Raw genomic sequence first — 72,089 nt, 5'->3', positions numbered from 1 at the left:
GAGGGTACATAAGTAAGGACCATTGCACACCTATACTACCTGGTTCATGATTCTACTCTGGCCCCTCTGAAGTCCCACTCACTCAAAAATCACTCCCCTGTGACACACCCACATCTCTACATTCCTCATTATATCATCAATAACCGTCCCTCTGCACAGGGAGATGCTGCTTTGCAACACTTGATATTCTAGCCAAATTCCTTTAATAATATAATCTCTTTCAGAGTTGCCCCGGGGTTTCCAATGTCTTCATCTGAACTCCAAGATGAACCCCCAGAATTTATTCCTGCTGCTAAATCTGTCAGTATTTCCACAGATTCCTTGGAGGGTTATACTTTGGTTATACAATCTCACTTAGGATAAGAAGATCTTAACAGGAAAACATCACACGCACACACACACACTTTATCTGCTCAATGCAGAGAACATAGCAATATCCCCAAATCTAACATTTTAGAGCCAAGATGGGTCAAAAGAAATTGTCTAGAATAATTTTTTAAGAAAGTTATTAGCCCTATTTTACAGACGAGGTTCTGGGGCTCAATAACAAGAATGGGGCTTGTCCTGGTTTATAGAGCTCCAGGACACCTATAAGTAAATATACTTACTTTCTTTTACTTGTACTATGAGCATATGTAATACTCCTTAGAATTTTTTACTATTTATACTTACCATATACTTATGAAACTTAGAATAAAGGCATAATTTTTGTCAGCCTACTTTTCCTTTACATTTCATAACTATTTCCCTGCTGTTTCTTTCCAAACATGGAACTACCGGCTCCTCACATCACTTCTGAATTCACATAAATTTAATGTAGCCAATATTTAATGAATAATTATGTTAATCCCTAGAAAATGCACATCCTATAGATTTTAAATCCCTATGTTGAAAAGATTCTGGCAAATAAAACAGTTGGTGAGTGCATGGGTGGCTCAGTCAGTTAAGAGTCTCTTGATTTCAGCTCAGGTCATGATCCCAGGATTGTGGGACTGAGCCCAGCCTTGGGTTCCATGTTGAGCAGGGCATCTGTTTAAGATTCTCTCTTTATCCCTTACTCTCTACCCCTGTCCCCACTCACACACACACATGGGCTCTTTCTTTCTGTCTCTCTCAAATAAATACATAAAATATTTGAGGAAAAAAAAAGGTGGGGGGGGGAGATGACAATTTGTGAGTGAACATGAAGATGCAAATAATGTTCTGAGTGAGGCAGGGCATGTCTCTACTTACCATCTGGTCTCAGATCCTATGGTGATTAATACATTAAGAATGCTTTTGAAGATTCCTCTATATGTAGGAATTACCAAAGAAATATAATCATAAATGGCCCCAATCCCTCTGATCACTACCCTCTGGAAACTTACATTCCAATTATGGAGACAAGATCAAATTACTTTAAACATCAGCGAACAGTAATGGACAGCAGATAATGAAATAGTACGTTGAGCGCTATAGACTGTCAAAGTTACATAAATACAGAGTGAGCGAAATGAGTAAGGTCTGGAGCTTCTGAGAAGGCTTCAGGGAATGAAAGAAACTTGATTTTAACATCAGAATGGACAGAATGAGGATCAGAAGAATGGAGAGTAACACAAAAGAAAAATCACATGGTTGAAATCAGGAAGTTTGGGAGGCTACATTTCTATGAACAGTGCCATTTGGAGAGGTTACTTTTCCATGAACAGTTCCTGGGTCCTACCATGTTTCAAACCCTAGAAACAGAGCAGAGTAATTGTTTCAGTGACTTACTTCTCCAAATAGGTCATAATGGTAGTATCTGTGGAGCTCTCCATGGACTCAAAATCTAATTAGGATGAGAATGTTTTAAAAAAGAAAACAGAGAGGAAGGAACACTAGAATGGGACGTCAACGTAAGATTCCACAGGCTTTAAAGACTTTTCAGAGGTTTTTTTTAGGGCACTGGATTTATTCTGTATGATACTATAATGGTGGCTACATGTCATTCCACATGTATCATCATACATGATCCATTATACATATTACAGTCTATGTGCTGTAGAATGTACAACACAAATAGTGAATCTTAATGCCCTAATGTAAACCACAGACCTTTTTTTAACAATATTGTAGCAATACAGGCTCATCTCTTATAACAAATTTACCACATAATACAAGATGTTTACAGGGGGTACTGTGTGTGTGGAAGGGTGAGGGGGTATATAAGAACTCTCTGTACTTCCCACTCAATTTTTCTCTAAATTTAAAACTCTCTAAAAATAAAAGTCTATTAATAAATTCTTTTAAGTTTCTACCATCAATACTCACTAATCAAAATTTTTGACTCCTTCCAACTTCATTTCTAATGTCTGGGGGAAAAAAGTACAAGTCCCCTAGTTACTTTTCTTTTTTTTAAGACTTTATTTATTTATTTGACAGACAGACAGTGAGAGAGGGAACACAGGAGAGGGAGTGGAAGAGGGAAAAGAAGGCTTCCCTCTGAGCAGGGAGCCCAATCCCGGGCTTGATCCCAGGATCCTGAGATCATGACCGGAATCAAAGGCAGACACCAAAAAACTGAACCACCCAGGGGCCCCTCCCCTAGTTACTTTTAGTATTCAGAACAGAGTAATCCCAACCAACAGGAGTCCACACAAAGAGTTATACACTAAAATGTCTATCCATAATGACATGGTTTCTATTCAAGAGGTAAATAACTGGCCCAACTTAGCTAACTTACCAGTAAGTGATATTGTGAATGGGACAGAGGGCTCATAAATGTTATCAATATGTACAACGTAACTAACTCTCTCTCATCCAAGAAAACAGAAATATCCATTCTCTGCTCTTAAAATGAAATGCTCGTTTTATTTTTCTGTATTATAAAAGTAATTCATATTCATGGTAGAAAATTTGGAAAATAAAGAAGAGCTTCTTTTTAATTGTCCATTATCCCATGTTTTGGTAGTTTTCATTCTTGATTTTCTTCCCATGTATTTTAATATACTAAGATTCTTAACATTTTGATATATTTCTGATTATAATTGATTGAGTTATAATGATTTTATCATAATCTAAATAAATTGCCTAAAATTCCACTTTTTTTTATCTTGCCTTTAGTTTTCCCTGCCTCCAAGTTTCACTTATGAGTAAAATATCACAAGGCAAATCATAGGATATACTGTAAGATTTTTGTAAATATGACAGCTCCTGAGAACAGCTAAAGCCAACTTTTAAGCAATATGCATCTCTACAGCTGAACCCACACATAAAATTATAAGGAACTGGTTTTTTATACCATCTAGAAAATATTGCTTTATAACTAGAACATTTCTATCTTTAGTATATAAAAGCAGTTTTGAGGGCACCTGGGTGGCTCACCAGGTTAAGCCTCTGCCTTCAGCTCAGGTCACAATCTCAGGATCCTGGGATCAAGCCCCGCGTCGGGCTCTCTCCTTGATGGGGAGCCTGCTTCCCTCTCTCTCTCTGTCTGCCTCTCTGCCTGCTTGTGATCTCTGTCTGTCAAATAAATAAATAAAATCTTTTAAAAATATAATAAATAAAATATAATAAATATATAATATTTTATTTATATAATAAATAAAAATATAATAAATAAAATAAAATAAAAACCCCTGTGAACTTGGACCAGTTTGGACCAGGATACAAATTTGGAACATGTCACTTCATTATTATTTACTATCATATATCTTAAGCCTCTAGCAAGTATACACCAAGCATATAAACTATGATACAGTGAACACATTTTCAAAGGAACCAGTGGTATCATGTTGCAAAAACCGAAATGGAAATGCAGCTAGATCACCATGGGCCACAGTGTATCAGGCTCCAGAATGACTCCTGCAAAACTACTTACACTAAAGGCCACAGATGAGGACCCAACTGGGAACAAGAATTCTCCCCCAGCCAGACTAGTTTTCACTTTGGTGAAGGCCTAAAAAATAAAACTCATAAATGTACAAAGAAACATAAGAATCCAATGACCAAAAATGTTAAACAATTTAAAAATCCATGGGAGACCAAAAAAAAAAAGGAAAGATTAGATTATGTCCATACACCCAAAATACTTTCCTCCTAATGGCCTCTGTCTGCAGGACATTCCCTAAGAAGGCTACTGTCTAGGAAAATACTCTTTCCCCAAATAGTCTCTGGGTAAAGGGATGAAGGGAATCAGACTTTGTCTGTATCTCTCTTCAATACTGGGGAAGAGGAGGCAAGGGGTCTCTGAAGTAAGGTGTGGTGTGAGCTCAGCAGAGCAGGGAAGCACAGAAGGACCTGGTTCTAGCTGCACTTCTCATGTGACCAGAGGAAGGTGATTTTTGGAAAACTCTTTGAGCCTCCGTTTCTTTATTTTTAAAGTTTGTGTCATGCCCCATTTTTCTCCATTTGTCTCTCAAATGTCTCAAATGTCTCAGTGTGGCTCACTGTTCTAGCCACAGTGAGCAACCTGCAGTTCTCAGAAAACATCGGGCTCGGCTCTGGTTTTACATCTACAATCTCTACTGCCAGAAATGCTCTCTATACCCTTCCAGGTCCTCCTCGCCCAGTTAGCCAACATCTACTTAAGATTCGGATCTCAAATTAGACATGGCTGTGTCCAGGAAGTCCCACTGCCCTGACATTGGCCGACGTGCTCCTCCTCTGTATAGTTCCCACAGTAGTCCCTGTACTGAAACTCCATTTCGTCCACGCCGGAAAACCCCTGTGAACTTGGCAAGGACGAAATGGTCAAAAAGACATATGTAGAAGAAAGAAAAAGGAAGGGAAGGAAAACCAAGGGAAAGGAGTGTTACACTTTTTTCCTCACAGGGTTGTTATAAACACCAAATGAGACAATGTTTATGAAAGCACTACAAAAACTCTGTGTATCAGGATATTAAATGAGACTTTCCTGTTCTCTAGGAATTTGGAAATTTCTGCTGAGGCTCTAGGCTGAAGACAATGGACAACCTAACTGACCCTAAATCATTCATTCAAATATGTACCCATACCTGTATCTATATCTAGATCTGTATCATCATCTGTTCTCTTATGTGAAACACTGTTCAACTCTCCAAATACATAAATGAACAAAACAAAGACCATGGCCCTTGCAGAGCTTCCATTCATAAGAAGACAGATAATAAAAATAAACATGATAAAGAAAAAAAAATCATATAATATATTAAATGGGATAAGAGCATTAGGGAAAAATAAAAGAAGAAAATGACAGCAGCATTAAGACTAACAGGAGTACCACGGGTCTATGGGTTTGCAATTTTATTTACTTTTTTTAAATATCTGATTTATTTGAGAGAGAGCACGAGTGAGCAGGGGGAAGGGAGAGAGAATCTGAAGCAGACTCCACCCTGAGCACAGAGCCCTACACAGGGCTCAACTCCACCAGGAGTCTGTCACTTAACTGACTGAGCCAGCCAGGTGCTCTTAACAGGTCTGTAATTTTAAAGGGTGATCAGGGCCAGTCCTCATTGGGAAGATGAAAAATCAGAAAAAGATGAAAACTTTCTCTCTTTGAGAAAAATCCTGAAGAGGAAGAGGGTTATAACTGGAAAGTAGATCATCCCTATTAGAGAAGATAACCAGGACAAAAGTCCTAAGGAGGTGACTTGCCTATCATGATTGCGGAACAGCAAGAAGGCTGGATCAGGGACTTGAGGAGTAGAAAGAGATGAAGTCAACAAGGCAAGGAAAGGGGATGCCAATCAGCACCCCTAAACCCTTTGTTGTTCAAGGGTCAACTGTAATACTTTGCAAGCCATTGTAAGAATTTTGTCTTTACTATGAAATAGAGTCACTGAAGTGTTTAGAGGAGAGAAGGAGCACTATGTGATTTATATATATATATATCTTTTTTTTTATTTTATTTCGTGTGTGTGTGTGTGTGTGTGTGTGTTCCAAAATTCATTGTTCATTCACTTCACCCAGTGCTCCACACAATACATGCCCTCCTTAATACCTACCACCAGGCTCACCCAACCCCCCCACCCCCTCCACTCCAAAACCCTCATTTTGTTCCTCAGAGTCCACAATCTCTCATGGTTTGTGTCCTCCTCTGATTTACCCCAACCCACTTCTCCTCCAAGCAGAAAAAAATATACAGTGGAAAAATGATACTCTCTTCAATAAATGGTGCTGGGAAAATTGAACAGCTATGTGTAGAAGAATGACATTCGATCATTCTCTTACACCATACGCAAAGATAAACTCGAAATGGATAAAAGACCTCAATGTGACTTATATTTTTAAAGGGCCTCTCTGACTGCTGAACTGAAAATAAACCCTAGAGGAACAAGGGTGGATGTAGGCAGCCAGATGAGGCCATTGCAATAATTCAGGCAAAAGATCTACATCAATAGAGGTGGTGAGGAAGACTGGATTCTACATATACCTGGAGGTTTAAACTCATTCTAATTCCTAATCTAGTCCAGTCTTTAATGCTGCTAAAAGTGGAAAGACCTGAAGCATCTTAAAAGGACTCTGCCCAAGATGGCTACCCTATACACTGCAGAGGTGTATAGCTGGAGGGCAAGATCAGTCTTAAAAGGGTATCTACAGAATAACCTTTCAGGGGACTCCAGTGGACCCAGTCCCCCCACCTACCATCCCCCTCTCCCCACCATGAGAATGACTGCACTAGACCCTTGAAGAGCCAGAGGGTACCCAGCAGCCAAGACAAAAACACATACGTGAATTAAAAGGCATTTTGGCATTTTGGCCCTTTTTCTGGCATCTTTCTCTCTGCTCTGCAGAAGTCAGAAGCAGCTTAATGAGAGGGGGCGAGAAATGGGTAAATGAGGTGGAACAACAGTGGAAGAAAACTCAATTTCTGATCCGTAGACATGGATTAGCCCTGAATTGGGAGGCAGGGGAAGTTTCAGTTGGATGAGAGGCTGATGTTTTCGAACAGACTATACTTTTCAACATCTGAAATACTTTTTAATATGTGAATAACTGGAAAAGGAATGGGATCTACTAGAGATACAGACAGGGTGTGTAAAGAAGGGAGATTTATCAAAGCATGTTTGAAGACAATGGTGGAAGGGGGAAGAAACATTTTCTATTCTAACCCTTACCAATTAAACCTGGTTTACCAAACTAGTTCCTTACAGACATATATATTAAGACCTAGAACAACTAATGCATCCTAAATAATACTATGTGTCTGGTCTTTTTGAAGCATTTTTATGTACTTTTTTCTTTTTCCCTAATCAGGTTAGTTACTACTGTTATTCCTAATTTACAAATGAGAAAACTAAGAAGGAGAAATTAAATAATTTACCCAAGGTCACAGAGCTAGTAAGTCAAATTCTCTACGTAAATACCTCTAGTTTGTGCCTGTCTTAATCAGCTCAAGCTGCAGTAATAAAATAAATTACATGGGTTCTGAGACTAATTTTGGTGGCAGAAAGAAGGTTCCACACCAACAAGCAATTCAACGGACAACAGGGTGTCCAAGAACTCAATTCTACTTAATTGTGTCCAATTCCACAAGTTATAGGCGCAGTCCTCTAAGACTGCTCCCCCAAACCCCCACTTCAGACACCAGTCATAAGCCCAAGTTGTTACGTGTACTTCTGCCCAAACGGCTACAGAAAGGAGGCTCCCAAAGCCTCCTCCTTGGGTTCAATTAATTTGTTAGAGCAGCTCACAGAACTCAGAGAAATATTTTACTTACTAGATGACCATCTTATTATAAAAGGATATAACTCAGGAACAGCCAAACAGAAGAGCTACATAGGGCAAGGAACAGGGAAAGGGCAGTCCTTCCCTGCCCTCTCCAGGGATGCCAGTTTCCCCACATTTTTACAGGCTCACCAGCCTGGAAGCTCTCCAAACCCAGTCCTTTGGGGACTATATGGAGGTTTCATTATGTAGGCCTGACTGATAAAATTATTGGTATTGTCATTTGATCCAACCTCCAGCTCCTCTCTGGAGGTCAAGTGTAGAACTGAAAAATTCCAACCTTCTAATTGCCAGGTTGGTTCCCTTGGCAAACAGACCCCATCCATAAGGTTACCAAATGGCCTTCCAAACATCACTTCATTATCATAACAAAATACACCTTTTTTGCTCTCATCAAATGAAATGCAAGGGTTTTGAGAGCTGTGAACCAGGAACTGTGGACGAAGACCAAATATATAAGAAATATATATATATGGTCATCTGAATGTCTGGATACATATTTTTTATAAATCACAATATTGCAACCATAGACAGGGTGGCTTATAAACAAAAGAAGTTTATTTCTCAGAGCTATGGAGGCTGGGAAGTTCAAGATCAAGGCACAGGCAAAGTCAGTGTCTAGTGAGAACCAGATTTCTGGTACATAGATGGCTGTCTTCTAGCTCTAACCTCACAAGGCAGGAGGGGACAGGGGAGAGGGGAGTTCTCTGGAGTCTCTTTTAGAAGAGCACTAATCCCCTCATGAAGATTTCACCCATATGACCTAAACATCCCTCCCTCAAAGGCTCCACTTCCAAATACCATCACACTGCGGATTAGGTTTCAACATTCGAATTTTGAAGGTAGTACAAACTTCCATTCTACAGCAATGCCCCAGTACATTTCATTTGGTTCAAACAGCATCTTTTATGTTTGTTTTAATGTGAATGACTTTAAAACTTGGTGCAACTCTTCAGGTCAGTCCCACCACTCCCTACATTTCCACCCACTTCATTAATTTACATCATCCACCTACCTCAGAGATATTTGAGTTTGCAACTTCTGCCAATCAACCTAATCTCATTCCTGTCCCTTACTGTTGTCCTTTACCCATCAGCTTATACTTATACTTATCCTTATTTTATTTTATTTTATTTTTATTTTTTTTATTTTTTTAAAGATTGTTTTAATAAAGATTTATTATTTATTTATTTGACAGAGAGTGACAGCGAGAGAGGGAACACAAGCAGGGGGAATGGAAGAGGGAGAAGCAGGCTTCCCACCAAGTGGGAAGCCCAATCTGGAGCTTGATCCCAGGACCCTGAGCCAAAGGCAGATGCTCAACAACTAAGCCACCCAGGGGCCCCTATCCTTCTTTAAATTAAAAAAAAAAAAAATGCTATTTATTTGAGTGAGAGCCAGAAAGAGAGCACAAGCCAGGGGAGAAGCAGAAGCAGGCCCCCCAAGGAGTAGGGAGCCTGATGTGGGGCTCAATCCCACGACCCAGGGATCAAGACCTAGCTTGAAGGATTCCCAGATTAATTTCAGTAAACAATAAGCTTTCAAATCCTCCTAATTCCAACAGCACTTGTAGCTGTGAATTATCCTCTTGGTCAGTTGCCTCATCAATATGTAACTTATCTACCCTCACAGCGAAGTTTAAAAGTACTGTGATTACTTTTTTAATGTGTCAACTTTATTAGGCTGCAGTCCCCAGTTATCCAAATGCTAATCTGAGTTGCTGTAAAGGGATTCTGCCAATGAATTTGGAGTCCCTAATCACTTCAGTTTAAGTAAAAGAAGGTGTCCTGGATGACAGAGATGAGCTGGAGTTAAATCAGCTGGAAGGCCTTAAAAGAGGAACTAAAGATTGAGAGAAAGACTGAGAGAGACTGGGCCTGTGGACATCGGCTCTGGCCTGTGCCCAGAAAAGGGAGTTCTATCCTGCCGTCCTGACTGCCTGCCCTGCAGATTTTGAACTTGCTTAAGCCAAACCTCACAATTATGTCAGCCAATTCCTTGTTTACACACATACAAACTTACGAACACACATATATCCATCCTACTGATTGTACTTCCCTGTTTGAACCTGACCAATTCACACATGAATTAGAAGGAACTATCTCTTCTTCCTGAAACTAGATCACATAGAACATATACACACATACATATAAACTCATGTTTGGAATATATAAGGCACATTTGGGTGCCTAGCAAATATCAGTGAATAAACAGAATAGATTAAAATTGTGACAAACTATTATATGCACAGAATATGCAGGACTAAAAAAAGAAAAATATGCAGGATAAGCAGGAAAAATAAATGCTTAAGAATGGAAAAAAAATTGTAAAAGTAAGCCAGTATAAGTCATAAACCTTGTGGAAAGCAAAAGAATTGCTTGAAATGAAGTCACTAGGTAAGTTTTATATGAAGACTGACACTGATAGCAATGCAAAATAAAATGAGAAAAATACTTCTGAAACAATGACAGGACAAGTAAATAGTGAAATATATGTATATCCACATATATCTCTGAACAGAGTTCCAAATAATTAAAATGCTACAAAACATGTATTTTATTTGTCTAGGTTCCCAATTTTTTAGTTCACTCTTCCAAGCTGTCATAGTGATAGCAATAATTGATGTTTACCATTTTAATATTAAAGTTTCCTCACTAATGGTATTAGATATAAATGACTTTGATTTGTGATTTTCCCCCAACACTATGCTTTTAGAATGCATGACATGATTATGTATGAAATGGGAATTGAAAATTCCCTTAATATCCATGAGCATGTATTTATGCAGTCTTTAAAATTTAGAATTATGTAGGTTTCCTAAGCACTAGATTCAAACATTCAAATATAAACGATTACATATATATGGTAATCATCCTATATGAAAGAACTGCAAGGAGCAGGGAAGAAAACAGTTGAGTACAGAAGTTCAAGGTTATAACTCTCTGGACATTCCACTATCTACAGAGCATGTACATTTTTAAAAATATTCTAAAGCTTCTGATTAGCTATGCAATGACTCAGAATTGGCACACAACATTACTAAAACCAAAGGATATGCTTTTGGTTTGAAAATTGGTTTCTTGTGTCAGTTAAAATTCAGAAACACATTTTCTACTCCATGCCAACGTCCTTCTACCCCCCCATACACTATTATGTAAAATTATTTTAATCAAATGAAACTATGTGGATCAAGTTTAACTTTTCACCAAATTATAAATCCTGAATTATGGAATGGAAATATTGATATTCCACCAGGGAAAGTGGAAGAAGGAGTTTTTTTTTTATTATATTATTTTAACGAGATAGAAAGAACTCATGCCCCCAAAATATTAAATTTAGTTCAAATTCAATTTAGCAAACATACATGAAGTACCTACTACTTACCAGGTGCTGAGTTGACAAATGTGAATAAAACACAGTTATTGCCCTCAAGATGATCACTATGTAATGGAAACAACAGCTATGAAACAACGTGGTAAGTACCAGTAATAGAGTTCTATATAGAACATTATAGGACCAGAAGAAAGGGTTTCCTAAGCTTCTAGAAAGGACAGGAGTGTCAGGGGTTATTTCCTAAAATGGTTATTCTTCAACTAAGTCTCTCTCTCTCTCTCTCTCTCTTTTTTTTTTTTTAAGATTTATTTATTTACTGGGGGTTGGGGGGGCAGAGGAAGAGGACCAGGAGAATCCCAACAAATTCTCCGCTGAATGCAGAGCCAACACAGGGCTTGATCCCAGGACCCTAAGATCATGACTTGAGCCAAAATCAAGAGTCAGTCAACCAACTGTGCCACCCAGGCAACCCCCCCCCCCCCCGGTGAGCTAAGTCTCAAAGGTTGAGCAGAAAACAAAGAAGAGGGAAGACAGGCTTAAAAAAGGGGCCTTGTGAGTAAAGCAAAAAGCAGAGCCACCATCCTGTATTTAGGCTACTGTAGAGAACTCGGGATTGTTGGAGAGTGAGGAGACAAAGGCAATGAAGAGTAGCACCAATACACTGATTTAAGTCCATACTGAACTATACATATGATGGATAACAAAACCTTTCTTGATAGGATAGATGAACTTGGCATCTCAGAGTATGGAGAAAGGAAAAACCAGTACCCAAAAAGAAGCTGAAGACATTAAGGAGAAACATTGCTCCTTTGTAATTTTGGTTAGGCAGGGTCCTAAACAGTTGTAGAGACAGATAAACAACTTCCCCACTAACATCAAAAAATACCATCCGTAGATGATTAAGCTTGCCTACAACATAAACAACGAAGCCACAAACACATGCGGGCAAACTCAAAAATATCAGCAACATTATGATTAATCAAAATATTATTTTGACAACTTTATTTGTTCTAATTACCAGAAAAACACAAAGGTGAGTAATATCAAATACTCTTAAATTTTTATAATGACACATATAATACCTAAGCATTAGATTCCCTAGTTGTTTTCAAAAGTAAGCAAACAAAAACAATGACAATGTGCTTAACAAGTAATGCCTTCTTTCAAGAGACTTTCACTGTCAAATCTGATGTCTACTAGTCTAGGAGTGACCAGTGGCAGGAAAATCCATTTTTTATCACCTTAAATTCTGGTAACAGTCTAATGAGGGACAGAACTGAAGGGACAGTGATATAACAATCTTTACAAAAAGTTCCACTGGAGATCAAACCTATGTCTGATAACCAAGAACGGGTGATAATTTTGCTTTCACCCATCTTCTTCTGTTTCTAGATTGGTAGTTCTGAATAGGCACGATAGTATCACCAGACAAATATGCAAATCAGGCAGGCATTATATCCTGGTAGTTAAGTAGAAGGCCTTGGGAATCACACAGCCCTGGATTAAAATCCATATTTTGCCATTTATTTACACCTCTTACCTAAGGAGATGTACGTAACTTTCCTAAGCCTAAGGAACAATGAAGCAGACATATTTCACACATTTCAAAAGATCCTCAAAAGACCCAGCAGGACTCTGGAAAACAGCATGGAGGTTCCTCAAAAAGTTGAAAATAGAGCCACCTTACGACCCAGCAATTGCACTACTGGGTATTTACCTTAAAGATACAAACGTAGTGATCTGAAGGGGCACGTGCGCCGAATGTTTATAGCAGCAATGTCCACAATAGCCAAACTATGGAAAGAACCTAGATGTCCATCAACAGATGAATGGATCAAGAAGATGTGGTATATATACACAATGGAATACTATGCAGCCATCAGAAGAAATTAAATCTTGCCATTTGCGACTACGTGGATGGAACTAGAGGGTATTACGCTTAGCGAAATAAGTCAATCGGAGAAAGACAACTATCATATGACCTCCCTGATATGAGGAAGTGGGGATACAATGTGGGGGGTTTGGGAGTAGAAAAAAAATAACAAACAAGATGGGACCGGGAGGAGAAAAACCATAAGAGACTCTTAATGTCACAAAACAAAGTGAGGGTTGCCGGAGGGAAGGGGTGGGAGAAGGTGGTTGGGTTACGGACATTGGGGAGGGTATGTGCTATGGTGAGTGCTGTGAAGTGTGTAAACCTGGTGATTCACAGACCTGTACCCCTGGAGCTAATAATACATTATATGTTTCTAAAAAAAATTTTTTTTAATTATTAAAAAAAAAAAAAAAAAAAAAAGACCTGGAAGGATCAATCCAAACACACACTCCCACCCCCAGCTAATGTAACCAAACATTACTGCATCCTATTGCATCTTTGAATTGGCTCTCCGGTTCCCTGTATCCCGTTCGTTCCCTTCTCTTGAATTCCAGCTCGCAGAGATGAAAACCTCAAACTAACTCTCCAAACTGTCACAGGCTCTTCTTTCAAGGGACCCCAGCGAAGACGGTGCCCGAAAGTAGCTGAAGCCTGTGGACGCTAACTACAGAGTGAAGTAAAAAGTTTCCGGTTTCTCACCAAAGCAACAGGTCCCCAAGGAACCGAGGTCCTTCTTCAATAGAATGGAAGGGAAAGTGCGCTTCTGGATTTGATACTGCTCATAACTTCTGGGACATTTTGTGTCCTCCCGAGGCGCCCCCAGGGAGGCAGCAGCACGTGCCCTATTCCCTTTCGGTGGCAGATCCAGGTCCTGGGTGCCCCGGAAGCACGCAGCCGCGCGGACGCATGCGCACAGCGCGAGGGCAAGGCGATGGCGCAACTCGGGACCGGTGGGTGGGGGGTGGGGGGTGGGGCGGGGTCGGGGGTCCGGAGCTGGAGGATGCACACTTCCCTTATCTCTCGATGGTGCGTACTCAGTGATCATTCTGTAACAAACTTCCTGATTGCCTTCCCTCTTTCCTCGTTTGGCACCAGCCAGTCACTCCTTTCTCTCGGGTTCGCTTCCCAAGTTATATGACCCATACCAACCCGTTTTCTCAGCCTCTTTCAGGGGGGTCTAGGCTAAGAAAACGCCTGTCAGTAGATGAGACTACAACAAACACCCTGGGAGAAGATCGTGGCCTGGGACTGTCCCAGAGAGTTGGCCTGTTAGACAACTGGATGGAGCCCTAAAAGGGACAAGCCCATCAAGCGTCACAGTTACTGTTAAAAATACAGTAAAATGCCAAACACAGCAAAAATCACACATAATATTTCAAGCACGGCATTAGTGACATACTCAAACGCTTTCTTTTTAAAATCGAGTTACATAAGCCAGATTTATCCTAAAGGCCTCTGGCAAATCTGTGGACCAAAGTGAAAAGTCTCATGGTAAGTGGCATTATTTTGGATGATCCCCAGCCTCAGTGAGATGTCATCCTCCCCACCTATTATCAACTCACATCCCTATCCGGGGACCCATGTTTAAATGGAGTAAACAAGATATACAACTAAAAAAAATTTTGATTCCAATATGATTCTATAGATTTTATAGTTTTTGTACAGTTATAGTTAGTATCAAAATTGTATAAGACTAATAAAATGTTAAATGAGTTAGACAACGGGGTGAAATAGTAACGTTGAAATTTACATACAGAAAAAGTACAAAAAAGGAAATGGTTTAGCAGGTAGTGGGTTCTATGTTACCTCTGAACCACCAATGGAAAGCCCCTCCAAAAAAGTAGTCCATGTTTATTTACAAGCCATAAACAACAGAGTTGAATGAGTTTACACTCCTCAGTCAGAGATCAGTGGTCCTTTGGGAGGAAGGAAGCCACCTTTGGAAGCGACCAAATCTTGGTTTCAGCTCAGGTTGTGATCTCAGGGTAGTGAGTTTGAACCCTATGTTGGGGCTCCCAACTCAGTGTGGGGTCTGCTTGAGATTCTATTTTCCTCTCCCTCTAACCCTCCCACTTATGCTCACACTCTCTTCCCTCTCACCATCTCTCCAATAAATAAATAAATCTTTAAAAAAAAAAAAGAATAGAAAAAGGTGGAAGCTGTTAGAAGTTCTGCCTACCAACATGGAAAATGTACTTGACACATACATTTAGAAAAGTAGCTGTGTGTCTGAATTGAATTGAATTACATAGAGACTGACTGGAAGAGGCCTGACTTACCAATTTTTGAATATATAGAATTTGGAATTAAAGAATTAAAACTTTTAATTTTATAAATTGAAGAAATTCTTTGAAGAGGATATAATAGACAGGGTTGATATGTATCCTTAAAAAAAGAAAAAGCAAACACAAAAAGAAAGGCACCATTTCCAGAGACTGAGCAGGGAATTAAATTTAAGCTCAAGGTCTTCAGTGATTCTAACTGTAAGACCACTCTCCAGAGAATGATCTGGAGGGCTCTCCACTCTGAGCAAATCCTTTGGAGACAGCTCTGCATCTTCCTGCTCAGCTTCTTCCCTTTCTAAAAATGTCTCAGCTTGTCTTTGAAATATCTGTGACATTAAAATGTAATTCTATCTTTCCTCTTTCCTTTTCTCTGAACAGTAGTCCATAATTACTCCCTCCACCACCACCCAGAAACCCCTAGAATGTCTGCATGTATAATGAATCATGCATGTGCTCAACAGAATATGTTTTTTCTGTATAGAGAAAGCCTTGAAAATCTGACAGTCTTCAAGTTTCTATAACAGAATTTTAAGCACAGAATCTTTTTTTCTGCATTTAATATTGACCCCAGGCATCTTCTGTGGCTTTAATGTCTACAAAATTATTATTCAATTTACATACTTAGGGTTACATGAATGCCAGTTCTTCTCAGGCATTGTGGTTGGCTTGTGCTGGGATACTTGAGTTGCCTTATGCCCATTCCTCTTGCAAAGTTAGTCAAGACTTTTGTGATTTTTATTAACCTCTTGGATGTTATGTTTCACAGTGTACCTCATCCCTGCCCTAGAGCTCTAGAGTTACATAGTCACCTGCATCATTGGCAGAAGAAACTTTGCTTAGGATGTTATGCCACTTGGGAAAACTCCAGATAGAGAAGAATTTATCACAATAATAATAGCCTGTGAAGTTATTTGCAAAGAAATATATTACCAGATAAATACCCAGCATGGATATCAGGGTGGATTAATCCTGCATGCCATTTAAAGAAAGAAAACTACTTTGTAATAAGAAAATTATTTTTATATCTCTGATCTCACCTCCTGCATTTCCCTTCCATTCTGCTGATAATTTCATACACTTTTATGAAGAGCAATTCCAGACTCCATTATTGTTCCAAGCTCTGACATTCTCATAGAAAATGAAAAACTGCCATAACCTTCCCTCCTGCTCATAAAGTCCTAGAAAAGGTGGATCAGACCAGAGAATCTTCTGACTTAGGGTAAATTTTTTATTCTTTTACATAAATCCCCCAGGCAGGAATAAGGAAGAAGTATTTCAAACCCATTTCCAAATATTTCCCTTGGAATCGCTCCCTGAGAAGAATGGAGCAGCTGCCAATTAGCATATCTGTAGATCTCCTGAACAAACTCAGTAATATTTTCATTAATAAGTTGACTGAACAGAGCCCCAGCTGTCACCTGGGTACATACCCCAATAGGAGAATTTAAAAAATAAAAAGAAATAAAGAGGGGGAAAGGCTGAATGATTATTATTTCTTAAAATGCCTTTGTAAGGCATGGAGTCACTGAGCTGAAAAGGCCTATAAAGTCCAGTTGGTCTACCTATGTTTTCTCCTTTTACAGGTAAAGAAACTAAGGCCCAAGGACCTTAGGAGAGATGTACAAGATCATGTGGCTACACAGTGACAGAACACAGCACTAGCGTTCACGTATCTTGACCACCGATCAAGGGTTGTTCTCACACCAAAAACAGTAATCTCTAATATGCTATTACATTATTTTCATAGTTTATAGATTTAACATAGTTGAATTCTTTTTTTTTCTTAAGAGCTTAGTTATGCCTGTTGATCAGATATCATTCTTTCAGATAGCCACTGAAAAACTGTAATGTCACTAAAATAGAAAGGCCGTGTCGCATTTCCTTTTTTATCTAAAATGTCTTTGTCAGGATGGTTTCCCACTCATCTCGCTACAGGTGCCTCTTAGTGCTGCTTCTGTATGAAGGAGTATCTTCCTCTAAGCTTTGCTTTTCCTTCTGTAGGCTGGCAGAGGATGGTGGGGCAGTCCACACACAAAAGTGCTAGTGGGCATGGCTCCTCACATCCACCCAGTAGGAACTGGTGTACTACACTAAGCACTTCTTCTCATGTTACCTCTTCTCCTGTTCTGGAGTGGGAGGAGTGTAGGAGATCCTCTGTGAGAGGGATATTCTCTCAAGGAAGTCATGACTGCCAGAAAGAGAGGAGTCTCCTTTCCTTGATGAGGAAGTGCTGACATCACAGTCGTAAGGCTTCATCTGTACTCTCTCCCAAATTCACCCATGAAGGAAATGAAATGACATGTTGGACATAACAGCACTAGTGTTCATTGCTTTTTATTGCTCTCTGGTTATCTCACGGAAGCAGCATGTTTCCTCTTTTATCATGTCTTCATTTTTGCGCATTATCCTTGACCTGTAACAGGCATTCTTTTCCTATTAAAATAAATTAAATTCTTATACAAGACTTCCTTGCTGAGCAACAAAAAAAAGTAAAGGCTCGTATTCAAGAATGTTTGAACATCTCTTGAATGTATGAACATCAGAATAGATAGGAAGGGACAGACACAGTGCCACGAAAGTCTTCAGAATCACCACAAAACTTCAGCAGCCTCTCCAGCAAATCTTACAGTAGCCCAATTTGGGGAGCCCATTTCAGATGAACCAGGAAAAAAACAAAATGAAGATGGCTCAATGAAAGAAAAGCTAGTAATTGAGACAAGTTTCATTGCTTTGCACTACCACTAAAAGCCTTTGCAAGGAAAAGGAAAAGGCTGGCAGCAAAAATGTATGATGCACCCCAACGTAAGTCAAAAAGAACATTTTATCCTAGGTGTGTTCCCTACCCAGGGTTGTCCAGGGCACGCTTAGTGGCCACTGCTCCCTACCTGCAGAGAGCCTGTGAGAAGAGGGAAAAGCCGACTAACCGCGGTACTCTCCTGACTCTGTCAAGTGCCCTCAAAAATAGTAGCTTTAAATTCCGGTATTCTGGGGCACCTGGGTGGCTCATTTGATTAAACGACTGCCTTTGACTAGGGTCATGATCCTAGAGTCCCAGGATCAAGTGCTACATCAGGCTCCCTGCTCAGCCTGCTTTTCCCTCTGACCCTTGGCCATCTCACTCTCTCTCTCTCTCTCTTTCATTCTATATCTCTTAAATAAATAAATATTTAAAATTAATTAATTAGTTAATTAATTAATTCCAGTATTCCTAGAACATCTGAAACTAGATTGGGATCAAAATAGGCCACTACCAGAGGTGGCTTTGTTGGAGGAGCATACAACTCTTGATCTCAGGGGTGTAAGTTCAAGACCCATGTTGGGCGTAGAAATCATTTAAAAATAAAAATCTTAAAATTGGGAGAAGGGGGGTGGGGCTATGGACATTGGGGAGGGTATGTGCTATGACGAGTGCTGTGAAGCGTGTAAACCTGGCAATTCACAGACCTGTACCCCTGGGGATAAAAATATATGTTTATAAAAAAATGAAAAAAAAAATCTTAAAAGAAAAAACAACCCCCAAAACTCTTTAAATAAACAAATATGCTCATATTATAGGAAACCATTAATTTGGTCTCCAGGTTTAAAAATAAAGGAGGTTGGGGCACCTGGGCATCTCAGTTGTTTGAACGTCCAACTCTTAGCTCAGTCTAGTAGTGGTCTTGCATGGGGGGCATGGGTGCAGGATCATAGGGTCAGACCCTGTGTGGGGCTCTGCACTTGGCAGAGCCTGGTGGAGATTATTTTCCCCTCCTTCTCCCACCACTCCTCTCCCACCTATCCCGCTTTTGTGGGCTTACTCTCTCTCTCTAAAATAAATGATTAAATAAAATCTTATTTAAAAAAGTAAAGGAAGTTATCTCAGGGAGTATCTTAGCTCAGCCTGCTATAACAAAAATAGCTCAGACTGTGGGGAAACAACAGAAATTCGTCTCTCGAAGTCCTGGAACCTAGAAGTCCAAGATCATGATGCCAGCATGGGTCGGGTTCCGATGAAATTCTTCCAGGATACAGACAGCTAACTTATCCTTATATCCCCACATAGCCGAGAGCAGAAAGGGGAAGCAATGACTCTTGTAAGGGTGCTAATCCCTGTTCATAAGGGCCCCACTCTTGTGACCTCCTTGAATCCTAATTATCTCCCAAATTCTCTACCTCCTGATACTATCATATAGGGAGGGGGGTACTCTTTCAACATTTGAATTTAGAGGGAGTGTTCACTCAATTATGCCTATGTAATATGAAGTTCAAATACTTCAAATGAACTTAACCTTCTTAGTCACTTGAGTTCTTTGGGTAAGAGGGAAATCTCAAGAGATAAATTATAACTCTTTGGGAAGAAAATATACCATTTAATACTTCTTTGGATTTCATTATGTTTCTGTCCATGCTGTTTACTTCAGTTTTAAAGCATGGCCAGATACATCTTTATTAACCACTTCAATCTTGTGAGACTTCAAATGTTGCCGATCATCGGCTCTAATTTGAAATGCTCTTACTAGTACTTGTCAGTATATCAATAAAACTCTATCTATATAAGTTATTCATTCTTTTTTTTAATGCATTTGCCCCTCTAGGATAGAAACTCTATTCTATGAGTACCACAGAAAAATAATAAAATTAAAATATGATATGGCTAATATCATATTACCAAAACCTAGAAGAAGGAAATATGTTGTACCACATGTCAACCATTTTACCATGATCTGTATTTAAATTTAAAAAATGATATCTGTGAATTCTAATAGTTTCCAAATTACCCTTTGATGACAGACTTCAGAGACTGAATCAATTGGGAGATTTTAGTAGCGGTAGGGAGTGCGACGCTGTGTTAATAGGAACAGTAAAGTGGTCCCTTCCTTTAACAACATCCTCTCCTTTTAACTTAGTGCCAAATAAACACAACTCCTGGAATGAAGATTTAATAGGAAAAAAAGGGAAAATTTCCCAACAAATAATAACAGCAGCACTTAAAGCACATGAGGACTTAAGATACATCTCTGCCACCAGATTAATAATGAATAAATAGGGCCCAGTAATTTTTACTGTGCTTGCAGTAAAACAGACCACACAGGACTTCTCCTGTGGAATCTGGAAGTAGTACTTTAAAATCCTTACATGGCTTTAGCACCTGTAATGACTTAGGATGTTCAGGGATGTCTAAAGGAAAAGGTACTCGGCATTTTCTTATACCTATAGTTAAAAATAATTTCTTGAATATTAGCTACTGTGACCCAGAGGACAGCTTCAGGCCCAAACACCAGGGGTATTATTCTCTACTCACTTATTATCTACATTAGCTTTTTTTTTTAATGTGACTCATCAATTACCCCTATATAAATTCATCCTCCAGCCCTGATGATTGATATAAATGTTCCCCATTCATGATAACCTAATTTACAGTACTAACTTCCTTTCATCTACAATTCTGCATAGGTTTTTTGACTCATACTAAGATCCCACATCACTTTAATTTTTCATATTGAATTCATTTCAAGAGCTGCACCCCGGGATCCCCTCTCATGACATCTCATTTTCAGGACAATCTGTAAACACTATGGCAATCTGTAAGCCAACCTGATAGGAGGTTACATTTCCGGAGACCCCAAGGAACAGCCAGTGCTGAAGGGAGAATCTTAGCATGTTACTGCCCCCACATTTGTGACAGCTCCTGCTAATAGCTGTGTTCTGATGGATGCTGGTAGAGAGCTAACTCAGATTCACAGAAATCACTCGGGTAGAGGACTGCATAGTTGTAGACAGGGATCAGGGTGGTTATACAGAAGTAGAAACACCCCCGTTTCTCCCTCCCCAACCCCCAAATCCCCAGTGGCATTGTACTAGACTGTGTCCTGTGCTATGATGGAAATTTGACAGCAAAGAATTTATGGTGAGAGACCCACAGATTCTGTGCATTTGCCCCTTCCTTTTTTCTAGAGTTTCACTCAAAACCTGCTAGTTTTAAAAACAGCCATGTCTTTACAGATTGTAATCTGGATCCAGAACCTATGGCGTGGGAAACCCTACTGAAATCGCTGGGAAGCATGTATATGTGACATATTTAAGTGGCCATGAAACAGTTAAACAGCAAAAGCCTGTCAAGGCAGCCAGTGAACAGCTTTTAACCAAAGGCTGCTGATGTCATGGGGGTGTCGTTGATGGCAAAACACAGGAAGCAACAATAAAGTAAATGACTTCTTAGTAGTGGGGGAGACCATCTTTTAACTAGTGCTCAGCCTGAAGTTTGCTCTATTTCCCACCCCTAAAAGCCAATAGAATCTTCAAAACTTCTTCATCGCTACTACAAAGGAGAGATATTTTTATCTAGGCAGCTATGGAAGGACTATACAATTACCGAATGGGAAGTTCATCACATTTTCAGCATTTACATGAACCCACATAGTAAAAGATAGGAAGTAAATAGCTAAAGCCATGAAAATCAGCATATAAGTTTGCACTTCAAATACTAAAAAAAAAAAATACTAATACAACACTTGGTTGTGGCAGATTGAGAGACTAAGAATTCTCCAGAATTGATACATCACCCTGACATAAGTAGATTGTGCATACACTGGCCACTGTAAAATGGAATGCATCCACATGGGCATGCATGGATCAATGGGACACCAGGTGATAACAAACAAACAAACAAACAAAAAAAAAAAAAAAACTAATGGCTGGACCTGCCCCAGGGCAGAAATGTTTTCCTACCCCTATCTGCTGCTTCTCCTGGATTTGGTGAGAAGAAACAGAGAGATAACATAAAACTATAATATCATTATTTCCAAATATAACTTAGAATTTGTTTCATCTATAGCTGTGCTTACATTCACATCTAATTCACATCTAATTCATTCCATCATGAGCATTTAATTGTCCTTAATTATTGTGATCTTTCTAAAGAATCTTTATAAAGACTTTAAGTAACTGCATTTGATCATTTTTAAGGAGAGTAAACTCTACTAAAATGTCCCAAATTGGGTTTTCAATCAAGATCTTTATCTCCAGAGAAGCATGTTAAACAAAATGATGTCTGTTCTAGGTCTAGCCCTGTGTGAATATATCTTCTATTATATCTTTAGGTGGAGGACATAACTATTATTTAACATATCGCAAATGGAGGAGCTATGTTATCTGACCAATGGGCATCTTCAAAATGGACTGTTTGAACCTAAAGAAATATGACATAATCTAAACCTGTTGCTCTTTCTCACCAATGAGAGCTGCTAAGTTACCAGTTGCAGAAACACAGCCCAAATGCATAATTCGATTTCCTCTCCAACAGAAGGAAATCTTCTTTGAAAAGAAAATGCTTTCTCTACTTTTTTTTTTTTTATCATGAAAAAACTGTATTTATATTTAGCCAGCTGGACTCAGTTTAGATGATCCCAATTTTGTTGGCAACATCCAAAGCATCATAGTCAGGGGCCAGCCGAACGTATGCCTTCTTCTCTCCATCAGGCCTGATTAAGGTGTTGACCTTGGCTACATCAATGTCATAAAGCTTCTTCACAGCCTGTTTGATCTGGTGCTTGTTGGCCTTGACATCCACAATGAACACAAGTGTGTTGTTGTCTTTATTTTCTTCCTGGCTGACTCAGTAGTCAGGGGGAACTTGATGATGGCATAGTGATCAAGCTTGTTTCTCCTGGGGGCGCTCTTTCGAGGGTATTTGGGCTGCCTTGGGAAACGCCGAGTCTTGGGTCGTCGGAATGTAGGTGATGTGCGGATCTTCTTTTTTTTGTGCCTGTGGACGTCTTTTAGCACCGCTTTCTTGGCTTTCAAAGCCTTTGCTTTGGCTTCGGCTTTGGGAGGGGCAGGGACTTCCTTCTTAGCTTTCAGCGCCATCTTCGTAAAAGGGTGCTTTCTCTACTTTTTAAAAACTTTTTATGTAGAAAGATTATCAAACTTACGCAAGTATTACAAAAATAGAACCAGGAACTTCTGTATTCACCTAGATTCAGTTCTACTACATTTGTTACCTTCCTCCCTCTCTCCTTCTCTCTTTCTGTCCTGAACTATTTGACAAGGAGTTGCCCATACCACACCCTTATATCACAGTATAATTGCAAAATCACAAAACCTAACATTGATGCAATACTATTTTCTAACATGGTATTCATATTTAAATTTCATCAATTTCCTCAATAAATCCTTATAGCAATTTTTTCTTTGGTCCACGTCCTATTATGGGCTCCTAATTTGCATTTGGTTGCATGTCTCTTTAGTCTTCTCTAATCTGAAAGAGTTCCTTGGCCATTCTTCATCTTCCCCAACACAAACTGATACTTTTGAAGACCACATACCAGTTGCTGCATATATGGTCCCTACATTCAGATCTATAGGATGTGTCCTTGTGATCAAATTCAGATGATGCCCTCCCCCCTTTTTTTTTTTTTTTGCAAGAAATCAAAGTGCATAGTGACAACACAAGTGACATTTTCTTCTCAGTATATTACGTCAGGAGGCGCACAGCACTGGTTAAGACGCTGCTAACCAGATTTCTCCACTGATAAGTTAAAAGTCTCCCCTGATGTCCTCCATTCATATTCAGTTCAATAACAACTCCATTCCATTCTCCAAGGCTCAAAGAACACATTAGTAGAAATACTTCTCCTATATCCAAACAGTAAATAAGTTGAAATCATTCTTTATACTTTGATAAAAAAAATCATTCATGCTATGGACTATTTTACCAGTGTATTTGTTTTAAAATCTTAAATTTACAATAGAGAATTGAAAGCTTTACCTGGTGTTAAGAAAATTTCTGGCATCAAAAAGCAAGTAGAAGAGTTATTTAGGAGGGAGGAAGCCTTCTCTTGCCTCAGTCTTATTAAATGTCTGCCTAACTGTAATGTAAACATAATACTTTAGGGTCCTAAATATCAGGCTTTAGGTGAGAAAGAAAAATGCCATTACTTGCCATTTTATTTGCTCATTCCTTAATTCATTCTTTATTTCTTCTTTCTGTCTTTCTATCTTACTTTCCTTTCTATTCCTGTATTCCCATCACTCATTCCTTCCTTAGATAATCATTCAACTTACTTTTTGTCTTCCTGTGCTCCAAACTCCTCATGGTTAGATGCCAACAAGCAGAAATATTTCTCAGAAATCAGTGCCCTCCTTTCCTCTCTTGCTTCTACCTTTGACCTGACACATAACCCCTCCTTAGGAACAAGGTAATTGGACACACACACACACATACACTTACAAGTCATCTAATTCATTATTTCACTATTGAGCTAAATTTTTATAGTCAAATTGATAAGTGTGTATTTTCTGTTACAATTTCGAGAACTCTAGCATAGTAGGATGTCTGCTGGCCTCTAGAAGATTTCCAGAGAATCAGCTGAGAATCTCTTCATTCCTTGTTACGGGGCAAGCCTATTAACTTTCAAATCTCCCTTTATTTAACCAACCCTATGAGGTCCATAATTTTCCAGAGAACTTGGAAGAGATTGAATGAAACAGAATATGTGAAGGCACACTATACAATGTAAAAAACTAGAAGCTATTGTTTTCATGATCCTTTTCAACAAAAGAATTTACTTGGAATTGGCTTAAAGCTCCAATCTAATACTCATGTTTATGCACTGGTTCTGGAGATATTAATTAAAGGAGAAAAGGTATCTCAGTTGGAATGATAAAATTTCAAGATACTAAAAGGACATTGGATTTCCTCTATGTATATCCTGGGAGCCCTACAACCGAAAATGAAGATTTGGTTAGCTCAGTGATTTATTTAACAGAGGAGAAGAGGAAGAAGGAAATGGAGAAGAGCAATTTATATATCTGTGTGTTTATCTATCTTCATTTATATCTATACCTATATCTACCCTGCTCTTTATGTGTATATATAATATATGTGTATATACATATATAAACATATACATGTATATATATGTATGAAGTGGGGGAGCAAGGGAGAGAGAGAGAGCAACTTGGTTTTATTTACTAAATCCCTCTCAAAGAAGGAGGAGGAGGAGAGGGAAAAAAGAGAAGAAAGAGAAAGAATAAGAAAAACTTTAAGAATATCCCTCTGTCACACAGTTCTGACTAAAAGCTCTGAGGAGTTGTCATATAATGGACTCAACTCTACCACTACTTCAATAGTATATGTGATGGCCCAGTGTCTTTTGATGAATGTTAAGCATTAAGTTGTTTGTTTTTCTTCCCTAAAGAAAGAACCAAATGCATTGCTGGTGCTTTGCTTTCCTTAATGCCACTATTGTGCAGGGATTCGCTCAGCAAGCTAGGGGAATAGCATGTGGATATTGAATACAAAGAGGCAGCAGGTTCCAAACACAGCCTCGAAAAGAGGAGGTTGTCCCTATACCCTGCATGGGATAGAATGAAACTGTGTTTTGTCCAAAGTTAAAAAGCCTGACCTGCGGGTCCTTCGAGGAGAAAAAGATTTCCTACGAAGGTGACATCTGGATTCTCTCCCTGCTTCTGCTACTGCTACTGTTTTTACCACCATTTTCTATATTCCTATTTTCTCACTGCAACTGTCAAAATTTAAGTTTGAAAATATTTTATCCAGCCCTCTTGTACTAAATAGTTGGGATGAGAGAGAAGTTTATGATTTTCCAAGCAGATATATTTTAAAACGGCTAAAAGGCCCCACTACTTCTTCCAGAAATTTTAATAAGCATATAGAAATAGCCAGCTGGCTAATCCTGGGAATGTCCCCCCTCCCTGCTCATTTTATAGAAAGATCCTGTGGTCAGGAAATATAAAGCTTTCAACACATTGACCACAGCTAGGATTATAGCCTCATATGGTAGAGCTTTTTCCCACTGTCTTTTTCTGGGTGTTGGCAACCTCCTGCCATCCTCTCACGGGTGTCCAAGTCACCTTCACCCTTCACTCACCGGGGAGAACTTCAGGATTGACTGCACTAATGAGGGAGTCTGGAATTGAGACATTACATGGAAATCCATCAGTGTGATTAAACTTAGCATGCACACTGTGTGTGTTGGTACTTTCAAAGAGCCTGGCTATTAAATGGCTTCATATTTTTATACCTTTTGGCACCCTCATAAAAGGACTTAAGGAAACAGAATTTTTCCTCCACTGCTACAGATGGACTAAGGCAAATCTATACTAAGAAGCTATAAAATAATTTGAAACCTCTCAGGTTCATTGATAAATCAAGTCATTAGCTCTGCAGAGTATTTTTAAATGTATGAAAACATATATTAATAAGGTTATATGTGCATGTAAAGGCAGACATGTGGTGGGAAACCTATTACATTGCAAATAAAGTAAAACCTCATTAATTCAGAGTCACTTAAATCAGAATTTCTGATCTAACAAAGATCTGGCTGAGCGAAGTTTGCCTTTACCATATCAATGGAGAAAAGACTTGCTGAACAAATTGCTAGTGTAAATAAAGATTACAGGGAGAGTATATAAACTGTTTAAGAGAAGACACTGTTTTCAGTATCCTCCAGCACTTGGGGAGCACCCATTTACATACAAATAATTGAGAGTATAATTACAAGGCAATCTTATGTATTAATCAAAGTTAGTACTCTAAGGATTTCTAAAAGGAAGATTTAATTATTGCAGGTCCACTTCTATATACTCAAAAGAGGTGATACTGCATCCTTTTAAAATACTCTATGGTTCAGACTTCTCACAAACGTATCACACCTTAGTTCAGTTGATGCACATTAGTACACTATTAAAATATATATCATGCTATTATACATTCATATTCTAGCTTTATTATTTTGCATTTTAAGGACTATAAAAAAGTATGTGTGCATTTCTGTGGCATGGATGGATACATACTTGGATTAAGTATGGCTATGGAATGATCTAGATAAGAGCATCAAACTTATGTGTTCTGCCACTTTCCTGCAAGAGGAACTTGGTTTCTCAACCTGAGCCTAGGTTTCCTACCCGCAAAACCAAGAAAGGTGTTTTAATACCTATCTTACATCTCAGATAGATGTCTGAGGATCATATGCAAGGATCAAATTAAATGTTGTTACTTAAGTTGATGAAAATACTTCAAAAAGTGAAATGCAAACATTTTATCTACATGACAGATACTTATCTTTGATTTAGAAGGAAATGTTGATGAGGCACAGCATATTAAAATGCCCGGAAACAAATTTCAAATTCATTATTACCTGAAAAAAATACTATGTCCTGGCTTGGGGTGAAACTATAGTAGAGAAAATTGAACCAAACACCTACTCATTCTTTTTGCCACCTACAGTGCAGTATTAGGGATCAAAATCATAGGTATTTTAGCAATTTGTAGAAATCTTTTAGGTTTTAAAAATCTGAGATTCCTTACATGGGTAAGTGAAAATCTCACAAGTGGACAGAGTTTGGGACACACAGGATGGGTCAATTCAAAGAGCAGATAAAACAGTATGCCCTAACCGATAGCCTTTGCAGCCCAGTTCATCTACTGTAATGTAGCCAAGACTAGCGTAATAACTAGGACATAGGAAGCCCTCAACAATAACCTGTTGTACAATGATGTCTCTTGGCCAGCTATCAGCTAATCCTAGAGAGATTCGCAAATACTTGCCTTCAAGAACAAAATACTGCGAATTTTACAAGGTAAAAGACCAGATCAATCTTGTTACTGATGTATCACCAAATCCTCCAACTTAATAAATGCTTAATAAGAATCTACTGGATGAATTAGCAACTACTATATGCCATATTTTATGTAAGTTGATTGAAACATTCCGTTTACCCTTAAAGTTTATGATATAAGATGGCCAGAAAGAGATTTTTATAATGAGACAATGAGGCAAGTGCCATATTTTGAAGAAAGTACTCTGAGAGCATAAAGCACTGATTTGTTATCTTGTGCACATTAGGATCGTCTGGGGATCTTGTGAAGCCGTACCACTGTCTCAGAGTAAATACATCAGAGGATGGAGCTTGGACATCAGTATCTTTAAAAACTGTCTCTAGGTCACTTTAATGTGCAGCCAGGGTTGAGAACCATGGGAAGAGAAGTTAAAGAGTATAACAGTAGGTAAAGGAGTCAGGAAAGTAATTTTTCTCAGATGAGGTCATGTTTATACCAGGCCTATTCGTCCCTATGACCCATCAAGATCAGAAAAATGCTAAGATAGCTTCTGCTTCCAAATTTCCAGCAGTGTCTCCTCTCCAGAGAGACCCTGTGAAGTTCTAAATCCCAAGGACTTAAAGGGATAACAGAGGATCTTAAGAGTCCTAAATAGAGTTCACAAGAGAGTAAGATTCAGTATCTCAATCTGCAACAAGCCTGAAAGAAAAGAGAGGACAAGGAACTTGTGATTCTCAAATAGATGAATTGCCTGATGTTGCCTAATTTCTTCATTTGGGGAGTTCTTTATATGTGGTCATATGCAAGGAAATGTGTTTTATGATTTATTGAGGACTGGTATGATCTGAGAAGTCAAGGTATTAACTTTGTCATAAGTTTCAGTCATGTTCAAACTTAATGTTAACTTACATTTGCTTTTATTTAAAAGTGAACAAACTGGTCCACCATATTAGGAAGGAAAACAATGGAGTCCTTTATCTTACTATCTTGACCCTCCAATCCCAATTAAGTTGGAGGAACGATTTTGACCCTCTTCTTATAATTAATGCCCAAAATTTCAATGCCAAAAGAACAACCATTATAAGAGATGTGTTTTTCAAAATACTGTACTTTAGTCATAGGAGATCTGTATTTTTGTTTTAAAGCCTCTTCTTCAAAACTACTAAAGTATATGTAGGAAAAAAAAATCCAACAATCTTATCAAGAATAAAAACCAAAGCCCAGGGTGCCTAGGTGGCTCAGTCCTTAAGCATCTGCCTTCGGCTCAGGTCATGATCCCAGGGTTCTGGAATCAAACCCCTCATCAGGCTCTCTGCTCGGCAGGAAGCCTGCTTCTCTCTCTCCTACTCTTGTGTTCCCTCTCTTGCTGTGTCTCTTTCTGTCAAATAAATAAATAATCTCTTATAAATACATACACACATACATATATACATGTATACATACCAAAGCCCTAAGACCTTCTATAGAGGAAAAAGCATTTGGAACTAATTGTGGTTCTACCAGGAGCTACATGCATAAGGTTGGATAAGTCATTCTCTAAGTATCTGTAAAATAAAGCGTTGAGGTTGGTGATGATAGGAGAATCGTTTCCATGCTACCCTCCTGTTCTACTTTAAATTTAACATATTAACAACAATTCCCAAATGCATCCAAGGCAGGCAAGAGAATATCCAGAGGAAAGAAAAGGACAAGTCTCCCTCTAGTGTTTTCAACCTTTGTTTATTGATTTGAACATATAAAAAAAAAAATCACTCCAAGTTTGACCCACCAAAACATCTTTGGATGACACATCTTTCATGTGTCATTCTAAGTATCTTAGCACCAAGGCAATGCTGTCCTGACCTGGTCATGGAAAATTTTGGAAGATTATAACTTTTGATGAGTATAGGCAGCCCAAATGGACTTTATTGGTTGCAAGAAATTTATTTCTACATAGCTATTACTCATCTAAATGAAGAGTCACAGCCCCTGAGCCCTATTTCTCTGCATAAGTCCGGTTGGGTATGGATAAAGTGAAGGGGCTGTTAGGTAAGTAAAAAGCAACATACAAAAGGTACTGTTATTATTACTGTTTTAGGTTTCATCATGCTTATTCAAAGACTGTAAATCAATGAGTAAGATGGTTACATGAGTGGAATGACAGGACAGGTCGTCTGAAAGGCAGTCACACTTTCAAGCCCACCACCACCAATGGATCCAACAAGTGTGTTCAACTCATCTGTACATTTACAGACCTAACAAAGCCTGAAAGAACTCATGACCACTATTGCTTCTGTAAACTCAAAAAAGGTGTTTCAGGAACATAAACCCCTCCCTTCATCACTATATATTTCATAGGTCCTTCCCCCATGTTAATGAGATTTTAGATATTACCTACAGGATCCCAAAAGCCCTAGCTATGTGAGCTTTGTAGCCAGGGGCTCATGGACCCAAAGTCTTATCCAGGAACCAGTTGGACAGAAAAGGAATTTAACATGTGTTTGATCAGCATCGTGAATTATATTATTAAACTAACCCAGGGTATGAATCATGGCAGGTCCAAAGGAGAATTAAAATCACCCAAATCTTCCCCATAGCTGGGTAGGGCCACAAAGGACCTAACTGATTATAAGGTTAGAAATGACATTTTCAAGTTCCCATCTGGAGGCATGTTTGTTTCTTGCTGTGTCAGTTTGCTCCTGAGTTCTTCAATGGTCTGTTTTGAAAGGGTGAGACTGACTGAAGCAAATGCCTCTGTCTTAAGGACTTAAAAAAAAAAAAAAAAATCACTGAAAACAATGTAGGGATATAAACGTCTGTGCCCACAGCCAAGATAAAAAATGCAAAGTCTGGGCCACCTTGCCTTTAATTTTCTAACTGCTGTTTTGTAAGGCTGTGTCATGCTTCTCAGTTCAAACACGCTTTGGCTCTTTATTATTCATGGACCTTTTTCTCAGTCAGTGGTGTTGAATAATAAAACAGCCCAGGATCAAATGGGCCAATTCTCCACGCCTGACACCAACTGCTACTGTTCGCTGGGCTCTGCCAAGCGTTGCCTCTGATAATGAGTGGGATTTGGTTAAACAGTAAATTAATGAATAATGAAATATCCAGGTTGATCAGTTAGAGAGCACGCTTGCTTTGCCCTGGGCTAAATGCTTGGGGCAGAAATTACTCTCAACCGGCACTTGCCTGGCTGCTGGTCTGGATAACTATTTTATAGCCTATTGCTTGACAGAATGCTGGGGAGGGGTGAAACCAGTGGGGGAGAGAAAAGGAAGAAGGGCAGAGTTATTAACAACAAAAAAAAAGAGAGAGAGAGAGAGAGAGAGAGAGAGGAAGAATAACCTAGTTATCACCTTGTAGGTTTCTAAACTGCATGTGTAAGAACAAAGTCACAAATATGATCTGGAAAAGTCAGTTTCCAAAATTCCCAACACGTGTTTAACATCAAGGAGAAATGGTGAATGAAAACAGTCTTCTGTGTGTGCCTATGCACATATGCGATTAAATGTAGAACAATTCCACTACAAATTCATGTTTCCGTGTGTACATTAGAGTGATGAAACGCACAGAAGCCATCCAGTGTCCAGTGGACGGGAAAACTCTAGCCTCATTTTAAAGTTTCATGCTCTAGTTCTTAAACACACACCCTTCTACAAATTTGAGAACATTAAAAATGTTTCTAAATGACCTCCATTTAAAAAAGTGTCACTGCAGAGGTGCCTGGGTAGCTAAGTTGGTTAAGTGTTTGCCTTTGGCTCAGGTCATGATCCCAGGGTTCTGGGATCCCAGAGTTCTGGGATCAAGCCCCTCATCGGGCTTCTTACTTGTTGGGGTCCTACTACTCCTTCTCCCCCTGCCCACTTGTGCTCTCTCTCTGGCTCTGCTCTCTCTCTCTCTCAAATAAATAAAATCTTAAAAGAAGAATAAAAAAAATTTCACTGCAACTGAGATTCCAGGACACACATATATTACATACAATATATAATAGTCTATATGTAATATAGTCTATCACACAGTCATTCACCGAAGAGTTTTAAACTGTTATGTAGCAGGGCACCTGGGTGGCTCAGTCGGTTGAGCATCTGACTATTGGTTTCACTTTAGGTCATGATCTCATGGATTGTGGGATCAAGTCCCACATTGAGCTCCTCGCTCAATAAGTAGTCTGCTTGAAAGATCCTCTCCCTCTGCCCCCTTTCTTCAACCCCCCTCCCTGCTCACACTGTCTCTTTCAAAATAAATAAATAGCTATGTAGTTTCATGCATGGATATATATATATATATATATATATATATATATATATATATATATACTGTTTGCTCATTCATATGAGGAAATTCATATGTCCTTTACAAGAAACCACTTTGCATCATCAAAAACCCACAGCAGTGTCAAGAGGACAATACATACTAAGAAAACATCTTCTTTCACCCCGACATCTGTTTGGGAAATAAATTTCTCTAATTGATTATCCCTAGAATATCTTATTCTTTCAGAACTTTGACCCTTTCAAATGGTCTCAAGATTGGTGGGTTTCAGTTTTACACACCAAAAGCTAAAATACTTTTCAGTCAAATAACATGTCAAGTTGTTTGGCTTTGGCTTGGTGATGGTTTGTTCTCAGGTGGAAGAGAGAAGAACCTTCACAAAAGTGGTGGGAGAAGGAGTATGTCTTCAGGAACCTAATTTAACAGTCTTTACAACTGGAAGAAAACTCAGAACAAGACTGGAGAGAGGTGAACATTATTTTCTTTTTATGGTAGAGTTGACAAATTATAAGATTGTTTTAAAAAATTTTACACAGGCTAACAACCAGAGGGGCAATATGAATTACCTATAACTTCAATGTTCATATTACTATGCTCAATTTCTTAGGTAGGTCCTATGAAACAACAGGCCTAGTGGCTAATATTCCCCTAGTTTCATCCTGTAAAACAGTGTCATAGCCAAAATTTTTACCTCTCCACACCAGCAACCAAACCTCTCTCCCCCAAGAAAAAAATAAAATGCTCTAATTGTCTTTATTACTTTCAGACACTGGCCACCAAACACAGATGTTCACTATTGAGAATTAAAGGAAGGGTAAAAGGTCAGAGGGACCCGGATCAGCTAGATCATTCTTTGGATTATTTGGCCCCATTGTCTTGAATGGCTCTCATTTTTTTGAAGAAGAAAAGAATATTTAGATTGAACATAAAAGTGAATGAATCACTCATGTGGGCCCATTTTGTTGGTAGGGCTCTTGCCTGTGCTCCCTGCTTCTTAAAGACAGCAGAAGGGAAAGTGTGTGAATTCATTAAAAAGAGTAAAGAGTGCTTCTGCTTCAACTCTTAGAAGCTTCCTATCTATAGGAATCTCTGGTCAAAAGAATTTGGTCCTAAAAAGAAGATCCCTAGAACAAACTTTCCAACACATGGGGCTTTCATGGCAAAGAAAATTCACACTGGTAACTGTTTCACTGTGGCTGTTTTTTGTTTAGTCCAATTCTTGGGGACTTCTCACACTGTGAAATGTGGGGGGGGGGTGTGGGTGTGGGCGTGCACACGTAAATAGCCCTAACGATAATGCCCCCCCCAAAAAAAGGTGTCTCATCTAGTTTCCTGGTAGAATGATTTATAAAGTAGGATAACATATACACAAAATTCATCCTGGTCCAGGATTAATACATTGCTCTCAAAGTTAGTGCTGGCACCTTTTCTCCCCCTCCTTTTTTTTTTTTTTTCTTTTGTGAGGGCTGAGGGGGACACTGAGGTTTGATTTGGTTTTATATTGTTTTATTTGTCTTGACTGTGATTTTCCCAGGCATTTTGTACAATCCCTCACTGCCTCTTTCCAAACCTAGAACTGTCGACATTTCAACAGTAAAAAAAAGATTTCTGTGTAGAAGCTGTCTAAAATCCTATTTCTTTAGAAACTCAGATTATGGTCGCACTCACTTTTGCCACTTGAACAGCCACGGGCCCTTCTGTACTCAGGTGTTTCCTAGCTGCCCAGCTTCTAATTGCGCATCCAGATGCCAGGTTCTATCCGCTCAGGACCCAGTGGTTCACCCTGTGAGCAATAAAACTCACTGGGTTCACTCGATCCTCCTTCCCTTCCATCTGCCGCAGTATGGGTCTGACCTGGGTCAGGTTTCCACTCCAGAAAAGACTCACACCACCAGTATCAGTCCCAAGGAAGCTCCCCTTCCCACAATATCCCACTGTTCTTGTGCTAGCTTCTTTTCTCTGGTCACTTGATAAATGTCCGTACAGGAAGGGACATTTGTTACAGAGGGCGGACTCTGGCCTCCCCCAAATATTCGCATATATGCCCTGCCCATGCCCGCCCTTCAGTGAAGTGTGTTGGCTAATGACATTCGACAGCCACATCCTAGAAACGTTGGCTAATATCCCCACTAACAGGCACGTCCAGGACGTTAACTGGTGGGCGAGTTACAGATGACTGCCAGAGTTGCCCTTCTTGCGGTCTGGGCAAGTCACGCTTTGCTAAGTCCATTGGCTATTGTACTGCTTTTTAAATTTTTTTTTTAAAGCATTTTTATGCAGAGGCCTCTCCCGGCAGCAGGTGTGACCTCTACTTGGGTCTGGACGCCTCCCTGCTTGAGTCAGTTCCAGAAGGCCGCAGACCTTCGGAGGGAAGAGAGAAAGCGAGAAGAAGCAGGGTGGGCAGAACGAATAAGGTTTCGAACAAGTGGGCAAAAACCACCGCCTGACCTGGCTAGCTTGTGACCTGTGTGGCACGTATTGAACTTGTGTGACAAAACTGCTCCCTCAGTCTGAACACACACACACTCACACACACACAGCCCACACTACAGCCGTTTTTTTTGTTTGTTTTTGTTTGTTTGTTTTTTTTTTTTTTGCAAACTCGGAGCCTCAGTCCCGAAGACGCACAGCAAAAACCCCTGCAAGCGTGTGCGCGTCCCGGGCAGTAGCCGGGGCTGGAGTCGCGCCCCCAAAGCGCGGTGGCGCGTGTGTCCGCGCGTGCGTGATTCTTGACACCCGACCCTGCGGCGGGGAGAGCGTGCCTACACCCGGGCAGCGGCGCGGGATGCGTGGGCTCGGCGGAGGCAGGGGCGGCGCACGCGTGCTACGTGCGTGCGCACGCAGACACCTTGCCTGGGTGTCAGTGTCACCCGCTTGGTGCCCCGGCTGAGCGGGGCTGCTCCAGACTGCGTTCTGGAAACATGCGGGAAGGGCGGTGCCAACTAGTGACCTGAGGGAGGGCAGGGAATCGGGATCCAAGCAAGAAAGTGGACCCCAGGAGACGTTTGAGCGACCTCATCCAAAAGAAGCGACGGGGTTATTTATGAGCCCTGATTTAAAACTAGTGGCTGCTAGGGAAGTGAAAAAGGAGCTCACCCCAAGCTATGAGAGAAGCCATAGTCTCACGAATGCTGTTTATGACGATATAAATCAACGTGGAGCTTGTGATGGGAAATACGGAGAGAGTGAGTTTGGGGTAGAAACGAGGGAACAAAGTCAAAAAGGAAAAATGAGTTTTCGCCCTCTTTTTTCCACCCCACCTCCTCTCCCTCTGCCTCTGCGCCTTTCCTTCCTTCCCCAGGAGCTTAGGATTCCAACCAGGAAGCTAGGGAGGGTGAGCACACCCCATCCCGGGTGGAGTCGGCTCGAATCTTCCCCAAGTTTAAAGGAGGCTCGTTACAGGACGAGGGAATACATGTAAATAAACAACTTGGAAGATTTATGGGAAGGAGTTCAATTTTATAGGACTGTATTTATAGAGCCAGCGCTGGCTCACTTATAAATAGATTAATGGAGAGCTAAAATTAATGGACTTGTGAGCTGCGCGTTTAATTTCTGTGGCTTCTACGTAACAGAACCGCCCTTTCGAAGTTCAAGCATGGAAGGCAGCTTGCTGTCAGGGAGCCCCGATCTCCCTCAGGAAGGGACACATCCCTTTAGGCCAGCACCCCTCTACGGGCTCTAGGCTCTGGTTGCCCTAGGTTTTATTTGCAAATGAAGGAAAAGAATGTGGCCTCATTAAAAAAAAAAAAAAAAAAAAAAAAAAAGCAAGTCTTCCTCCTAGCATTATTTTTAATCAGGGCCCTTAAGCCGCTAATACCGGTGGGCAGGCGGGCTTAAGGGGGCACTGTAAGGCTCTCAATGTGGCTGGCTGCCTCCTGGCAGAGGGCAGGCAGGGACACTTCCTCCAACGTTACCTAGGGTCCCTGTGCAGGCCTTGTGGCCAGGGACCCTGGCCCTGCGGTTCCAGCTGTGGCTTTCCTTACTCCCTCCACAGCCTGGTAAAACAGTAACAAAGGGATTGGGGAACTGTGAGAAGGCCATTTTGTTAGGCAAGTCTGTCTCAGGCTCCCTAACCCCTTTCCTTCTCTTTCTAGTTCTTCCTTCCACGTCTTTCACAGTTCTTTTCTCACATTTGGGCCCCTCAGGATTCTGGCTTTTATCTAGGAAAGATGATTGTCTCAGATACTCTCCTTGTCAAATAGTGGTGGCAAGGGCGGGGTGGTCTGGAATTCACCTATGGGATGATAGATGACAGGTCTGTTTCACCAGAGTTGGAGCTGATGCTTCCGCAGGAGAATTTGCCATAGGAAATGGCTATTACTCACCACTCCTTTTGTATAATCCCAGTGGTACCAAGCCCTCTCTCCCCAAAAAGTAAATGAAAAGGGAACTCAATGCAATACAGCTGAGCCAGAGGTAAATACAAATACGTATACCTATTTTCATTATAGATAAATGGATTGCATGCCCTCTTAATCACATTTCCCTTGCAATTCTTCCCTTGCTTCTACCTCCCTTCCTTTTTGCAGGGAGGAGAGGAGGGTTCTTGATTTGGTCATTTATAGTTCTAGCCATGATACCCTCCCCCACCTTTCTTTAGTTAATAAGGAAACGAAGAAGTGGAAGATCTCACATAAAGCAGATTCCATTGTCCCTTCTGTCTTTCCCTATAGGGAAGTCCAACTGGGAATGATTCACCTGAAAAACAGAAAATTGATAATGGGAGGCATATTATTAATTAACTGAGCACCAACTACATGCTAAGTACTCTCCTAATCTGGAGTTATCAAGATTTGACTTTGCTGGTTATCCTTAAATGTATATACATGTTACTGTTTCTGCTTTTTATAATTAAACCAGGCAGTATTTCAATGTTGGAAAGGACCCTAAGAGGCCCACATTTTACAGATAAAGACCTTGAGGTCCAAAGAGAAACAGTGACTTGTCCAAACTGTGTAACATCTTGGATGACTTTACTTTCCTTGCCTCAGGGAAGACACCCAAGCCTTGGGATGAAACACAGATTGAGAAGATCACTGCAGCCCATTAGGGCTGGGCTGCAGCCCATTAACCCAAATGAGAAAAGCTCTGGCTTCTCTAGGCAGCCCCTGAGCCTAAGGTAAGATCCAGCCTCCTAAGACAACTATGTCTTTTTCCTCCTCTGGGTCAAAGGAGCTGTTCCTCATTTGTTTATGGAGGGCCTTGCACAGCTGGTGAGGTCAGGGTTGGTTTCAATCCTGAAATAAGCCAGTTAACTCCTCCAGATCCCCAGGTGTAGGGTGCAGGAGCCCATACCTGGCCCTGTGGGCATCTCCTGCACCATTTCCTCGAAGGAATACCATGCCAGAATGGAATCCTATTAGCAGTGGGAGGGGAGCATCATCTTTGACTTGGACCCAGAGCCCTTTAGTTACTGAGACACAGAGCCTTTAGTTACCTGGGAAGTGAATTTGACACCTCATTTTTTTATTTTTTAAAGGGCAAAAATAAACCAAGAGATGCAGTGAACATGAGCTTTTATTACAAATCTAGTTAGAAATAGGAGAGAAGAGTGTCAACTTGGAATTAAGAAAATAAAAAAAAACACCTCCTAGTGAAAACAAAAGTATCTTTTCTTCTAAGAAACAAAATTTATTGTGTTTATGCTGTAATGAAAACATTGCCTGCGTTTCAGGGAGAGAAGACAAAAAGAAAAAAATTCTTGGCTATACTTTTTTTCTGTCTGTGGAATTAAACAATGTCCATATTCAAGAAACTGAAGATGAAAACACAACAAAAACACAACAGTCTTTTTATTTGTGTAAATCAGATCAACACTGGACAATAAACCAATTTCTACCCATTACCATAACAGCTTGTCTATAAAGAACAGAAAAATTCAGATAGGATTCTACCTAAGGTCAAGCGTTGTTTTTTTTTTTTTTTCTCATTTTTTTTTTAACCACCCATTCACAGAGGTATAGATTCACAGATAAATAATCCCAAACTACTTGCCATATTTACACATTCCCATTAAATTAAGCATAAATAAATATATACAAACTTAACATGGATACCCTCCAGAACTCTTCTTCAGAAGAGTCAATAGATTGATACTTCTCGATTGTGTGGCAAAAACAATATTAGTGGATTAGAGACAAACTCAACAGTGGCGTCAATTTTGGCATTTAAAGAATAGTGTTCATTCCACTTTTTGAAAGAAAAGAAAAATGAATTTTGATATTTTGATATCTCTTCTTACTCTTCTTTCTTTCTTTTCCTTTCTTTTTTTCTTTCTTTCTCTTTTTAACCCCGATAATTTAACATATATTGGCACAGGAGGGGAAACACTATTTGGGCTCTTGAGGCAACATCAGATGGTTTAAGGTTATTATTTCCTTTCCACATAATGTATTACGCATACAGGAGATCAGATGTGATGACAAATTCTCTATAAACACTCTAAGTAGGAAGGAGTTGCCCTTTTAAGTAAGGCTTTGTACCAGAGGAACAGTGTGTAGATAAGTCCGGGACTTCAGGTTTTCCAAAGTTTTCATAGGATATGAAATAATTGCTTGAGAGAAAGCGGTTCCCTTGGCCAAAGAAAATAAAACAGCCAGGTCTTTGAAAGCCTCCTCGGTTCTTTATGGGAGTGTGGAGAAAGCTAAGGATGTGGAGCCAGAGAGAAGGAAAGAAAAATGCAAGATAATTTTTGTGCTGGGAGTGGTGAGAGAAAGTTAGTTTCCCAGTTTGGGGGAGAAATTAAAAGATCATTTTGATGGTGGAAACTTCTCCCCCGAGATCTGCTCCGTCTTCCCCACCCTCCCCAAGCCCATAATACCTGTAGGAGGAGTCAGGGTTGGACAGAGAATGGTCAGGAGACCTTTGGAACCTCCAAAGGGAACTTGGAAAGTGGAAAGTGTGAAGGCAGCGTTGCCACATCCTGACTCCGTTTTTCTATCTTTAGCTCTTTTCGTTTGGGAGTGCGCATTCGGGAGGGGGCACGCGGCACGGATAAAATGTCTGCAGAGTGCAGGGAGGAGGAAAAGCCGCAACTCACCTGTTTGGTTTGAAAACAAAACTCAAAAGGGCTTGTTTTAAACGTTTCCCTTGACTTAAAAGGCAAACTCTTGCGTTAATCCTACTGTTTATTGATTTATGGGCCCAAGGAAACCAAATCTTTTAATAACTCAATTATCAGATAAACGTAGCGGGCCTGGCTAACGAAAGCAAAGGGGGTGGGGGTCGTACAGAGAAGGAGAAGTGAGGGAGAGGGGAGGCAGTGGGCTCTCTCCACGCGGGGTTGGGGGTAGGCAGGGGAAACGCGCAAGGGGCTCTACTTAACGGGGGCGCGGGAGGCACGCTCGAATCAGGGCGAAGGACGGTGAAGAGAGCCTGCATAGCCACATAGGGCAATTCGTACCCCATCACCCACCTTTAGGAACGTGAGGAGGGAGCGTTTTCTCCCTGCCAAAGGCTGGGGAAGCTTCCGATTCCACCGGACATTTCTAGGCTACTTGCCCTTCGGGAGCAGGCGCCCGGAGTGGCCGCTGGTGGTAAAGGGCACGGGCAGCGCAGAGACCCTCCCCGCCTGCAGCCCGCGTGGCGCCACCCCATTACCTACTGGAGAATGGGGCTTTCTCGTTCGCCTTAGCCCTTAGGGTGAGACCTAGTGCGAGAAGGGCCGGCGCGGCCCGAGGCCCCTGCAGCGGCTGATGCTATGTCCTCAACACGACTGGGCGCGAGTGGCCCACACGCTCTCAGGACCTGCACAGTAAGAGCAAGGCGCGTCCATCGCGTCTCTCGAACGTCACACGCGTGGGGCGCGTTGCCCTGCAAGGAAAGGAGACGATGGTTTTCAATGTGGTTTCTCCTGGCCTTGTGCAATCAGAATACATACAATGCAAGCGGCCAGGCCCTCCGACAAAGGCGCAGGCTTCTGAGCTGGGGAGAAATGGAGTGTGTACACTCTCCATAAGGTTTAGTTCCCAACCTTTGTATTTAACCTCGTCTTGGGCTGAGCCCTGCACACCCAGATGTTCCCAAAGGAGCTAGCGGTAGATGGGCTGGGATGTGACATAAACTGTTGCTTGGACCTTCCTGGTGACCTGAAACCAGCTCCCTAACTCCCTCCCCCATAAAAGTGTCAGCGCAAAGCTCCCAGCAGGTGCCTAAACCCCAATCCTCCAACCTCCCCCCAAAGCCAAAGCCCTTGGGGCAGCAGAACTGAGAGTCCCCGTGGTTCCTGGTTCCTACGTGTAAATCCTGCAGAACAGACATCTGGATCTTTATCTTTCAGGGGTGTTGCAAAGATCCTAAGGTCTAGTTTGTATAAAGAGGTGCATGTATCAACACTAAGTTTAGAGACCACTGAGGGTGGATTTCCCCACTGCTTTGGGGAGGGTGGCGACAACAGGTTCCAGATCTTATTTCATAATAATGCTCAGATGAAGCCCAAGAAAGGAGTAGAGCTGCCAGAATGAGAGACATTAAATGCAGGAAACTTTATCCACTGGGAATAGTCTCAGTGTATACAGACGGCAAAATTCAAAGCTGAAATACATCTCCTTTCACTCTGCATTCATTATTTTGCCATTATATGCCAAAAGTACGCATCTGGGAGGGGGGAGTGTCTCATTCATAAAGCATCTTGTAAGAAAGCAATTGTGGCTGAAACACGAAAGCTTGCAGCACCCTCCTACCCACAACCACTGGAAAAGCTGCTTCTTTATGCGCTTGAATAGCAATCACCAAAGAGCCCAAGGAAATGGAATCTATTTCAAAAGCAGGGCAATATTGCTAAAATATTGGGCTCCAAGAGCCCTTACTCTTCTCCCCTAAAATTCATTTTTTCAACTCCCCCTCCCCTGGAATTCCGTGTTGAGGTATCTGTTAGCAACTAGACTCAAAGCAACTTCAATCTCTTATTGGCCACTTTCTAAATTATTCCCTTTGAGCTTCTTTAAAGAAGTGCACCTGCAGAATTCTGACACACAGGCTTTGATTAAAAAGGGATCGGATTTTTTTTTCTCTGTACCTTATAGATTGTGTAGGAAGCCCAAGTCCTCTTTGAAGAAGCTCATAAACCATGCGGGCAAAGCTTTGGAAAACAGAAGAGAATGAAATGGTACATACCCCTTCGAAGGAATTACATACTAATCAACGTATTCATATTGTGCTTTTTTTTTTTTTTTTTACTATGGTTCTTAAAATTGGTAGATGACACAAATAAAACAAATGCAAGATTCTCTGTATGCAGATGCTGGCCAGGCTGGGAATTAGTAACATTTCTGAAAGGAACTGATGATGAGTCTGAATCAACTTAATCTGGATTTTCCTCAGCCGCAGAAGCCTCTGCTCCGCTGGCTGGAGCCCCGCCGGCACCACCGCGGGCCTCCCTCCCCGCCCGCCCTCACCCTCCCAAGGGTGCCAACAGCCCGGGAGCTGGGCGCCGGTGAGTTAAGAACGCAGGGTGGGGTGGGGGCGGGGTACCAAGGGGACTGAAACACAAGGCAAAGGGGCTAACCACACTCATTTTCATCCCGGAAAATTCCTGTGACAGCTTGAGGGAGGGAGGGCGGGCAACGTAGAAAAGAGTGGCTGGGAGAGGGGTGAGGTGAGGTGAAAGGGTGGGGACTGCGAGTTTCCTAAAAAAATATTAAAAATTAAAAAGTTCGTGCGTCTCAGTCAACCAACTCTCAAAGCACTGACACCAACGTTTCTCCGATTTTCTTCCAATAAGTTAGCGTTTTCTCATGTTTAGTCTTATGTTTATTTTCCAAAGGGGGAAAATCATGGTTTTCTTTTATTATCAGTATTACTAAGCTTGAAAGAACTGAAGTGGAAAATCCAGACGTTTGTCTCCAAGTGTATCTTGAAATAGACACTGAGAACCGATATTGTTGCTCCGTTGAACGCCTCAGTTTTTTTTTAAGTTATTTAGCTCTTTTTTAAAAAATTTGATTGTATGTGTATTCTACCTAATATAATTCTTCCAAGCCAATCCAACATTTTAAAGCTAAAGTTAAACTTTTTGTTTTCCTTTTGTATTTAAAACATTTTTCTTTCTTTCTTTTTTTTTTTTTTTAATTTTTCATTTCCTGTGTTTCTCCTCCTTGTCGCCAGTTTTACTACCTGGGCCTTCCCCAGACGTGTGCCTGTTAGTGGTGGTGTTGTTCAAGAACATCTTGTCCATGCCTTTGAGCGCCTCGGTGAGATAGTTCTGCAGGGCCGTGAGTGCGGCGCAAATGGCCGGGGCGCCGAAGCCGTGCGTGATGAGGCTGAAGTGCGTGAGGCAGCTCTGGATCCCGGGCTCCAGGATGGGGCTAGGCCTGCTGTTCCCGATTGGCGTCCGGTCCTGCGCCAGCAGATCCGTAAATTCTTTACAGAGTTGCCTGCGAAGAAGGGAAAGGAATGGGGGGGGGGGGGGAATCACTCAGTGTCGTTGTCATTGGCATTAGAAAGGAGACACTCATACAAGCCCAGAGGCTCCCGGTCACCATAGAGCCGGAGAGCGAGGCTAATGTGGACGATTCCGCTCTGTTTCCCTTCCCAGCGCTCTCCCTTCTGGAGCAGCTGGGACTAGAAGGAAAGCGGGGGTGGGGAAGTTATGCACCCCTTCTATCCCAAAGCCTTGCCTTTTCCCCCTCAAATCCAATCTTTCCCCCCATCGTTCCAGGACCCCTTAAAGTCTGCATGGGAAATTCGCTAGGCTTTAGCATTTGGTTTTGAATATTCAGTAATTTTTGGCTCTTACCTGGCAGTTTTGTAAAAAAAACAAAAACAAAACCAAAACCCTTCCCCCTTCTCTCCTCTGCCTCGCTAACCTCTTGGTGATCAGACTCAAAAAGCCCTGAAAGATTTAAGCCCCTGAGCCACAAGCCTGTCCCTGGCACAGAAGCAGATTGCCGGAGACTTGCATGGCCCAGGGCATGCAACTGTTTATTCCAGGAGAGAATGCTGATTCCATAAAGTAAAAATCTGTTTACCTGTAGTATTTGGGGAGGAAGATATGTTTCCCCCCTTCTTCCCCTTTTCACCCTTTCTTTTAAGCACAGGCTACTGAAAATCATTGTACAACAGGATTGTTGTCAATATAAAAGGATCCCTACATTGTTTTAAAAAAGAAAACAAAAAGCCTTAACCATCTACAAGTAGATGGTTAAGACACGGGAAGGTAGATATTTATTTGTTGAAGGTTTTTAGTTCCTCAAGGCAACTACAATTTAGAGGAATCTTTCAGCCTTAGAAATCCTGCGTGCCTAAGTATGAATTGAGTTTATTTGAGAAATTTTTAATATAGGAGGTGGACAAGAGGGTTAATATAGGAGGGTTTTAGCTCAGAAGGTCCAATGGCTTGGCTCTGCTACCAGTCAGAGGAATGACATCCTAAAGGCCATAGCCTTTCACAGACTGGCAGACATCTCCTGTCAGTCTGTTTCCACTGGTGGTGGGGTGGGGGGGGCAGGGGGGTGGTGAGAAAGAAAAACTACAGAGTTCCAGTCCCAACCCCTCCACTCTCTTCATGGCCTGACATTTGGGGACATGTGGAGCCTGGACAACAGGTAAACAAGGCAGGTAACTACAGGCCCATATGAGTGACCCTGGGGCATCCTTTGCCAGGGAGATTACTCCCAGGAAGAGTAATGGCTGAAGGAGACAGAGAATACATCCCCCACTCCCACCTGCAGCAAGAGAAAGGGTTTTGGTTTTAAGACTGGCGGGTAGAGAATCCTAACAGACACCCTCTCTCTACCCTCTGTCGACCTCTCTACTGGTTTCTCAACTTGAAATGCACACCTACATCCTTACAACCAGGAAAAGATAGGTAAGGGTTCTATCTATCTAAATAGGGCAGCTCTTAAGCCAGGGGTACTTCGGAATCACCTGCAGGGCTCAAATGCGCATATCCATGCCTCTGCCCCCTGATTCCAATTCAGGGAGCTTGGGGCTAGGTCCACAAATAAATACCTTGGAAAAGCTCCCCAGATGATTCTGATACTCACCCCAGGTTAAGAATTGGTGTTCTAAGTGAAGTTACAGGATTTCAAGAGGTGATGAGTTGGGGGAAGTTACAAGCATTCCTTAGGGAAATCCTATTACCTGATTTATACACTTTAGTTTTATTTTTTCCCCAAAGTACATTTACTCTTTTATGAAGCACCAACAGTTCCCTGACCATCAGAGAGAGAGGCAAGGGGCAGAAGGGCAATAGATCTATTACACTGCTAGTTGGTGCATTAGAAGGAAACCTTCCAAAAAAGAGGATGGGTGCCAGGTTTTGATCGTTGGAAGAGATGGTTAAGGAAGTCTTTCTTAAGTTTGTACTCATTACCAAAGTGCCAAAAAGGAAATTCTGAACTGGGGAGAACAAATGCTTGGAGTCAAACATTCTAAATCTTCAAAGCCCAAAGCAGGGTCTGTAAGCAATTAAAGTTCTGGGACATTAATATTTTTTGACCCTGCGGAAAGGGGCAATCAAATTCCAATCACGTCTCAAAAACATCTGGACAAATTTGAGCAAATGATTTTTCAGCCTTCCATATATTTCTTTAAATTACGCTGTCAACGGAACAAACCGCGTCCTCCAGCACTAAATAAATGAGCGCTGCTGTTTGGGCCGAGCCTGCGAGAGAAACGTGCGGGTGCACGCAGCGCCGCCCACTGCAGGCCTGAGCCGGCCATAAAACACCAACAATATGACACCGAAGCCAAAGACAGGAGTAAATCAAATAAATAGAAAACCCACTGTAAAAGTTCAAATGAGCTCTAGACCTAAATTTAGCCAGAGATTTACTGTTTTCCCCTCTGGAGTTGTAGTAAATTTTGCGTCTGTGGAAGATGCCAAACAGCAACGTTGGAAAGAGAATAATTAGAGCTGTGGGTAGAGATGGGTACACATGGGTGACATAAAGACACCCGGAGCATGCATACAACAGAGAGAGGTGAAACCTGGCAGAAATGGGCACCTAGGGATCCGGGGAAGAACTCGAACAAGGACCAACCCAGAGAAAGTCTGCCTGGTCTCCCCAGGGTTGGGGAGAACTGTAAAAAGCCTGGATTCATATTAATAAAGCCATTCTCCCCCCAAAACTTGGTAATAGAGCAGACCCAGACAAACCCATAGCCCATAATCAAGCTGGGTGGGGAAGAGGGAGGAGAGAGGAGAGAGAGGACAGCAGGGTGGAGCCCGGAGAGCTCCTTGCCAGCAATCCACAGGCTGCAAAAGCTACTTCTACCACTAAGCTGCTTCCCAGCTCCACCAGTGGGGGCTGCATTGCCTCCCAAGCACTGCCCCCCTCCTCCCGGCCATGGCCCCCTGCCCCAGGAGTTGATGAGGTGATGCAACAGGATGGGAGGGCTCAGGGTTTGGGACACTCACTTGGTAGCCAGCAGCATATTCTTTCGGGAATGCAGGTCACTGGGGTCGGTGTGCTGCCGGTTCAAATACTCTGAAACAGCTTTAGCAGGAAACTCCGTTTCACAAATATACCCAAAATCCCGAGCTAAGTGAACAGCTTCTCCTGAAAAGACAGCAGCAGAGGTAATAATCAGTCCCTATTTCCTAATCATCCCAGGCCAAGAGATCCTTCCTGGTCCACTGCTGGTATTTACAAAAGAGACCAGCTGTTGGGGGCAAAAGCAAAGGTGAGACTGAAGTCCAAATAAAAATGACTCTCAGGCCATAAAGTTGATGGAAGAAACTTTGCTCCTGCTGCTCCATCAGCCTCTCCTTGATGATCTTTTCAGCCAAGTCCTAGCTAGACATCCCTGGAATAGCTTGGGGCTTCCTACACCCCATGCTTTCTCTTAAGGGAAAGATGGGCAGATATGTTCAGGAGTCACCTTACAATTGCATCTAGACAGTTGGCTGGATATTGGAGCCAGATTTTCCTCCTCCTTTTAAAAGCACCTGTTACACCTGCTTTAAATAAAATTTAAAGGTATTCCTATGTTTTGTATTATCTTTCATATCTTCCTATAACTGCACTAGGACAAAACCCCCCTCTTGTTAATAATTAATATACATATAACCATAATTCCTGTGTTTACATGCCCACATATATTAAAGAACATATGTAAAACATATATGGAATAAGTGTTTCTGTCCAGCAATGAAGTATTCATTCTTTGTCAGTTCCCTGATAGGTTTCAGGTTTCTCCTTAGAGGGTCCTGTCATCGTTTTCCTACTTAAGGACTTCCCACTGCACAAGATGACACAGCAGCTACAGAAAACCTGGACACCTGAGAGATTCCTCAGCTAATGTGGAAGTCCCTTTCAAATAAAGCATTATTACCCTTTAACGCACAGCCTTAGGTGTTCAAGGGATGATACCAAACATGAAAAGGAGATATGTTGAATTATCCTATAGTTACCATATTTTTAAGGGGCATGGTTTACTTTTAATCATCATCATTATAGTAACAAAAAAAAAAAAAAAAGACTTCAGGCATGATGCTTACAATGATCCAAATCCATAAAACTGAAAACTGCCAAATGAATATTGGAATTTCAGTAGTTTTCCTGTCTTGTCCCTTCTCCACCCAAATTCACATCTTGGATAGAGATCACCTTGACTGCTTTTACAAAATAAGGACAGTGATATTAGTAATTCCCTGAAGGGCAAAAAAAACGACCTCCCACCCCACCCCACCCCACCGCCAGGGGCTGAGTCAACTGCTAATAAGTGTGATAAGGAAATTTGGTGACTGCTGCCCCTGGAGGGTAAGTTTGGGCCAGACAATTTTGCCTTAAAGATGGCAAAGTGCAACGCCTATGAATGTGATGACTTTATGGTTGTTACTTGCATGTTCTAAGATCTCCGAAAATCAGTTCCCCATAGGAGTGTCATAATATCACATCCATAAAAACAGAAAGAAAAAAAAAAAAAAAAACAAGACCAACATGTTAGACTCTAGAGAAAATTCTACTTCCTTCATTAGGACCATCTGGCTGTATTTCCTATCCCTTCCCCATCCTGCAAATTAACTGCAGATCCTCTTGTTCTCAACTGTGTAGAAGATCCTGTTTATTATATACCATAAATATCATCCCCAACCCCAAAATGATGAGCAAATTAGAATGTGCTTGTTATAATTATGGGCCTTTAATTCACAATCAATGAATCTACACAGTAGGTCCTATGTGATTTCCCTCCTTGTTTCCTCACCACCACCCTCGATCCCATTTTTTTCCTAGGCCTCATTGGCTTCACTAAGCCAATTTCATCAATAACAAGTCCCAGGTAATCAGTAGGAGATAGGACCCTGGGAGTGGCATGAGATGGAAAATAACCATAGGGGTCATGAATGCAATAATAGTTTGATAAACTGACAATGTGTTTTCTACTACTGACGATTCAGAGGTAGAACCTGGGAAGGAGAGAGGTCTAGAATGCATTGCTGCTTCCAGAGTTACCTTGCAAGAGTTCATGCAGAGGGGTTTCACACACTGCATCCTGCACCTGATGGCAGAGGTGACCCCTGCACTGCTTTAGCGCCTGGACCTGAGCACTCTTCAGAGCTTAGGGACCCTCACACATGTCCCTTGGCCTCTCTGTAATTGCCAGCTCCCTCTAAGTAAAAGGACCTTTGAACTTCTCTCAGGCAGCCGCTTGACATCCAACTCATAAGGGCACAACAATCGCAATGATTTCCAGTTAATCATGAAACGTGTAAAATGTCAGCCTTCAGCCAACAGTTAAACTCAGCCACTTCGTGAAATGGCCACACGTCTTGCTTACCTTCCACCAGGGAGGTCAGTAACGTGACATTTGCTGCTTTGCGCCTGCCCGCGGGTAAATTCAAACCGATTTTTTCTAGCCTTTCTCGCAAAGATCTCCCCCCATTTTTCGATTTGGCTCTGAAATTGCAAGAATTAACATTCTGATTAACCTCAGAGTGTTCCTGAAACAAAGTTTAGATTTAGCAATCTAAAGCCCAGTGGAGCTTGAAGAGGTTTTAACTCGAGGTTAGCACATTTTCCCCCTTTCCTTTTGGTTATTTGCTGATAGTTTGCTGAGGTTTGCTTAATTTCTGCAATACAGAGCATAAAAAAAAATGAGTTGTTTTCTTTTCTTTTCTTTTTTTATCTCGTGAGAAAAAAAAGATACCAGATGGGAATAATCAGGGTTTAGGTTGTGGGTCCAGAAAAGGTAGAAGTTGCATAGGCAACACACAAGCTCTTTTCCTTGTACATAAACTGGGCAAGCACAACCTTGCTGAAAAGAAGGAAAGAACTGGGTGGTTCAGAGAGAAGGCACTAACTAGCTGAAACAGGTGGGGTTTTCCAGGAAGGAAGGGGTCAAGAGTCAATATAAAATGGAGTTGGGTTAAAAGGGGAAGGAAGACTGAAACATGAAACCAACACGATGATGATAATCGCAGTAAGTGTTAAACTAACACTTTAGGGAGTTTAGTTATGCGATAAGCACTGTATATTGATTATCTCACTTAATCTCATAGCAAGTTTTATACACACATGCTCAATGCCCAGGGGTGATTGAAAGAAACTTCCACACTCTGGGGCTCAAAGGGCTCACTTCAAGAGAGCAGAGCAAGAGGATTCAAAGTGAGAAAAATCCATGAGTCACACATTTACTTCTTTCCCAAATTCTCCCTCTATGTGTTAAATGCTGGGCAAAAATACAAGAAAAATACCAGTTACTCTGACCTCTCTCGTGGTACTCTTCACACAGCCACTTTCAGGAAAGAAAGGGACTTTCAACTCCCCAAAGAGGCTAACTTGAAAAGTTCATCTCCCACAGTGTTACCTTCATATTAGAGACATTACCAAATTGCCCTTCGACCAGGCACAGGCAGAAATTCCGGGGGAAAGGCTGTAAATCTGAAGATAAAAGCCATCTCTTCCCGCATTTTCCCAAAGGAGTCTATGGAGTGTCTTCTTCCCATATTAAGGAGCACTTGAATGCCCCCAAGAAATAACTATTCCTATTTCATTGTTATTATTGGTGGTGTTCTTACTGAAGACAGGAGGTCGCAAATCTAGCATGGAATTTTTCAAACTGCAGGGAACAATGCCTCAGTGGGCAGTGACCAATTTAGTCGGCGGCCAACCGTATTTTAAAACAAAACAGTATATTACTGGTACAAAGCAGGTTACTCCATGAAACGTCTGTTTTAGATAAGTGTGTAGGTTCTGAGTCTCACTCAGGCTACAGAATGCCCTCCAAGTGTCCCGGGGAGAAAAAGAGCCCGGCGCCAGGCACAGGGCAGGGAGAGAGGGAGGTTCCCAGCACCAACAGCGGGAGAGCGAGCGGCGCGTGCTTGCGGCGCGTGGGTCCCAGGGCGGCGGCGTCTGCGCGCGCGGCCCCCAGCACGTGGCGGCCGTGGCTCTCCGCACGCGCAGCGCCGGGGCCGCGCGCTGGACGCCCGGTTGCTAGGCAACTGCGTGTGGCTATCTGCTGGTTTCCGGGAGAGCCCTCTCCCTTCACCCCGTAATAACCGGTTTGGGGGTTTTACCTTCTGAGGACGCCGCCGAGGAGAGACGCGTTGAGGCATTCGGGGGGCGAAAGCCGTCTCTGAACTTCCCCCACAGTTACTTTGTACTTTGAAGTTGAACTGAGCAGAGACAGACGGCCGGGGACCGAGCAAAAGACCTCGCCGGTATTGACGGACATGCCTCCCAGGAAGCCATCTTTATTCATCATCAGAGAAGTCACAGATTTGGGAGGAACCGGAACTAGAGAGAGAGAAAAAAAATGCCATAAAGGTGACCGGGTTTCGATCCTGGTGACCGGCTGATAGAATGTGTCGGTGCGTGCGCAGGGGCGAGGCCACCGGACAGGCGCCAAGTGGAAAGCTGGAGGAGGAAGTGTTTGTTCCAGTGGGGCTGCCGTGCGTTCAGAGCACTGTGTACAAACAAATGGAAAAGCCATCACTCCTCTGGAAACTTACCCCATGTGTGTAGACCTCTGCGTGTCGCTTGCCACAGTCCCGCTCACTATATAAATCAAGAAAACTCACGGCCTAGAGTTTGGATTGCGCTGCGAAACCCGGCGAATCCTATTCCATCCTGTGCTAGCTTGTGACCTGAGACATCTCAGTGAACCTTTCTGACTCTCAGATTCCTCCAGGGTCTCCTAAGGCTAATAACCACATTTGGTGCTGAAGTCTGAAAGTGATTATACTATAAGTGATATAAAATGGTAATATCGGTGTTCTTTATGGGAACCCCTCCCTCCTTTCCTATTGGACCCATTTATGTGGTCATCACTGGAGAGCACTGGAGAGTGGGCCCTATCAGAGACACTGTGCTCAAGAACAGCCACGTAATAATACCATTACGCTTGGGCTCAAAGGAGATGCTCATTGCTCCAAAGTGGATCTCATTCTTCCCTACATCTTAACAATACATCCATTTAGAAGTGAACCCAAATGCTCCTCTCCAGTGAAAGCAATTCCACAGTGACATGAATTTTGTTTACAAATTAACTAAAGCGCCGGCTGGTGATTGGAGCAGTTATGATTTACAACAGGTGCCCTGATCAATCAACCAATCACTCTAATTCATGTGAGCGGAGGTCTTGCCTTGCCCCGGTTGTTTCATTTCGGCAAGTAATTGATAACAAACCGCACTCAAGGTATGTTTTATGCAGAAGTTAATAAGAGCTGACAGCTGGTTGCCACTGCTACCCAGGCTCATTCAGTCTCTCCAGCCTGTATGTCTGTTTAATTGTGTTTCAGTGTCATCTGTACCTCAGGAAGAGGCGGGGCTCAGTAGAACCAGAAGGCTGGGAATGAGGAACAATGAATGGTCAGTGTCCCAGTTCTTGCTGGCCATCTTACTCCGTCAGAGTTCTACACAGCTGAAGCCCATTTTCTTTCTGCAGGTTCTAGAAGCCACAGGGCAGGTGACTTTTCCTGACTTGCCCTGCCATACACCTGAGCTACTTCCAGTGGGATGTGAAGCTCCCAGATCTTCAAACAGTATTTGTTGAACATGCATCTGGCATGAAAAACGTTTCCACTCCTTCTTTTTAATAAACACAATGTCTCATCCTATAATCCTGGTAGGGGAAAGATAAGCTCTTTCCACCATCTCAAGCCTAGAATACTATATATCAAACAAATTGTACAACCTCCCTTGTACAGAACAGAATAACCAACACTGAATATTTTTGTGACAGCTTATTCTCTTTACTCAAATTCTGCCAATCAGACCTCTATGATTGTCTAGAGACTGCTGAAAACCAGGTAGGTCCCAAATTTCTTATTTATTAGGAATTGCATTTGGCCCTTTAGAAACATTTTGTGGAAAAGGATTTTCCTAGGAGAATGGATGGGGGTCCTGGAACATTCCCCTTTGCTACTACTTAGTACACATTTTGGTAAATCTGGATCTGTCTACAGAGTCCAAAGCCTTGTCTCAGGGCAGGTGAACAGAGTGGATCTTCTGCACAGCTGTGATGGTGGTGGGGTGCTACAGAGGGTGCTTTCTTCTTTCTGATTCCCCTCATCATACTCTCATCAGTGAAGCTGTTTCCCATTTGAGAGTGAGCCAATGAAAAGTCCAAGAGCAAGTATTAATTAAATTTGAATAAAATATGGAGTTAAAGTTATTTAAAAGCGAGTGATTTGGGTGGGAACACCCTGTTATTTAATTCTCTTACACAACATCTACATCTGTTTTGATCTGTCTTATTCTTTGCAATACTCTCAATTTTCATCTTTCAGATTCATATTCAAAAACTCTAAGCAAATAATTTATGATCACAGGAATTAACATCAGATAATCTTGGAGAAACTTTTCCCCAAAATACAGATGATGGCCTTTTGTAATTTTAACATGGTTAGAACTATAGAAATAAATTGCACAAAAATCTACCTTCGACACTCAGCAATGTTTTTATATTCAATATTTAATTCTATTAAATATTTTTTAGAAAGAATATTTTAACAATAAAGAACCTCGCTAAGCTGAACATAGTAAGTTCAGTTCTGATTTCCCATATTGGACAACCAAATATCTCCTTAGGTTTGTAATTTATCTGCTTCTGAGAGTCCCAGTTGTCAAATCTCTTGAAGAACCAGGCCTTTAGAGACACTTTATAACCTGCCCTCTAATTTCACTATTGTTAATTGCCTGATTTACCTGACAAGAGCCATTTCCTATGGGGAATGTATATTGTTCCCTCCTGTGGGCTGTACCTTTCACAAATGCATTATCACTTAAATATCACAAATCCAGTTAGCTTCTGTCAGCACACCACTGTCTTCTTTTGTTGTTGTTGTTTTCCCCCCAAAGAGGCAAAGTGTTGGAGCAGACATGCTTCAGGTTATATTTCCATTTTCTTAATTTAAGTATAAATCATGTTCCTACCCTCTACCCTCTCATCTTCAGGTTCTAACCCTCTTCTACTCTGGCCTTAAACCTAGACCCTAGACTAGGTCTAGGTAGAATAGATCCTACCCATTTCTTGTCCTAACTTTCCTTAAAATCCCTAGCACTATTATCTACCTTCCCTTCCACTCTCACACCTGCTTAGCTCAGCTGATTAACCCCATATTTTATTCTCTTTGTCTTTTCCCTTCTGCTTTCCTCCAGCTTATCAATAAACCCAGAAAGCAACAGGGCCCGGTTGATTTGTTAGTAATTATGAGCACACTGTTCCTGCTCAGGGAACCCAGAGATGACTAAGATAGGTTTAAAGCGACAGCAGGAAATGGTAAGGAAATGGAGCATAGCAAAACTCAGCGTGAAGCTTTCAGTTCTTTACATGTTTACAATTTTCTGTGCATATATTAAAACCGGTGGTTTTTTTTCCCCCCTGTTTGGTTCTCCATTGCATATTATGACCAACTCCTGGATGTTACATCCACAAAACTTGCTCCCCCTTTTTTTTTTTTCCTTGCATTATATTGGGGAGAAGAAGAAAGGTTTAAAACTGATCAATGTTTCATTACAGTGACTGGAATTTTATATAAGAGAGAAGAAGAAAGACTGATTAGAGAAAGTATTATTCATTAGTGGACTACAGAGAGCCAAATGGTTAATAGACCAGCACTTAATCTGTATTCTTTAAACAAGTATGAAATTGGAGCCTTGATATCTTTGTCTTTGATTGCAAACAGACCTCCTATGGCGCTGATTTGCTGGTGTCGAGGAAGGGAAGAAATGAACCCATTTAATAGATTCAAGGATAAGTCCCCCCCCCCAAAGAGACTTAAATATATCTGCTACACCAGGAAGCTACCAAGAGGTTGAACATTGCTTGAAATAATTACTTCTTACCAGCAGAACATCCCCTTCCTTTATACTTGCATTGTTTCTAATCTACCTGAGGGCTAAATGTTATTTCACATGGATATATAGCACATCTATATATCTATGTGAGCACCAAATTCCTGGAAAGAAAAATAAGAGGATTCTTACAAAGAAAGCTAGAATATAAAGAACTACAAACATCCAGGGTTAACATCCCTCTAGGGACAAAGTCTAAGAGTCTAGAAACTGAATTGGGTCCCATCACTTACTCTGTGTGTGGGACCTTGAGAAAGTCATTTATCTTCTCTCTGTCTCAGTTTTTTCACTGGGAGTGGAAGGGGGTGGGATTTGGAGAAGAGTGACTAACCTTTCCAACTTTGAAATTCTGTGAACTCTGATTACTCCCTGGGTGGCTGGAATGTATCTTAGAATCTCCAGTTGAATAAATACCTGTTGGGATCCAAGTCAGCCCTGGAAATGCGAACCTCTTCCTTTGAGGGGAAACTCATACCTTTTCAGAGGCTCTGACACACTCTTGGTGCTTTTTACCTTCTAGGTCAGAAGGAAGAATCCTAACATTGCAATGAAATTGGCAATTTCTTCATAACCCCTTACCCGCCCCAAAGAAAATCCACACTAACCAAAGTGTTTATATGGGGAAGGGGCCAGAACTAACGGGAAAAAAGTGGGAGAGAACTGAGGTTGAACTGAAACTAACCAAACAGGATATCCCTAAGACCAATCAAAATGCCCCACAGTCACATTTGAACCTTGGATTCCAGCCATGCAAGCCTTTCCAAGAAATCCCAGTGTATTTTCTGCTCTCTAAGGTGTCAAGCCGATTGCATATTAGCCTCTGATTTGCACCGAAAACTTTTTCTTAAAGCCTAGGTGAGCCTTTTTTAAATTTAAGCTATAGGATGGTGGCAGTGATCATTTGTATCAGTTGGGCACTAACCTGCCCCCTCCCCAGCCCAGATTCCTAATCTTAATGGAACTGAGAGTTAAGAATGATTTTTTAATGTCTCGTTGGATTTTTAGACTGTTAATGTACCGAATCCTTCTCATTATTACTTTATTGATTGCTCATTGACCAGCCCCCTTCAAATCGTATTAACCACCCTCTGCCGGTTTAGATTAGGAGAGTTTAAAAAGCACCTTTCATTACTCCCTCCACTCCTGCCTTGGAGTTGAGACTCGGCATCTTAATGGGAGCTCTAATGGGGCAGCTAAGAGGAGAGGGGCCACGGTCCCTGCCGATTGCATTAATAGCTCAAAGGGGGCCAATACAGAAAATTAGCCGTAAACGAGCTCTGGAGATCTTCAAATGAAAGAGCCATTTATCACGCTGGCTACCTTCACTCCACTCGTTTGCTCTCTCTACTGGGAACAACTCATTTCCTCTTAACTAAATTACTTCAGAAATGTCAGCTAAACCCAGATAGCAAACATAACAAGAGAGCTAGCTTATAATCTATGGGGTGATATCAACACGGGTGAAAAATTGGACTGGTTAAATTTTAGGAGGGGGCCCTTCAATATTTAGAGTGAGAGACATAAAGATAGATATCCTTTATGCCCAAGTCTTCTGGCTTCAGTATACATAATGGCAGAGACATCCGAACCTGGATCAGTGGCTGCACTTTTATTAACGAGGCAGACTTTTTAAAATCTCTCTACAAAACATAATTTTTTTAAAAAAATCGCTCTAAAAGCCCAGTAGAACATAAATAAAGTAACCAAGTCCCTTGCTAGTTGTTGAAATTAAGAAAATTTAGTTCAGAAACTTAATTACCTCCTATTTTTATGAAAGTAATCTCTGGGAGAGATCCCTTAAAGGGGAGGGGAGGGGACAAAGATGAGAGACCAGAGGGCCAGGAAGCAAGTGAATCCATACCCTTAAGTGGTTCATAGTTATCTAGAACAGTAAATCAACCACTTATTCCTATTTTACCTATGCCTCTCTAAATATAAACATATATTAGGATCTTTTCTTCATGTAATAAAGCAAATACCTGAAATATTAAATAATGGAGTTAACCTAACACTTCATATTCATACCTTGCCCTCTAACTCAATAAAGTGACTGGGATGCCACTTAGTTGTTTAAAGCTGCACAAAGTCTTTTTTTAAAAGGCTTTCAGAGCCAGAAAAAGTACTCCATGTCTTCAAAATAGAACCAGCAACTTCAGTCAATATTCTCCTTTTCTTATTACCGTAGATACTCTTCTACATAGGTAATCACATTTTGCTGACAAACATTTACAAGCCCTGAAACCCAAGCATCCCACATCTAAGAACATTTTCAGCTCCGTTTTGTTAAGCAAGCTAAGTTCCAAATATTTTTATTGGCCTGCCTATTAATAACATTTCTGATTGGTCATCTGTTGGGCATGCCCCACTGACAGCCCAAATGTTGTTTCTAGGATACAGAACCCTAAGATAAGGGGTTCAAGTCTTCCGTGAAAAGGGAGGGGGAGCTGAAACAAAAAAGCCAATGGAGAAGTGCCTCCCCACCCTCCCCTACTCACCCCCATCAACCAGCAATTAACCAAAAAAGAAGGACCCCAGAGGAAATGGTGAAAGTGAGTTGTCAGCACAGTTGCAAATCTAAGCACCAAGACTGGGTGTCTGAGCAAACCCAAAAGCTGGCATTAAAAACTGGAGTGATACTATCTAAAATAATAATAATAATAATAAATAAAATAAAAAATGAAATGATACTATCTAAAGAAGAGAGGGAGGGATGTTTGGAGCAACACTTAAAATAAATAGTTTTGCCCCAAAGCTTACTATTTCTTTTTCAGGATATTACATTCCAAAGCCAAATGGCATTATTCCAAGTACAGCTCTCCCCCTCCCATCCTCCACCTCTTAAAGCCACTTTTTCTGTCTGTAGAAAAGAAGATAATTTAGAATACCTAACCCTGTTTGGAATTCTGACTTCACAGCGCTCCTACTGTAACAGCTTGACTTTGGGTTACTTTCCAAAGCACTTTTTCTTCAATTATTTTTGTGAGTGTTATGTGGCTCAAATTAATCATAAATGACTGAAACTAGAGATTGTTGACACCAAATATAAGGACGGGCCTTTTTCCAGAATCGATAAGCAAGGGTTACAGTAGTTAAAATTTTATCTCCAAATACCAGTTCTTGTGATAATTAAAGATTGCACTGTTTACACATTCAGGCTCCTAAATAGTGGCATGTGAGTGACATTCGGGCCTTTCGGCAGCCACACTAATCACCAGGCATTCTCTCAGTGACTGTCAGAAGAGAGGGGGAAAAAATTAAGCAGCTGCAATACGCCCGAAATGAGTTATTGTAATTACATTTAATTAGTTTAATTAGTTAATTATTTTGCTTACAGCTGTACAAGAGACTGCAAACATTTGTTAATATCACATGCCCTTTAACAGTATGGGGTGATTCCACAGTCACACTAAATCATGAATGCATATGTAGAAAGATTTAGGAATGGGCATAGGCTGTCTCAACGTCTTAGGATGTGCATATTTAGCAACACATTTGGCACAATTTTTAAAAACATAATAAGAAACAACTCCTAAAACACAGGGAACTGGAAACAGAATTACCACACACACACACCCCAAATACAAAAACAAGAAGAGGAACTATCTCAACAACTTTGGGTTTAGCCCAGCAAATTCCAGTTATCAATGAAATAATTATAGCACATTTTTGAAAGCAGTGTTTCCTAGTCAATTTCATACATGATGGTAGTTCAGTTATTTAAGATACATCTAGAATTGCTACCAAATGTACCCTGAGAAAAATACCAATAGTCTCTGTCCCTCTGTGTCTTATCTGGGCTTCTGCCTTTGGTTGCCCCCACCCCCAAATTTCCTTCTTCCAGACATGCCTTTTTCATCTGGACAGTCCCTGTCCTATGACTGTGAACAAACATTTCTGTCTTCTAAAATAACTAACCCCCCCAAAGTGAAAACACATAAAGACATGACTGCACAGGAAAACTTTGCTTACTTTTGGGAGGGATAATCCATACCTTTTTTTATGACAGACTGGTCCAATAGATTCATGCCGCTGTTATTGGCATCTTCAACTGACTGTGAATATAAAAACATCACTATTCAAATTGACTGGATATTAAAGAATTGCACACATAAATCATGTCATTCCAAACTGGAGTTTCTGTTATTTCCATTTATATTAATTCACAAAGGGAGGTTTTATTATTATCATTATTACCTCCAAATCAACATGGAAATGAAATTCACCCAAATTATAAATTCTTCCAATGGAAGCAGAGGAAAAAGGAAACTGGGAGAGACATCTGGGATGCAGTATTGGTTTAGTTATTATATTAAACATAGATGTTACACAGACATATAAAATTTTATATTATTTGCTCTTATGAATTGTGAAAATTTGGCAATAGCTGAAAGATTTTCACCAATATTAGTAAGAATAATTTCTGTTTTCAATTTTATCCCAGCACATCTTAACCCTAGAGTCATTTTACAAATACATAATAGTTTACATTATGGGATTTTAATTAAAGTCTGAGCAATTTGGAATGGAATGCAAACAGCAACACATAGGAACACGTTTGCAAGCTGGCAGGACCGCACACCCATGCAGTCCATACACGTCCTTGTGTGCTATGAATTTCCTGCTGCATGATAATCCCTGAGAGGAACCTGCACAATTTGTTCCCCACCCCCATCCTGCTGCTGCTATTTCCCAGCAAGAAACACACCTGTTAGGAGGGAAGTAACTACAGGCACACAGATACAGAGACTCAGATCCTCCCAGGCAGCACTTAGGTAATAATGGCAAAGAGCATTCGTCTTCTGTGCCACAGTCTTATCCTAAAAAAGGGAAGTTTCAACCCTGGGTGTTGGCAGCACTTCTGAGGGGAAACAGCTGTTGGAATGAGTTTCTTTTCTTTCTCCCTTTTTCTCTTTCTCTCTTTCTTTCTTTGGAATGAGTTTCTTACTGTCAGGATGCACAAGAACAGAGTTCTGGCTGTGTATCCCAGAGCATCCAAAACTCCCTCCTCCAATTCCCAAAGAAAAATAAATACTAGGTCTTTCTAAAATGTACTGCTGCTTTCCCTGATTCTTAGAAACCTAAGTTTGGACCAGTTTGTCACCCACTCTACAGAGAAGTAAAAAGCAAAGGGCTTGAGAGTGAAGCTATGTTTTCACAGCACCTTCCACCCACTCACGCTGCATCCCCAGACAGGGCGTGTGTTCATCACAAGGAGGAGACTGTCTACCCCAAACAAGCAGCACATTAGAAATGAGATGATCTAATCGCGAAGGGAGCATGTTAATTTGTTTCTTTTCGTTTTTAATAGTCACTCTTCAGTTGTCGGAAAGGTGAGGAAAATTGTTATTCTCTGTAAGAACCGTTTTCCATGTTGCAACATGCCATGTACATATTAAGAAATAGTAAAAACTTCTTTAAAAAATACTTCATATAACTTGTTTGAAACTGCTCAGGAGACCCTGCCACACACACACACACACACGTGCGCGCGCGCGTGGGCACACATACAAACGATTCACACCTTGCTATGCTCACGTGTCTACAATGCGAGGTATCCACTCAAGACAAAAATAATCGCCTGTGTCTGGGGGCGGGCTGACCAGGGATCTCAGAGGCCAGGACCCAGGCGCCCCCACACCTCACCCTCACATCGATACGTAAATATGTATATACGCCTCATCAGCGACGTGGGGTAGTTGTGGTAGTTAATGAGAAGGCTCTTGTCTGATTTTCTATCTAATTACGGCCGCCTGCTGGGTTTTTGTACAGGATATTCACGCAGCATGCTGGCGCTTAATCGTCACAGGGAGGATCGTAAAGATTTAATTAGGACTGCATGCGGAAGCGCAGAAAAACAACTCAGACTCGTAATTACTAGACTTCTTTAGTTAAAAGTGATACCAGGGGTTGCTTTAAGACACTAGAGTGTGTTTGAGAGAGAGAGAGAGTGTGTGTGTGTGTGGTGGATTTGACAACATCCTGATATGTTTATACTCAGGGGTAGTAGAGGTGAGGGAGGTTAGAGAGCAAAGACCGGAGAGAAGAGGCGTTCACGACAACTGAACTCCAAGCTAGGTGTCATCTCACTCCACCTTCCTTTCTGATGCTGTTTTTCTGAGTTTTTAACACTGCACCCCCTAACATACATACACACAATGGGTGAAATGTAGCATACCCAGAATCCAAACAGCGATTTGCTAGTTTAATAGCCCCTGCGAGTAAATTGAAATAGAAATTGACAGGGTTTTATAGTTTCGTTTAAAAAATATTAGAAGCATTTGGTTAATTATCTCCCGTCCTTCTCTTCTCTCACGGTCGGGGCGGTGGCCCTCTGCGTGTGTGTCCGGGTCACCCAACACACCCCCACACCAAGCCTCGGCCAGGTGAGTACCCCTCGCTGTGAAGCCCAATGGCCCAGCAGCGCCCTGGGGATCTGTCTGGTCTGCGGCTGGGGGCAGGGGTGTGTGGGGGGGGGATGGTGGTGGGGGGTTGGATCCGGAACACAGAGCAGGTTCTTGAGATCCAACAGTGACTGAAGTCCAGGCCGAGGCATTCTCTGGTTCCTTCTTAAAGACTGGTCGGGCGCAGCCAACCCAATCTGTTGCTGCAGGAAACGGCGAGATCCCCACAGACTCTTGTAACTTCAGCTCCCCCCACCTTGCCCCCGTGCGCTCCAGATCCCTAATTCGGAAGTGGGTCCTCCAAGATGGAGCAGATGGGGCACAGCCTCTGCACTCGGGGCTCTGGTCCTAGGTACATCTTCTACCCTTTCTTCGTCACCTGTCCCGTGTCACGTCAAGCACACCCAGGCCTCGGAAGGCCTGTCATGGCCATGGAAGCAGAGATCGTCCCCGCTGCCTGGGACAGGCGTGGGGGTGTCCCTCCCCCAAGCCCCCTGCACTGAGGGTCGTCCAGATAAAGTCCGGCGAACCACCCCACCTCGCTAGAGGAGCAGCTGCGAAGCTTCTGCTGGAGGAACCCGGCAGAGGTGTGTAGGTGGGGAGCACGCGTGGGCCAGGGCCTGCGCCTTCTCTCCTCCCTGCTCTCTGCACCTCGCAGTCCGAGTTCCGACGCAACAACTCTGCCTGCCGCGCGACGCCTGGACGAGGACGAGGCTGTTCTCCCCAACACACACAGAACTGCTCTTGTTCTCTCGTCCTCTGCATTTGGCCAAACACTCAAAACCCCTCACTATTATGTCTTTAAAAACTAATCTAAACTTAAACTAAACTAAAACTAAAGAACTGTATTCCCTCTTTTAGGGCAATTCCTGGGTTCAGTTGACTAAGTCACTCAGCTGCGGGGTGATGGTGACGCGGCTAGTGTGTTGGCATTGCCAACAGCATTGGTGATGAGTTGATCCACTTTCACTATCTGGCACTTTGAGCGCACCCAGGAAGGTTAATTTAAGAACTTACCCCCCCCCCCCGGCGAAAACACACTCATTACCCCAGTACATTTTTAAAAAAGCTATTCAATATTTCTTTCTTGTATGGTATTCCAAAAAAAGCAATCCCTCCAGACGGGGATAATAAAGCTTGATTAAAACAACAGAACTATCATTCTTATTACTATGGGCAAATCCAACCACAAATCAGGTGATTCCATCATTTTTGGAAATAATAACTGAATTTCCTCTAAAACAATAAACCATCATTAACTACACACAGGCAACATTTGATGCTGTCACCACATTTTAACTGTTCGAAATACATTCTTTTTCAAGTAAGGTAAAAAAGGACTCAAGTACTCTTTTTTCTTCCCCATTTCATTTTTCTTTGCTTTAGAGGTATGTCTAAAATGATGCATAATATACACAACTATGCCAATGAGACCGAAGTGTCAAATACCTCTCAACCATATTTATCTTTTTTGCAGACTATTTAAATTAGGGAGCAAAGAGAGACCTGCTCAGAATCATCCAGACACTTTTTAGAAATCATTTCTTTGATGTTTCTTTGTTTAGTTTAACCAAGTATTCTCAACCAAATCAAGCTTCATTGTGTAGGTTGCAGATGGGTTAGGGAGTGGGTGGGGGGAGTGTTTTGAGCCTTTTGTTTTAAGAAACAAACACGTGATGCCTCTTTAACTGGGATAGTGGCTTTGGGGAGAGGAGAATATTAACAGAGGGGGAGGACTGGGGAGGGATGTGAAGAATATTGCTCCACAGTCATTTAATGGCTCAAAAGGTGAAAACAATCTCCAAAACGGTATGTGCCCTCTTGGACTCCCAAGCAGAATTATGGCTTTCTGGGTGTCTCCCCACAATTATTCCATTTCTCAGGAGATGACTCTGGAACTCAGTTATCTTGAAAAAGGGCTCAGCAGCTTATGAGACATTCAAAATAGGACCGAGTTTGGACAATCATAGCACATGTTTTTCTTCCCATGTGCTTTGTCATGCTTAACATCCAGCAGGAACCTCTGGAGCCGGAGAGGACCCTGTGCCTCTCTGCTGAAGCTCCAGACTCCAGGCAGCCCAGTCTGTCACCTGCCTTGTCAGGAGGCCAGGCCCCTAAGGGACATGCATGGGGAGTTGGTTGGGAAGGGTACCCAGCTGGGTGGCACCAAGTACAAGGGAGTAGGAAATAGCTAAGGCAAGACAAAAAACATCTAACCTTAACTCTAATGATGCTAAACTACCAACACACACACAAATATTCTTCTCCTTCCTGATTTCAAGTGGTTCCAGCTTTCATAATCGGACCTCCAGAAATCGCTGCTACAGGGCCATACCAGTACAACACAGAAACAGTTATATATATGGTGTCCAGCTATTCCTGTTCTAAAGAGGGAAGCTACCTCCCCCAGAAGATACGGAGCTGCCCCTCCCCCACCCCTCCCATCTCCCAGGGGCATTCGCTATTTATTTATTTATTGTCCTTTTCATTTGTTTGTTTGTGGTTACCTGGACGTCTTCCATTCCGGGGTGGCCGAGGCCGTGCAGCGAGAGGCTGTCACCCATGCCCGCGTCCAGGCCGTGGTGCGCCGAATGCAGCAGCACGTCTGGCCGGCGGACCGAGTGGTAGTCCCTCCGGGGGTCGAGGCCCGAGAGCTGGGGCAAAGCTGCCCGAGGCTGGGGCAGGAGAGAGCCGGCTTCCGAACCCACTTCTTGCCGCTGCCGTTGTCCCCAGGGATGCTGCTGGGGCTGGTGCAGTGGGTTCAGGGAGTAGGGGTCGTTGACGTGGGAGTAGGGATCCTGGCTCTGGTGGTAGGGAAGCGGTTGGTAGGGAGGCGGGAAGTAGGGCGGCTGGAAGTCCGACGACGGGGTGTGGGACAGCGGCGGGGCGCTGGAGTAAGGTCCTTGGGATACCGAGCCCAGCTGGGAGAGCCTGGAGCTGTGGCTCGGGACGCCATCGTGCCGGTCCTGGGAGCGGAGAGAAGAGAGAGAGAAACAGAGTGACAGAGAGAGACAGAAAGAGGGAGAGAGAAAGAGAGAGAGAGAGCGAGAGAGACAGAGAAAGAGAGAGAGAGAGAAAGAAAAAAAAAAAATACAAGCGACTAATGGAGAAGCCCGGCTTCCGTATATTCTTCCCAGGACAGGGAAAGCAAGAGTCTGAAACTTATACTCCCAAGTTGACTCAGAGGGCACATGATTTCAACAATTCCAAATGCCAAGCTTTGGGGGGAAAATGGGGAGAATCACCACCCACTTAACCAATATCTGAGCCTTGTGTTGGGAGTGTAAACGGGCAAAAGGAGTGAGGGTAAAGTAACTATGTATGGGGAGAGATTCTAAATTCCTTGGTTAAAAATACAGTAGCCTTATACATAGCATTTCCTCTTCTGGGTATTTTAAACTATTTTTTTCTAACTCTTTCAGAGTTAGAAAAGCATAACAAATGAAACTCCATACTTTTGCTGTGCTGCTGCTCCTGTTCAAAACCAACTTCTGCCCTCCCTGGCAACCCAGCCGGCTGACCAAAGAGCTCCGCACAGGAACCTGATAATTCCAGGAGCTCTGAGGAATCTGCCTGCTCTGAGTTCCCAGTCACCCCTCCCTCCCCACGAGGAATTAAATAATTTAAATAGTATTTGATTGGAATGACTCTCATTTGAAATCATATCCTGAACCCACGTTAAATTAAGTTGAATTGTGGTCCTGAGGAGTTGTTTCTAAGGTTGCCTTTCTGTATTTAATGCTATTAAACTCCAGGGTGTGAAAATGAAGGACTTGGGGTTGGGAGAGAAAAACAAGAAAAACCCAGACAACTTACTGTTGGGTCTCTCTGGAGTGGCAAACTAGGTGGAAGGAGAAGGGGGGGGAGGTGTGTGTGTGAGGAATGTGTAAGTTTCTCCCTCTCCTCTGTGGAAATGCCTTGGTAAAGTCCCTGTGGTTCTTTTTGGAGAAACAGTCACCTAAATTTCCAAACTGCAATGGCAAATAAAAAGTTTTTCTCTGAGGCCTCCCCCTTTCCCAGCTGACTCATGGAGCTCAGACGGAGAACACACAATGCAGAGAGAAGCAGCTGCAGCCTCGTCCAATTATGGTGCTAAATTACCAAGCCAAAGGCGCTCAAAGGAAGACAGAGACAGAGAGAGTGAGACACACGCACAGAGACGGAGAGACAGAGAGACAGAGAGAGGAGGGAGCATGCAATTCTGGTACAACGTGAATCCAAACTCACCATGGATGAATAGGTGTGGACTAACATCTGGAAAAAAAAGCCTGGTTACTGCTCAAAATCAAACAATGATTAAAAAAAAAAAAAATCAAGGAGTCCAGCAGAGAAACGAGCTGGACACAGGAGCCGAGCTTGAGGGGTTTCCAGGACAAGCCATCCAAAAAAAAAAAAAAAAAAAAAAAAATCCCCCCCACCACCCCCAAACAAGATTGGCGATGCCTGTCACACACAGACAGAACTGTTCATCGGTCTCTTGCTGTCTTTTTGGCCTCTTTTCTTCTGCCGCTTTTCGGGGGCTCCAGATGCAGTCCTCTTCCACCCGAAGCTGGGCTCAGACTGCTCGGGCGCCCCTTCCTCCCTCCGCTTGCCTACACCGCCTCATAATAATTGATATTCATGACTATTAATATTACACGAGTACTTTAAAGGGAGAATGGAGGACAAATGGAGCGTGAAGCAGCAGCGAGCGCAGAGCTCCCCTACTATTGTAAATGACGTTCATTCAGTGGAGAATTACTAGATGTAATCAGACGAGGGGGCTGGCAAAGGCAGACTGGGGAAAAAGTTTAGCAGGAAAGAGGCAGAACTTCAATTAACTGAGCCGGGGACACGCGTAAAGCAGCCCCTGCTCCTTTGGACAAGGCAGTGAGGGAGAGCATCGCTGGGGGCTTCTACAGAACGTAGGTGTCCTTGTTCCTGGAGAGGGACTTTCCTAATGGGAAGAACTGATCGCCCTAGGTGCTTTGTGTGCAGATTAAAAAACAAAATAAAAAGGCGTTGCCTCATCATTTGGAGGGGAGAGGAAAGTAAACCGGTGGGCCTGGTTGTTTACAGTGACGTTTAAAGACTTGTAATGAATACTGGAGATTATGCTTACTTTCTAAAGGACCAGGGGCGAGATGGGGGCTTTTCATCCCTTGTGTAGACTTTCCCTCCTTATACTGCTCCTACGACCCGTGATTTTTACCTCAGTTTAAAATATATGCAATCAATCTTCAAGTACACTAAACTTATCCTTTCCAGGCAAAGCCAGGGGCAACAGAAAACCTTTTTGGATGTTTCAGGAACCCGTTCAACTGGCCTGACTGCCATTTCTGTTAAAGTTCAACCTTCCTCCCGACTTAAAAAGGTTCCTTCCACAGGGTTACGGGTTCTCCTATATTATTGAGCAGAAAATTTAGGCAAATAGGGATACCTGCGATATTCTCTCTCTTCTCCCTCCCCCTCCTCTGTCTTCTCTCCTTCTCTTCCCCCTCCCTCCCATTTTATCCTCCTGTCTCTACCCCTCTTCTACTCCACCCCTCCCTCTTCCTCTCTTCGTCTGTCAGTCCTTTCTGCTCTCCCTCCCGCCTTCCCCATTTAGCCATTTACTTTTTCATCAACTAAGAACAAGTTTCATCCTGCTCACTTTTGGGAACCCACTGAAATCCCTGTATGCATATTCCGAGCTATTTACACACCGTGCCCCCGTCTCCGCCCGTCTCCTGCCCACTTCGGGCGCTCACATTCTTTAGGGTAGTTCTAGCGACTTCGACTTGACCATTATCCCGCCTGTTAGAGAAAGAAAAGGAGGCCGAACCGAAACAAGCCCCACCAGGCGGAGGCGCGGCTCTTCGTTACAGTCAATACCCAGCCACAAAAGAGGAAAGAAGGACCCTAATCATCGTTCCGCAGAAAGACGAGTCTCCTCAATCTCCCTTTCTGTCTCCGTATCTCTGTCACTCACACACACACACACGCACACACACTTAGGAGCTGGCCGAGCTGGGGGCGGCGGGCTGCCTGCGGGACGCGGCGGCCAGGCGGCGGCGGGCCTCGGAGCCCGGGTCCGCCGGCTGAGACCCGGCCGGCGGCGTCAGTCGGAGCTTCCCGGCCGCTGCAGTGCGCGGCCCATTATCCGCCAGGCGGCTCCCCGCCGGGCTTTCCGGAGTGGTCCCGGCGCGGAGGGGTCGCATTTTCTCCCCCACCCCACTGGTTTGGGGGCACCTCTGTGCGTCCCGCCGCGGCCGCTGGGGACGGCCGACCGAGCGCTCCTGGCCCTCCCAGCCCGGGACTTGGCTTTCCCGTCCTCCCTCCTCGCTCCAACTTTTCCGCTTTACGGTCTCCGTCGCCCGGCTCTCCAGCTTCGACCTCCCCCCGCCTGGACTCGGCGGCGCCCGTCCTGGAAGCTTTTCTGTCTGTCCTGCCTCCCTCGACGTCTCCTCCAGCCTTCGCTTCCCTCTTGCCCTGGCACCTAAGTCCGGGTCTGCGAGGCCATTCCGCTCCGAGCGAAGTTCCGCGGGCCTCCGCCGACGTGCCCTCCCCGTCCCGCCGCGTGCCCCGCCCGGACGCCCGCCTCGCCCGCGAGCCCCGGAGCTGCCCCGCCGCCGCAGCGGTCGGCGCCCCGGACCGGGAAGGGCAGAGGCGGGCGCGGCCACGGCCCCGCCGGGCGGCACGCGCCCACCCAGCGGCGGGCAACCTCCCCAGCCCGAGGAGAGTTGCGCAAACCCAGCGCCGGAGAGCCGGGCGCGCAGAACAAGGGCAGAACATTGAGTTAAAAATGCCCAGACGCTGGGTGGTTGGACGCACTGGCCCTCAAGAAAGCAAAACACAAGAAAAAAATAAAAATAGACATAGAAGGTCTGTTAGGGCTCCTTGGCTTGGGCTTTGTCTGCACCCGTCTAGCCGTCTATCTACCTCCCTCTTTCTAATTTTCCGTCCTCTACTTGGATCCGTTGGTTATTGGTTTCAGAAATATTATTGAAAATAAAAATTAAAAGCCCGAGTCTGTTACGAATGAGGCTTGAAAATCTAATGCTCTCCCACACTCAAAACGACGAGAGCCTCTGCCTTTATCAGCCCCTATTTCCTCTGCCCACATTCAGTAGCACCGCATTCCCCATCGGAACCTTAAAGTGGGGGTGGGAGGGCGAGGAAGAGAGAAAGAAAAATAAAAGAAAAAGAGAGAGCGCGCGAGAGAAATCTCCTCTAACTTCAAGTAGCCAGATTTCAACCTTAAAGTTCTTTTTCCGAATAGCGAAGTCTCCCCTCTGCCCCTTTTCTAAAAGTTAGAGAAAGCTGAGAAAACCGGCCGGAAATCTACGACTAAACGCCGAAAAATATATATCAGTTGGGGTGTCAAGAAGCTCAAATTCTCTATCTGCAAAGCTCTAAGATGCATCCGGGGGTGTCGGCTCACCTCATAGATATCTTCGTACTTGACATTCTCCACGAGCTTCCAGAGCATGATGGCAGCCTGGTCTCTAGGAGGTGAGTGCATTCATGTGAGGAGCAGATGTCTGGCTTCTCAGGACTCCGCTGTCTGTAATGATCCATCTATAATTGGAAATGGGGGATACACACCAAATCCGACGCTCCTCTCCCATCGCAACTTATATCTGTTGTCTCAAACAATAGGCTGGAGAAGTAAGCCTCAGCAGAGAGAAAAACATTATTACACACACAGGAGTTAGATGCAACCCACAGACATATATATTATAAAAATCATAAACACGTATTTACACCCAGACACCCACATTGAGTTATATAAGCACCCCTGGGTCACGCAGAGTCTACAAGCTCCGAACATGCATTTAAAGGAGAGATAGTCGTTTATTGTGATTAATATAAATATACAGATTTAAAAACCTCTAGATGGAAAATGATGAATCATTGTAGCCACTGACTGAAGTCTTTACAATTCATAATGAGAAACCAGGGGGCCACGAGTCCCCCATTTTCTATGTAGATTTTAAAAGCGGGGCCATTTCTGAGATTTTTATACACAAAAGCTCCTATTCATGTGTGTTTAGCAGGAGGGTATTTTGGAAGCTGGATTTGGGGATTTTTTAGGGCAATCTCTCTGTATTGATGTCTACAAACTTTTTTTTTTTTTTTAAGCTGTACCTCTGTCAGTCTAGAACAACAACAACAAAAGCCAGCTCATGATGGTGACCATGTCTAATATTTTTTGGCCATTTTGCCCTACACATTTGGAAACTTAAATACTGTATGAACACCTCGGTCTGTCTTGTTTGTCGTTTCAAGGGTTGTTTGTGTGCATTTTCAACGAATTCCTTGTGCCTTGGCTAAAGTCTCCATATTATGATGTGGGTTTTTTTTTCAGATGTTGGGAGCAACACATGCACACATTCACACACTGTTAATTCCAAGCCTTCTTTGCAGAGGCATAGGACATTGTATTTGCACAGTTGCCTATAACTTTTAAGTGGTTTTAATCATGGACAGTCAAGAAATGTTCACCTGAAGCCGTAGAAGATTTAAGCAGAATGTTCTTCAAAGAGATAGTGAAGATATTTACTATGTACAAATTTTGTTTTTGTTTAGAATGTATTTTTCCCCCCTTAGGTGAATTGTGTATTTTTTTTTTCAAAAAGGAACAGATAAACAACAATAACAAAGTTAACCAAACCTTGCAAATGGGTGCCCTTTAAAGGACAAGGTTTCCGAATTTCATCACGAAAGGAATACTCACTTCATTCCTCTTTTTCCCACCCCCTCTATTTTTCTACTCCCTTTCAGGGTACGGAAGGATTCCCACAGCCAGAAGGGAAATCCAGTGGAGGATCTCTGCCCGTGGGGCAGAAAATAAATGACAGGAGGGAATGAGGAGGGATGGGACAATTTGGGGTGGAAGTTATTAAACCTGATAAGAGTGAATCTGCAAAGGGCGATTGTCTGTAAATCTCACGACTGCTGAGCGCTGCCTCGTGCGCGCAAGGACAGACGCTCTTCAGGACAGGGCTCCGGACAACCGCGGTGGACTCGATAAAAACCAAGGAGAAGCTTCATATAATGCAGAACTGCGGAATTCTGCAGGTTTTTTATTTGATTTCTTAACGATAAGAACACCAAAAAATGTGCTTCAGAATGAACTTCAGGAATCAACCCTATTTTTTCTTCATTTCCAGTTGTAATTTTCATGGCACGCCTCTCCTTTTCTCCCTCCCTCCAACCCTGCCTCTCTCCCTCCTTTCTTTCTTCCTTCCATCCTGTTATCCTTCTTCTTTTCCCCTACTTTAAATATAACACCCCAAATCCTACAAAATCTATAGAGATTTCCCACTGGGAGCGTGAGCAAAGATTTCTTCTTTGCCCCCAGAGCTGGTTTGGACATGGGAAAGCATTCTATCTAATTTCATTGTGTGGTGGGACTTGGAACGGGTTTTACCATTCTTTCCCACCTTTTCCAGAATTAAAATCAGTCCCAGATCAATATTTTGCAAGACAGTTATTACAGACTTGGAAATTCATATGCTTTGGACACAAATTTATTAATGAGAATAATTGTCTTTTTCCTTTCAAGTCAATAACTCCATTATCTTTTTAAATCTAAAGATCATTCCAACCCAAATAAAAAGCATTTGAAAAAATTTTAATTTTTTCCCTCTAAAATCCTCTCAATCTTTCTGGTATGTCATTGATTAGTTTAAAATAAACAAACTCTAGAGCTTAAAACAAGAAAAAAAACCATGAAGATACTTTTATCTGTAAAGCTATTTAAATTATATCACTAGCATAACTATTTTATAGTCTTGTACATGTATAATTTCAAATTTTGTATATGTAATTTTACTTTTTGCTAATAGTAGGTATTTTTTAAGATTAGAAACATCTTGAAATGTTTGGTTAAAATTTATATACATTCTTTAGGAAAACTGAAAAAAGAAAAAAGAAAACTCCAAATCTAGTTTTATTAAGAACAAAGTATAAATTTAAAAATATACACACATGTATAAAGAGATATGCAAAGAAATACACAAGAATAATTAAAACCCGCGTCGATTTTTCCACATGGGCATTATTCAAAAAAAATCCTAGAAATTGCAAGAGAAATCTTCCTTGGGAGGCTGACGCTCAGTCATCGAACGGGCAACAGCGCCCTCTGTCGGGATTTTAAACAAGCAAATCCTGCAGGACCGCTGATTTCTTTTTCTAGCTGTCCAGTTCCATTCTTGAAAACCTGTTTTCGTTAAAAGCGTTTTAAAAGTTCAGTTCTTATTACATGTACTAATTTTTAAACGATTGTTTCAAGATCTAAAATGTTCATACGTCTCAAAAAATGTACACTTAAAAACTCAATCTCTACTGAGAAAATTTTCCTCCCTTGAGCCTGCTTTTTGCTCTTCACTTTCTGCTGCTTTTCGCTTTAACCTCCAGGAGGACTTAATAGATGTCAAACAAAGCAAACGTAAAGCCGCAACAAATTCTGGTTAGAAAAGGAGGATAAACGGGTAAAATATGCATTTTCATCATTTCACTTTTCCATTCATCCTGCCTTATGCCTGTATTTCTTTTTCAGGGCACGCACACAATCGTCTAGGTTAAAAGCTTACTGGAGACATTCGAGATAGTTATATCATTATTTTCCCTTTTCACTTATATTTATTTCCATTTATAAGAACGGAAAGGAGAGTTAATAATGCCCTCGTTTTCTCAGTTTCAGATGGAGGGCGTATTTTCTGATAAATGTAGGCGACAGCACCCAGGATAGAGCCCTCTGCTGGTGGTTTTCGGAGTAGGATTATAACTTTTCATTTAAAAATGTTACTGAAAAATGCCATTATATATTTTTAAAAGATTTTATTTATTTATTTGACAGAGAGACACAGTGAAAGAGGGAACACAAGCAGGGGGAGTGGGAGAGGGAGAAGCAGGCTTCCTGCTGAGCCCAAGGTGGGGCTCAATCTCAGGACCCCGGGATCATGACCTGAACTGAAGGCAGACACTTAATGACTGAGACACCCAGGCATCCCTGAAAAATACCATTATATTAAATCAAGATCAACTGCTAGCACTGTCACATCTCCTTTTTTCTAAGAATCTAATTACGAATTAACTAATTTTCTCAGACTTCCTTCCTTCCGCTCTTGGCACCTATGATTTCAGGTCATAAACTAGCTCCCTTTGCGGCTGCCTGATGGACTACCTTTTCTTTAAGACATTACGTGAGGCGCCTAGGTTTCCTTTTTATTTTTATTTTTATCATCCACAAACACAGGAATTATAAAATGGGAAGAGCCAAGATTTAGAATTAGGATTATTGTGCCAAGTCAAGACCTTGATCTTCCTCAGTCTGGGTGCAGGAGCTCGAATAAGCTCCTGCTTGGAAAGTGAGATGGAAATTCCAGTTTAGGTCTTCCATGTACTGAGCACTTTCTTCACAGCACCATGATGCTGTCTTCCTTCGTTCCTCCCTTCCTTCTGAAATTAAGATGATAGCATTTTTGGATTAAGTTTTTCCATAGTTGTTTTTGTTCTGGATTTATAAACAGGCAAAGGAGAAGGCAAAGGGAGCACTGACTTACTCTGACATGTACAGATTCCACTCCTACCTTTCACCCGTCAGAACTATAAATTCTCTACCAAGTTGATTAATAAGACATGACAGTTGCCCTTTTTATTGGTGACAGCCTGACTCTTCTTTTCTAACATGGTTCTATCTTGAAGCTTTCTCGTAATCACATTTTTAAAAGAATCTTGATCATATATATATATATATATATATATATACACACACACATATATATATATATACAAAGATTTTATCTATTTATTTGGTAGAGAGAGAACACAAACAAGAGGACCAGCAGGCAGAGAGAGAAGGAGAAGTTGACTCCCCACTGAGCAGGGAGCCAGCCATGGGGCTCGATCCCACCTCAACCAATGGCAGATGCTTAACTGACTTAGCTACCCAGGAGCCCCCTGATCATATACTTTTAACAATGACTTGGAAAAATTACTGTCAAATGTGTAAAAACACAATTCAAGTACCTATCCTTGGCTATAGAAGACCTTGCTACTACATAGGTTTCAGTGGTCTGGGTCTGAGGAAACAAAAGAGGAGGGGCTAATTACACAGGAGTGTTTACAAAAACTAAACAAAGATGAAATGATCTCTTTGTGACTATACAGAGTGACTATTGAGTCTTTGTGATTATATAGAGTGAGACAAACACTGGAAAGAAAATAGCATTTATTATTTTGACCGCAATCTTCAAACAGTTGGGCACTTGTGAACTTGTAAAGCGATATTTAGTTGAAATCACTTGTAAGAATGAAAATCGCTGTGCCTGTAGAAACTACTTTCTCTTGGACTTTTGAGGAGCAGTAGTAATTTTATTACATATTTTAGATGTTCTGATGTCCTTAGGCTTTTCTGTTTAATTGCAGGGGTATGAAGTTGCCCAGGGGACAATTTTCAAATTTCTATCTCCTGGAGATAAAGAGGTTAAGAAATGGAAG

At 42.0% G+C, this 72,089-nt stretch overlaps 1 protein-coding gene and 1 long non-coding RNA gene across 4 annotated transcripts; one reads left to right on the top strand and one right to left on the bottom strand.

Annotated features, from left to right (window-relative positions):
- Nucleotides 1–38,221: 38,221 nt before the first annotated feature.
- Nucleotides 38,222–67,265, bottom strand: TFAP2B (transcription factor AP-2 beta). Of its 2 annotated transcripts, XM_004771885.3 has the most exons (8): nucleotides 67,024–67,265; nucleotides 63,849–63,875; nucleotides 62,129–62,587; nucleotides 57,212–57,272; nucleotides 49,440–49,659; nucleotides 47,702–47,820; nucleotides 45,339–45,480; nucleotides 38,222–42,351 (listed from the first exon to the last, which is right to left on the bottom strand). In XM_004771885.3, exons 1-8 carry the CDS (start codon nucleotides 67,102–67,104, stop codon nucleotides 42,051–42,053), a joined length of 1,410 nt encoding a protein of 469 aa, XP_004771942.1. In that variant the 5' UTR covers nucleotides 67,105–67,265; the 3' UTR covers nucleotides 38,222–42,050. The 2 variants fall into 2 exon arrangements, with proteins under 2 accessions (XP_004771942.1, XP_004771943.1); XM_004771886.3 differs by lacking the exon at nucleotides 63,849–63,875.
- On the top strand, nucleotides 49,653–51,674 carry LOC106003704. 2 transcript variants are annotated; one of them, XR_001176353.2, is made up of 4 exons: nucleotides 49,653–50,560; nucleotides 50,664–50,733; nucleotides 50,810–51,173; nucleotides 51,330–51,674. It is a non-coding gene; the product is annotated as an uncharacterized LOC106003704 (long non-coding RNA). The 2 variants fall into 2 exon arrangements; XR_001176352.2 differs by having other exon boundaries at nucleotides 50,810–51,674.
- Nucleotides 67,266–72,089: the final 4,824 nt, after the last annotated feature.

The sequence above is a fragment of the Mustela putorius genome, unplaced genomic scaffold (assembly GCF_011764305.1).
Source record: "Mustela putorius furo isolate JIRA1106 unplaced genomic scaffold, ASM1176430v1.1 tig00003983_pilon_pilon_pilon, whole genome shotgun sequence".
Lineage (NCBI taxonomy): Eukaryota > Metazoa > Chordata > Mammalia > Carnivora > Mustelidae > Mustela > Mustela putorius.
The sequence above is the reverse complement of the archived record's forward strand: the minus strand, read 5'-3'. Positions and strand labels throughout refer to the sequence as shown.

What these genes read in the sequence shown, in the direction of transcription:
- TFAP2B (XM_004771885.3), bottom strand. Translation starts at nt 67,104, where the DNA reads ATGCACTCACCTCCTAGAGACCAGGCTGCCATCATGCTCTGGAAGCTC. An exon ending in CCAGTCTGTCATAAAAAAAG is followed by an intron (nt 49,660 to 57,211) that starts GTATGGATTATC and finishes CTCTCTCTCTAG; the next exon opens with TTCCGGTTCCTCCCAAATCT. An exon ending in ACTGACCTCCCTGGTGGAAG is followed by an intron (nt 45,481 to 47,701) that starts GTAAGCAAGACG and finishes CTGTCTTTTCAG; the next exon opens with GAGAAGCTGTTCACTTAGCT.